Source organism: Castanea sativa, chromosome 3, assembly GCF_040712315.1.
Source record: "Castanea sativa cultivar Marrone di Chiusa Pesio chromosome 3, ASM4071231v1".
Lineage (NCBI taxonomy): Eukaryota > Viridiplantae > Streptophyta > Magnoliopsida > Fagales > Fagaceae > Castanea > Castanea sativa.
Window position 1 is genome coordinate 25,396,353 of NC_134015.1, and position 72,089 is coordinate 25,468,441.

Consider the following 72,089-nt stretch of genomic DNA (forward strand, 5'->3'; position numbering starts at 1 on the left):
CATGCTGATGATGAAAGGGCTAATGGGCCGTTGTCTCAATCACGAGACAATTATGGACCGTCTTAGGAAGAAAAATAAGACGATGGAGGATGAGCTTCACGACCTGAAGACCTATAAGATCAATACGGATAGAAAGCTTAAGTACTCGGAGCAGGTTAGGGGTGAGCTGGAGAGGGCAAACACTTGCGCAGTCCGTCCGTTCAGATAGTACAGACGATGTGCTTGCCGTCACTGCTCTAGCTGACGAAGGTCAAACTCTCCATCTAATTCAACCAGATGACGATCAGAGGAATGAACCCACATCCCCAAAGCATCAGTAGTGGCCCTTTTAGCCGTTGTAAATTTTTTTTTTCACGGTCAAAACTTTAACCGTTGTAATTCATTTTGTTGAACCATCGTATTTTAATTGTAAACATTTCATTTTATGAAATTTTACTTAGCTTATTTTGTTGAATCTTCGTATTTTGTGAACTTCGTTCCGTCATATATTATGTGATAATATGATAATAATCCTTGTAGGTTGGTCCGTCCATTATGTGGACAACTTTCATCCATTTGGGTGGTCCGTTCACAATACGGATTTAAAGATCTCTTCATAATGTGGATGACTCGTCCGTAATGTGGATTTTACTTTTGTCCATTTTGAATGACCCGTCCATTATATGGACTTAGTAGGGGTCCATCCACTATGTGGATTTAGTTAATGTCCGTCCACTATGTGGACTTGGTAGATTTCTTACCCATTTTTGGATAATCCCGTCCTTTGTCTGGGTTTAGTAGTTGACCCGTCCACTTTGTGGACTTTTAAGGTCTTCATCCTTCTGGATGATCCGTCCACTTTATGGACTTGGTAGGGTCTTCATCCTTTTGGATGATCCGTCCACTTTGTGGACTTTGTAGGTCTTCATCCTTTAGGATGATCTGTCCACTTTGTGGACGTGGTAGGTCTTCTTCCTTTGGGATGATCCGTCCATTTTGTGGACTTGGTAGGTTGTCCTTTAGGATGATCCATCCACTTTGTGGACTTAGTAGGTCTTCATCCTTTAGGATGATCCGTCCATTTTGTGGACTTGGTAGGTCGTCATCTTTAGGATGATCCGTCCACTTTGTAGACTTAGTAGGTCTTCATCCTTTAGGATGATCCGTCCATTTTGTGGACTTAGGTCGCCATCCTTTTGGATGATCCGTCCACTTTGTGGACTTTGGTCGTCATCCTTTTGGATGATCCATCCACTTTATGGACTTGGTAAATTTTGAGCATCATACACTTCATATGTTCTGAATAAAAACTCTTTTCATAATGTCAGATTAGTAGACCATATATTGTTCATGGAAAGGAAAACTTAAGTTCTGATAATTAAAAATTACAACTGTTTAAAAATGAACTGGAAATATGGGAAATAAGGAGGTGGGTGTTGTCTTATGCCCTGCTGCACTACTGGTAGTACTTCTTCAGGTGCTTTGTGTTCCACGGATGGTTCAGTTTCCTTCCGTCTAACGTCTCCAAATAGTACGTTCCTTTCCTACGCCATGAGATGATTCTGTATGGCCCTTCCCAGTTAGGACCCAGTTTTCCTTGGGAGGGATCCTTTGTAGCGCCGAGTACTTTTCGTAACACCAGATCTCCTATCTGGAAGTCCCTGTGCTTGACCTTGGAGTTGTAATTCTTTGCCATCATGTCCTGGTATCGGTCCTTTCTTTGTGCAGCTGCTGCCCTGACCTCGTCTATAAGGTCAAGTTCTAAACGCAATGCTTCGTTATTCTTGCTCTGGTCGTAGCTTTCCACACGGTAGCTCGCTAATCCAACCTCTGCCGGTATGAGTTCCACGGATGGTTCAGTTTCCTTCCGTCTAACGTCTCCAAATAGTACGTTCCTTTCCTACGCCATGAGATGATTCTGTATGGCCCTTCCCAGTTAGGACCCAGTTTTCCTTGGGAGGGATCCTTTGTAGCGCCGAGTACTTTTCGTAACACCAGATCTCCTATCTGGAAGTCCCTGTGCTTGACCTTGGAGTTGTAATGCTTTGCCATCATGTCCTGGTATCGGTCCTTTCTTTGTGCAGCTGCTGCCCTGACCTCGTCTATAAGGTCAAGTTCTAAACGCAATGCTTCGTTATTCTTGCTCTCGTCGTAGCTTTCCACACGGTAGCTCGCTAATCCAACCTCTGCCGGTATGAGGGCCTCAGTACCATACGCCAATCGAAACGGTGTCTCTCCCGTTGGTGTTCTCGCTGTTGTCCTGTATGCCCATAAAACGCTTGGTAGTTCGTCCGGCCAGATCCCCTTTGCCCCCTCGAGCCGGGTCTTGATAATCTTAAACAAAGACCGATTCGTGACTTCAACTTTTCCGTTGGCCTGTGGGTGGGCAGGCAACGAGTAGTGATTTTTGATTCCCAGCTGAGAACAAAAGTCCCTGAACGCGTCGTTGTCGAATTGCTTCCCGTTGTCTGAAACGAGCACCCTTGGAATTCCGTACCTGCAAATAATATTTCTCCACACAAAACTACGGATGTTTTTCTCCGTGATAGTAGCCAGAGCTTCTTCTTCCACCCATTTGGTGAAGTAGTCAATACCAACCACCAAGAACTTCAGTTGTCTTACCGCTGTAGGGAAAGGACCCATGATATCCAATCCCCATTATGCGAACGGCGAAGGAGCTGTAATAGGGGTGAGTTCTTCCGTTGGCTGCCTAATGAGATTACCAAATCGTTGACACTTGTCGCAAGCTCTAACGTATGTATAGGCGTCCTTTTGCATTGTTGGCCAGTAGTATCCGGCCCGGAGTAGCTTGTGCACTAGAGACCTTGTCCCAGAATGGTTTCCGCAAACCCCTTCATGGATCTCTCTCATCACGTAGTCTGCTTCTTCACGGCTGAGACATCTTAGATATGGTCGGGAGAATCCTCGTTTGTAGAGGACGTTTTTTATTAAGACAAATCGGGCTGCTGTAACCTTCAACTTCCGCGCGTTCTCTTTGTTATCAGGCTGCTTGCCCTCCTTGAGATACGCCATAATTGGGGTCGTCCAGCAATCTTCATTACTTACCGCCTGCATGCTGATATCATCTAATAATGATGAAATTTGGACAAGGGACAATACCTGTTCTGGGATGATCATTGGTTCGGCCGAAGCTGCCTTTGCAAGTCGGTCCACTTCCTGGTTCTCCTCTCTTGGGATTTGAATCATCGTGAATTGGAGGTCACTCGTTCAACCCTTTACTTCCCCAAGGTACCTTTTCATCCTTTCATTCTTGCAATCATAATTCCCATTTACTTGACTAGTCATGATTTGTGAATCGGAGTAGACGATCGCCTTCTTTGCTCCTGCCGCTATTGCGAGTTCCAGTCCCACAACAAGGGCCTCATATTCTGCTTCATTGTTAGTAGTAGGAAAGTCCAGATGGATCATGCATTCAATCTTGTCTCCTTCCGGAGTATGGAGTACGACTCCCACACCCCCAGCGTGCTTATTGGAAGATCCGTCCATGTGAATTCTCCAAGTGGGCGTCTTTTCTGCCCCCTGCTCCTCTGCGGTAGTGAATTCAGCAACGAAGTTCGTCAATATCTATCCTTTCACTGCCGTCCGTGGCTGATACTGGATATCGAACTCACTTAGCTCTATTGCCCATAGAGCCATCCGTCCAGCCGATTCGGGATTGCTCATTGCTCTCCGTAGGGGTCTATCTGTCAGGACGTTTATGGTGTGCGCTTGAAAGTATGGCTTGAGTTTCCGGGCCGCAATCACAAGAGCAAATGTGAGTTTTTCCATTGGTGGATATCTTCCTTCTGCTCCTTTTAATGCCCGGCTTATGAAGTATACGGGCTTCTGCACCTTTCCTTCTTCTCTGATCAGAGCTGCACTAATCGCTTCCGAGGAGACAGCGAGGTACAGGAACAATTCTTCCCCTGGCACAAATGGGCTAAGCAATGGCGGAGCGGAGAGATATGTCTTTAACTTTTCGAATGCCTTTTGACACTCGTCCGTCCACTCGAAAGATTTCTTCAGCGTTCGGAAGAATGGGAGGCATTTGTCCGTCGCTCTTGACACGAACCTGTTTAAAGCCGCTATCTTTCTAGTCAAGCATTGCACTTCTTTCACCGTCCTTGGAGGAGATAACTCTATAATCGCCTTTACCTTCTCCGGGTTGACTTCGATGCCCCTCTGAGACACCATAAATCCCAAGAATTTTCCTGCAGTTACTCCGAACGCGCATTTGCTTGGATTCAGCTTCATTTTGTATGTCCGAAGAGTATCAAAAGTCTCTTGGAGGTCTTCCAGATGATCAGACATCTTGACGCTTTTTACCAACATATCGTCCACGTAAACCTGCACATTTCTGCCAATTTGGTGTGCGAACATTTTGTTCATCAGTCTCTGATACGTGGCTCCTGCGTTCTTAAGCCCGAAAGGCATTACCTTATAGCAAAAAAGTCCCTGGCTCGTCACAAATGAGGTTTTTTCCTGATCAGACTTATCCAATTTGATCTGATTGTAACCGGAGAAAGCATCCATGAAGCTCAAAAGTTCATGCCTTGCGGTGGAGTCTACAAGGGTGTCAATTCGTGGGAGTGGGTAGCTGTCTTTAGGGCAGGCTCTATTCAGATCCGTGAAGTCGACGCACATCCTCCACTTCCCATTGGACTTCTTGACCATTACTACATTCGCCAACCAATCAGGGTAGTATACCTCGCGTATGAAGTCCGCTTCTTGTAGCTTCCGCACCTCCTCCGCTATGGCTCGATCTCGTTCTGGGGCAAACACCCGTTTTTTCTGTCGGACCGGAGAGAAGGAAGGTGATACGTTCAACCTGTGAACTATAACTGTTGGATCTATTCCCAGCATGTACTCGTGACTCCACGCAAAAACATCTTGATTTTTTTGGAGGAATAATACGAGCGCTTGTCGAATTGTTTGGTCGGCAAGGGTGCCGATTCTGGTTGTTCGGCCGGGCCTAAAATCATCCAGTTGAACTTCTTCCAACTCTTCTATCGGTTCTGCCGTTGTTCTCTGTTCCTCGATAATCATTGCTTATAGGTGATCGTCCATTTCCATCATTGCGACGTAACATTCCCGTGTAGCCACCTGATTTCCCCGCAGTTCTCCAACTCCATATTCGGTAGGAAATTTGATCATTAGATGGTAGGTAGAGGTTACGGCCTTCCATGCATTGAGAGTGGGCTGTCCGAGGATGGCGTTATACGCTGAAGAGCAATCAACCACGAGAAAGGAAACATCCTTGGTTATCTACTGTGGGTAATCTCCAACAGTCACAGACAACGTAACGACGCCTAAAGGATAGACCCTTGTTCCTCCGAAGCCAACAAGGGATGCGTTTGTTGGGACCAGTTGTTCTTTGTCAATCCCCATTTGCTGGAATGTGGGGTAATAGAGGATATCGGCAGAGCTCCCATTGTCTACCAAAACTCGATGCATGTTATAGTCCCCTGCTCGTATGCTGACCACAAGTGCGTCGTCATGTGGGTGGTGAAGGTGTCGCGCATCTTCTTCCGTAAACCTGATGCTGGGACTATCTTGTCGTGTCGCTTTTGGTGAAGCACCTATCGACTGGACGCTTTGAACCGTCCGTAAGTAGGTTTTTCGGGCCTTTTTGGATGACCCTGCAGAAGTGTTGCCCCCTACAATCATCCGTATATCTCCTACGGGTGGCCTGGGATGCTAATTTTCCCGTCTGGGATTCTGCTCCTGGGGTTGATCCGTTCTCTCCTTCCTTACGAACCTCTGCAACCTTCCTTGCCTGATAAGGGCCTCAATCTGTTGCTTCAAGTTATAACAGTCCGTCGTATCGTGGCCATGATCGCGATGAAAACGGTAGTATCTATCTCTTGGCCTCTTGTTCAGATCTCCCTTCAACTTGCCCAGGAACGTCAAGGTTCCTTCATCTTTGATCTGCATTAACACTTGGTCAATTGGGTCGCGAGGGGGGTGAAGCTTGTAAATCTTCCCGAAGGTGGTTCGATCTCCGCTTCTCGCTTCTGCCTCTCGGTTCTTGCCATTTTTCGTCCATTTTCCGGCTTTCACATCTTCCCGTCTTTCCCTTTTTCTTGGCTTATAGTCCTCTCGCCGCAAGGCATCCTCTCGCGTTCATATACTTCGTCGCCCCGTAAAACACGTCGGACATAGTTTTCGGGGTCATTCTTGCATGCAGAGAACAAGAACTTACCCTTTCGCAGCCCGTTTCGTGAATCGCGCCACAAGTATCTTGTCATCCGCCTCGTTTATCGAGAGGGCTTCCCTTGTTAAAGCGGGCTATGTATGATCTTAAAGTCTCGTCTTCTCGTTGCTTAATACTCAATATACACGCAATAGACCTCTTATGCCGTGACTTCGATAAAGTGTGATACGAACTCGTGCGCCTAATTCCTTAAAAGTGCCAATGGAATCGGGTGTCGCCCATCGTACCAGTCCCTCGCAGCCTTTTCAAAGTGGTGAGAAAAGCCCCGCACATGATTTCATCCGGTACACCCCGAAGATGCATTAAGGTTCTCGAAAGATTCCAAGTGATCCAACGGGTCTTTGGATCCGTCGTAATTCTCCACACGAGGCATGCGAAACTTTGGAGGAAGTGGGGGCATGAATTCACGAGCGCCGTGAAAGGCGAATCCATTCTATGGACTAGGTCGTCCTGTGTCACCGGATACCCGTCCTCTATGGCGTTCATCATCACATCCATACATTCCCTCATCTCTTGCATTTCGGCAAATGGCGTGAGTCGGCAAAGTGTCCGAGACAAACATGGTCGATTGGTTTCTTGCCGCTCGGGTCTAGTCGGGAGCATTCGTCGCCCTCAGTCCTTCGCGTTCCTTCCTTCCGGACTAGCACCCTCCTGGTCTTCCTCTGGTGCACTTGGGTGTGCAGTCCTTTGTCGCAACTGTTCTTCCAAATCATGATTCTGCTTGGTGAGGCACTCAACCGCCGCCGCAAGTGTTTGGACCTGCCTCTCTAGAGCTGTGGCGTGCGGTTCGTCGCCTTGATTGTTGTTTGTTGCCATCGATCGAGTGAGTACCATGCAACTTTTTGTCTCAAGAATAGAGTGAGGCTGAAATAATCGAAAATTCTCACAGACAGGGCCAACTGATGATGCCGAAAAATCACCAGTAAGTCGCAAGCACTCCTCTTACCAAAGCAACACCTGCAAAAGAGGAAAAAAAGACCTAAAAGAAAGCACCGGTGTGGTGCCAGCCAAAAACCCTCCGAAGGTCAAGTTAGAGTCTTATTTTTTAATCCTAGAGTGCCAAAGTTGAGATAATTGTACGTACCTTGATACTAGGGTTTCTGGGGTATTTATATTGACGTAGAATTTCCTTTCCTTTTAGGATTCTACTTCCTTCTTGAGCCCTTTTCCATATAGGAGTCTTCTTATTATGGTCAAACGTGTAACGCAAGAACTCCAAGTGTACACACTTGTGTGGAGATAAAACAAAGCCAAGTCAAACACATCGTGTGGCAAATAACTAAGGATTTACAATTAATCAATTACCGGACGGGTACTCAATGATCGGCACCGTCCGATATGCATACCCACGATATTAATCCGTCTACTCCCATTCCGTCCACCTAGGACGGAGGAAAGATCCGTCTTACGTTTTTCATCCTCTTCAGAAAATAAATCTAAATCCTAATTAAAAAACAAATAGGGCTCATAAGTCAACTAAAAGACTAATGAGAAAAATAGGTAAGAAAAAATCAATTGAAGAACATAATTAATCTCTTTTCTAATTATAGGCTTGACTTTTGCTGGAGTAACACTTTAACATTATCTTTTTTTTCTCTTTTCCTCTCTCTTGTGAGTTTTTGTTTCTAAAAATAAAAAGAGATAGGTAATTTTCTCACATCTCTTAAGAGATAATATTATGTGTAGTATAATTTGCCCCACCTTCCTTTAAAAGTTACCATAATTTTTGAACCGAGTTGTGGTGTGCTTTTATATTAGAACCTCTTTCTCTGGTATGTGATTGTTTCTAAAAAAAAAAAAAAAAAAACATTACCTTCTTTGATTGCGGCTGGACTCTAGTGTGGCAGCGACTGTTGTTGCTAAATTCCAAGGTGTTTACTCAACAGTAATAAAATTACTGCAAAAAACGTGCTTGATTAACCCCATGGCCTCATGTTTCGGATTCGTCTTGAAATTTTGTCATTTATATCGACATGCATGTGCCTCGTTATCCAATTGCCGCACACTTGATTGACTTTCCGCATGGTCCGGCAATGTGTCCAAAGATAACATTGAATGATTGTGAGAAATGAGAATTACTTGCACAAAAATAAAAACAAATAAATAAAACTCATAGTATTATGATTAGATAGTTAGTTGCTGCGCTATTTTATTTTTATTTTTAAAAAGCAGTATTACTCGATTCACCTTTTAACCTGAAAAAAAAAAAAAAATCATTTCCTCCAATTAATCTCTACAATGCCAGTTTTTTTTTTCTGTTAATCTCTCATTTTCTTCTTCAAGAGAAATTGGCGGAATTTAAATTGAATGAGCAGTTAAAATAATTATAACAAAAAAAAAATTTTTTTTTTTGGTAATTTTTCAGAGTAGTATCATTTTTGTGTGTACATCCCAGACTACCCATTTGTTACTCTCGGCCTATTATTGCTTCAAGTTGGTCTGAATTCTTATTTTAGAGCCCATGTAAAATCTGAAAACATAACCATATATTGAGCGTGGGCTCAGTTTTATAGTTCAGGCTAGTCCAATAAGATATGGAATCACGCCTATGTGGTTGCAAATTTTTTTTTTTTCTAAAAAAAAAAAATTTATTTTGATAGGCATATGTGGTTGCAATTTGTTGCCTCGGTCTTCTCAACCTTTATGGGTTGATAGTGCGACAGCTATCCCAGTAATAGGATTGGGGAGAGCAAGACCTGTAGACATCATAACTTTGAAGAATTTAAAGTCCAATTTATTTTTCATTTATGATTTGATGGTCGGGGGATTTTAACTTGGATTTTTTAATTAAAAATATCAAGAGGTGTTAAGCTACAAAGTTCATGAAGAATTTAAACTTTAATTTTTCTCATAAAAGAGACCCATCAATTATATTGAATTATAAGTATTTTATTATTATTATAACCGAAGTCTCTAAAATTTTCACAATTTTTCACGTCAGCACAATATTTAAATAAAATTATATTATATTTAAATAAAAATATTTTTGTTTAGTCTAAACTTAACAAGGGGTGAAACTCTATCTCTCTAACAAATCAAACTTAAACTCAAACACATCATTTTTTTATCATTTTTTAAATAAAATTATTTTTATTTATTCCAAATTTAACGAGGAGTAAAACTCTATCTCTCTAACAAGTCTAACTTAAATTCAAACTCATCATTATCATTTTTTTTTAAACAAAATTAATTTTGTTTAGTCCAAACTTAACAAGGAATGAAACTCTATTTCTCTAACAAGTCTAACTTAAACTCAAACTCAAACGTTTATTAAAAAAAAAAATTTGAATAAATCCTATATTAAGATTATCCTAAGCGTAGCTTTATTTGGATAAATATAAAAATCATCAATTATTGATGAAGTTCAACTTCTTTGGATAATAGAAGAATTCTGCTGCAACTTCTTTAAAAAGTAATTTTCGTACGTAAACCACTAAACTCTTTTTAGCTATTTTATAACTGAAGCCTCTGAAACTCGAAAAATTATAAGGTTTTCATGGCGGACAAGTGATGTGGTCCACCATTCCAATAAAAAACTCTCACTTGTTTAAAATTGTGGAGTTTTAAATAAAAACTGAATACTGACGCAACAATTTTGAATAGATGAGAGTTTTTTACTGGAATGGTGGACAAATGACGTGGTCCACCATGAGGACCATATAATTTCTCTTGAAACTCCCACAATTTTTCAGGTTCAGCACAATATTTAAATAAAATTATTTTTGTTTAGTCTAAACTTAATAAGCGGTGAAACTCTATCTCTCTAATAAATCCAACTTAAACTCAAACACATCATTTTTTTAAATAAAATTAGTTTTGTTTATTCCAAATTTAACGATGAGTGAAACTCTATCTCTCTAACAAGTCTAACTTAAACTCAAACTCATTATTATCATTTTTTTTAAACAAAATTAATTTTGTTTAGTCCAAACTTAATAAAGAATGAAACTTTATCTCTCTAACATGTCTAACGTAAACTCAAACTCAAACATTTATAAAAAAAAAAAAAAAATTGATTAAATCCTATTGTTAAGATTATCCTAAGCGTGACTTTATTTGGATAAATATAACAATCATCAACTATTGATAAAGTTCAACTTCTTTGAATAACAGGAGAATTTTACTGCAACTTCTTTAAAAAGTAATTTTCGTACATAAACCATAAAACTCTTTTTAGCCCTTTTTTACAAGATAAAAAAGCTTGCAATAATTGATATTATTCTTTTGAATGTAACCCATCTTTCTTTTATATTTCTCTATTGTTTAGCTGTATATATTTTGTTTTGTGTGAATAATTTCTAAGCAGTAAATTATTTGATTATTTAATATTTTTTGATCTTTTCGAAGTTTTAGTATTTGAATTTTTGAGTTATTTTTTTGTAGTATTTGAAATAGTCTAACAAATTTTTTGTAAGCCATTGCACGTTCAAGTAATGACTTCAATTTGTGTTACAATTTGATGAAGAAATCATTATTTTAGTTTACACAAATTGTAACACAAATTAAAGTCATACAGGAGCAAATCATGCAATGATATTGTTTCTTAATCAATTTAAGATTTTATAAAATTATTTTAGTTTACCTCACAAATATGTAGGTTCCTGTGTATAGCATGGATTAACGATAAGTTATTATTTTTATTCACGATTTCAACTAAGGAGGGAAGAAAAACTTATTACAATAAACAAAAGATTTAAGAGTATTTGCAAAACCAAACTTAACGAGGGAATTACCAACACTATTAGCATCTCTTTTAACCCAACTACAACTCAAATAAAAAAAAAAAAAAAAAACTAAATCCCAACTAAATGCATAGAGATCGGTGCGATGACTAAACTCTGTGGTATTGCTCAGCACACCATAAATAAACCACCCAACATTTGACACGCCTATATTCAAAGCATAGAAACAACTTTTGGCATTTTGTTTGTGTTCCACAATAATATCATAGTTTGTGACAGAGGGGCAAGTGTCGCAAAAGTGACACTGCCCAGGCTCCTAAGGAAAACTAGATTCGAATCACATATCTGCACTAAAAAAAAAAAAAAAAACGTACGGGTAAATGTCTAAACAATTCATAAGCATAAAATTTATTAAAGAAGAATAATGTAAAGGTACCAATGAACATTCTATTTATTAGTGGGTTTCAGTTTTTTTTTTAGAGAGAGTTTCAATTTATAATGTCCGCTCCTGATAATAGCTCTTTATTATCATACCAAGACACCAATAAATTTTTGGTGTAGGCAGAGATTGAATTCCAGAGCTCTTATACAACTATCAGAGACTTTACCAGTTGAGCTAACTGGAAAGTGGATTCTAGTTAGCTTAACTGGCAAGTCTATGATGGTTGAATAAGAAATTTAAGGTCTAATCCCTACCTACACAAAAAATGACTAGTATCTTAGTCTGATAATAAGCGGACGCCATAAGTTGAAATTAAAAAATAAAATAAAAATTCTATTTACTAATGTCTTTACATATTGTAGACATTCTATTTCTAGTCATTGTAATGATCAATTTGGGAATTGGTGTCTTAAGTGATTAATTGGCTTAAATTAGTGATTTTATTAGCGAGTATAGGAATTTATGAGCTTCAATTCTAAATTTTAATTAATTCCAACTCAAATCAATGGTACTCAACGGATTGGGCATTCCTAATTCCTAAGCGCATCACCAACGGATTGGGCATATCCCAAATGTAGGCTTATTTTGCAATTGAGGCCCAAAATGTATACTCCATTAGATGTTGTAAACAAGCATTATTGCAAAAAAAAAAAAAAAAACAATTGTGCTACAATGCAATTCTAAACTTAGAATCGCACTGTAGCTCAATGGTAAAAAAATATTAATATATTATTTATTTTCTCTCTCCACAGTCTCTCATCTCTCTCTCTATCTCTCTCTTATTTTGACTCTCACTTCATCTCTCTCCATGTTCAAAGCTTGCACCGGTGCTAGGGCTTGAGGTAGAAGACCTTGGAGTTGCCGGTGGCGGCAGAGGGGATGAGTTTGGTGTCAAAGAGCTTGAGGATTTCGTCGCAGATGTTGGAAAGGTCTAGGTTGCGATCTGGTTTTTGGTATAGATTTTTTGTTGTGATTTGGTTTTGTCCCAGACTTTGGATTTGTTTTTTACGACGGTGGGTGGTGGGTTTTGATAACGGTGGAGATTGGCGTGGGTTTTGATGAGATCAGCGTGGGTGTTGACAACGGTGGAGATCGGCGTGGTGGAGATTAGTGGGTGACAAGATTGGTGTGGCGGAGATCGGTGGAGCTATGGTGGATGTGGCGTTGTGATCGACGTGGGTGTAAATGGTTTTTTTTTTTTTTTTTTTTTTTTTTTTTCCAGTTTTGCCGATTTGGGTTGATATGGATGATTGAGGAGTTGAGTTGATATAGATGATGGAGAAGGAGTCTAGAAGAAGGTGAAAACTAAAGTAATGAAGGATTCTGGAAGGTACACACGTGGATGATAAAATTGGGAAAAAACAAAAAAGGAAAAAATATATTTTATTGTGAAGATATATTATTTTAATGAGTAGAATAGAAAAATAAAAGTTGGGATGTTGGGTGTATTGGAAAATGGTATTGCATAATTGATAAAGTGATTTTTTGGGATGGTAAAATATGATAGAATTGGAATAACCAATGCTGATGCTCTAAGTCAAAGCCAAATATAATTGGATCATGAAATGAACCTACAAACTTTTGCAGAAATGGAACCCATATACATAATAATGTTAATTAAGAGGTTAAACATGATGCGTTGATTTTTTTTAAAATTGGTTTAAAAATAGATGCTAACTAAATATATCCCATCCCAATCCCTCTTATGGCTCAAACTAAATTCCCCTACCCTCATGTTCCCATGCATTTTGTGCAAGGAGAGATATCATCTAGACTAATGTGTTTGGTGGTTTTAGAGTATCAACATTGGTGTAGGTACAATTTTTAGCTTTTAACACATTAAAAAGCTACTTTATCTATTTTACCACCTCATTTTACAATACTTCCAACATCAATGATTATATTTTTACATTCATCTCACTATAATAATATAAAAAATTCATTAAAATAATAATAAAAAACACCACAAAAAACTATAGCAACCAGCCATAGCCACCTCCCTCGCCGGCCACAACCACCAATGTGGCAACCATAACACAACGTAGAAAAAAAAACCACAACCCATCACCACTAGCCATGACAACTCACCGTCACAACTACAACCACAATCCATTGCCACTGCCACTGCCACTGTCACTGCCACAACCACAACCAAAATCTACAAAACCCATTGTCACTACCAGACACAACAACCCACCATCACAACCACAACCACAACCACAAACCACGAATCCCATAGCCAAAATCCACAAAACCCATTGCCAAAGCCAAAATCATCCATCACCACCACAACCAAAATCTAAGAAGCTTAATGCCAAAATCAACCACCACCTCCACCATAGCCACCAAACCCATATGAACATGCACAAAAAAACCCAATCACAACCAACATGCCCAAATTTCGATCTCAATCCCAATCATCATAACAAAGAGAGAAGATAGATGGACTCAAGGGAGGCAGCAAGGAGCAAAAGGTGTGATGGGTCGGCGAGGTTTGATGAGAACAGTGAGGGCGGTGGCTTGGGGCTTGGGTCGATAGTGGCTGGGCGACTGGGCATGGGGAGATGGGTTGATGAGGAGCTGAAGGAAGAGATAAAAAAAATAAAGGGAGAGAGAAGAGAAGAGCTGAAGAGGAAATAGAAAAAAGATAAAAGGAAAGAGAAAATATTATTTAATTAGAGGATGAAATAAAATATTGATATTTTAGTATAGTTTTGAGCTATAGCTCAAGTGGTAAAAATATTGATATTTTACTATAGCTCAAGTGGTAAAAATTTTAGCAATAGTGCACTGTCATAGATGGCAGTTTACTATAGCTCAAGTGGTAAAAATTTTAGCAATAGCACCACTATTACAACCTTATTTTTGTTATATTGGTTGTCAAAAATAGCAATTTGGCACCACCAATGCTAATGCTCTTAAGATGTTGAAAAGATCAATTAGAAAAGGTAAAAATGGATCATTTCTTTGAGTATCATTTACACATATCATACTTAGACTTTGATGTTGAAAAGACTAGAAGTCTATGCATTGCACAATGTGTAAAATGGTAAAAGGGGCAATTTTTATATAGACCAAGTATATGAGTGAATTACTTCTAGATCAATACCACCACAACAAGGATTTGGATCCCAACTGGTTTAATCTTCAAAGAATGGAGAAGAAGGGTAGGGAGACTTTCAAGGAGTATGCTCAAAGGTAAAGGAAAAAAGTGGCCCAAGTCCAACCTCCAATGCTTGAATGAGAGATGATCAAGACTTTTGTAGACACACTCAATTTGCCATGCATTGAGAGGATGATTGGCACCCAAGCTCAACTTTTCACTGACTTTATATCAATTGGGGAATGCATAGAAGATGTTATCAAAAGTAAGAAACTTGTGGATACTGCCGCCCTTATGACACTATGAACAACAAACCAAGAAGGATGACGTGTAAATGATATCTAAGGCTCTTGCCAAAGTGCAAGCTCCTATGCCATCTTTCATTGTTCAGCGAGTTCAACCAATACCCCAAAGTAACACCAATGTCAATTGTGGTACCACCCAAGCAAATTTCCCAAGGAAGAAATTCCAAAAGTACACTATTTTTCTTAGTTGTATCCAACTATCCTAGAGAAGCACTTGGTATCTCCAATTGTGCCCAAGCCCATCCTTTACCCAATTATTGTGATCTCTCCAAGAAGTGTGACCATCATTTTGGGAGTCCTAGACATAACTTGGAAGATTGTTGGATGCTCAAGAAAAAGATCCATGACCAAGATATCTTGCAGTTCCTAAAGGAATTAACTCCCAACATTACAAAGAATCCTTTGTCACCACATAGTGAGAACAATGTGAACATGATAGTGGAAGAACAACTTGAGATCGCAATGCTTTCTTGTTTTGTCTCTTAGAAAAAAATTGTATGAAGCCTTAGTTAAGTATAAGTATCTCTCAATGAGGTCTTTGGCATGCAAATGGATTTATTAGTACCATAGAGAGGATGTAGGACACGCTATGACTGAATATGAGGAGTTCAAGAAGCTAGTCCAAAGCCTTATAGGTTAAGTAATCATCCAGTATGAAAAAGGGTCCAATAAAGAGAGGCATTGTATGGAAATTGAGGATTGCTCTCTGCGCCCTTATTAGAGGAGAAATACTCAAACCCTTATGGAAAAGCTCAAAGTCTATTTCAAAGAGTATTTAGAGAAGAAGTTGTGAAAGTTTGCCATGGAAGAAGAAGAGCTTGCAGATGAGGTCAACCTAAGTGCTGTAAATGAGATTGAGGTTGCTAAGCCTAAGAAGATAGAATAAATTATCCTCTAACCTACCTAAAAGGAAGTCCCAAACTTATCATATAATCCACCCCAATCATAATGATAAATCCCTAATCTAAAATATCCATTCCAAAAGAAAACACTAGAGGTGTTCACCCCACTGGTGATATCCCATCCCACACAAAATTCCTCAAAAAAGTCCAACTTTGTCCTAAGCATCAATATTCAACTTGAAATTATTCAAGCTCCACAACCCTTCCCATACACAAACAATTGTCGTGCCCCATGGAGCTATGAAGTCAAGATGATCTTGAGCCGCAACTTTGAGGTGGAAAACACAATTTGTCAACCGATTTAAGGGATCTACCCAAAATGGACAATGTTTTGTATTCAAATAAGTGGAGAAGAAAAGAAAAAAGCTAAGAAGAGGATTGAAGAGTTCATAAGAAAAAAGGTGATAGAAAAAGAAGCAGAAGACCTTTTAAAGTGATTCGCTGAAATGACTTTGAAAAGGTTCATCAATGGAAGAAGCAACTAACCTAGATTTTGGTTTTGTCCTTGTTGTTTTCATCCGAAGCCCACCGCAATACCCTCTTGAAGGTGCTTAAGGAAGCTTATGTACTGACCAACATCACTGATTCATCTTTTAAGAATCTTGTCACTACCTTGCTTGGCTCCAATCAAATTACTTTTTCTAATGACAAGTTGCCACCCAAAGGTACTGATCACATCAACCAATTTTTGTGAAGAGCAAAGTCATGGTGGTTGTTAGGCTCTTAAATGACAATGGGTTTGCGCTCAATGTTTGTCCTATGTCTTTGAAAAGGTTCATCAATGGAAGAAGCAACTAACCTAGATTTTGGTTTTGTCCTTGTTGCTTTCATCTGAAGCCCACCGTAATACCCTCTTGAAGGTGCTTAAGGAAGCTTATGTACCAACATCACTGATTCATCTTTTAAGAATCTTGTCACTACCTTGCTTGCCTCCAATCAAATTACTTTTTCTAATAACAAGTTGCCACCCAAAGGTACCGGTCACATCAACCCCTCCAAATTGTTGTGAAGAGCAAAGACATGGTGGTTGTTAGGGTCTTAAATGACAATGGGTTTGCGCTCAATGTTTGCCCTATGTCCATTGTGAGCCTTTTTGAGATATCGATCCATTATCCAACCAAGCAATGTGATTGTTCATGCTTTTAATGATACTAGAATAGGAGTCTTTAGCTAGATGGACCTCAAAGTTGAGATTATGCCTCAAGTATTCAACATCAGTTTTAAAGTCCTTGATATTGATTCATCCTACAATATGTTGCTAGGACGACCTTGGTTGCATATGGCCTGTGCCCTTTCATCCACCATTCACCAAAAATTGAAGTTTATAGGAAGGAACCAAATGGAAATTGTTATGGTCAAGGAAGCAATGCTAACCTTTCAAGGAGTGTTTGTACCATATTTGGAAGACAATGCCACTCTTGATGCTTCTTTTCATTGTTTGAAATTGTGTTAGGGATTCACCAAGTTGCAGTCGTGATCCTTAGCCTCCCCGAAGCAGTCATCATGGTAGCTAAACAAATGTTGAAATTCTTGTATCAGCCAGGAGAAGGTCTTGGAGCCCTTGGTCAAGAAAGAAGCATTTTGATAAGCATGCCATAAAACAAAGATGGTTTTGGTTTAGGGTTCAAACCCTTGAGGCGTGACTGTGCCCAAACTAGAAAAGAGAAGAAGGAGAGGCGACTTGCTATGCTAGAGAGAAAAAAGCCCCAATGTAAGCAAGATAGTCATCCCTTATATCCCAGTCACTTTCCTGCACCTATTAAGGTCATAATGCTTGAAGGATATAGAGATGAGCTAGAGTTGTCCTTTCTTTTCAGCTTATATCCTAAGGACTTAATGTGTGCACCCTTAGGATTTCCAAGGATGTTCTAGCTGTTAGGATTAGTGCCCTTAAATCCTATTGTATGATGCTATGTATGACTTAAGGTGGTAACATGAATATTGGACATTATCATATAGTCTATAAGATGCATAGTATGTGATTTATGTGAAAAGTCACAGAATATATAAATCACAAGTTCTTTATAAACTCAGAATTGTAGTTCGTAGTCGGTGATGAAATTGAGCATTTCATCTGCAAAGACTATAACATATCAACTAAGATGATTTGTCTTAATCATGGAAATAGAGACTTCTAGTTGATATATTGATATGTTTTAAGAGTTAAGACATATTGAACTGGACCGCTGTGAGATTTATTATTATCTTAATGACTGTCAATTGAATAATAAATCTCATGATTTATATTTACATGAGCTTTTAATCCTGAAAAAATAATAGATCTGATCATGAAGTGTAGGTTACTTTGATATATTAGGAGTGAGATCTAAAATTACCGTCAAAACCTCAGTATGTTGGGCAACCACATTTAGTATTGATGGAACATATATTCTCAAGATGGAATTCATAGTCTCTTAATGGAGATACAAAATATTCCCTTGAGATAAGTTTAATGGGTTTGTTATTCAGAATGTTAAGCCTAACTACTTTAGTAAATAGTTACTAAAGTATATATTTATGAAATTCGATTTCATAAATATATGATGAATAACTTAAAGGATTAATCCGGGTATTCAAGGATTAAGATGTAGTAATCTACAAAGTGACAGTTTACATTTATGACTTTGTATTACTACGAATATTTTATGAAGGGGTTGCATGTACAATAAAGTCTTGGGATATAATTTATTAATAAGACCTAGAGTGCAACTATGTTTATATAGTGGTATTAAATATAGTTAATGGTAACTTTGGACTTGTCAAGAGTTGATAGATAAGCCCGATACCCATTAGACCTAGTGTCTTATTGGTCCCTTTTGGTCCCACTCCAAACCACATATTAGAGCCCAATTGAAAATGCCCAAAAGGCTAGTCCAATTAGATATTTAGTTATAAGGAGAGAAACATACAGAATTTTGTAACAACACAATATACATGAAATGGTGTGTATGTGAGTGTTAGACACTCTCTCATTCTCCTTTGAACAAATTCATAGAAATTGATTGAGAGACCGCACTTCTTGGGCATTAGTGGAATTTGAGTGAAGATTAAAAGTGTTCCCGAGTATTTCTAATCTTTGTTTTGAAATTCATCACACCAAGGTACACTTTCTTGTTCTTATATTCTGAAATTTACATAGTACATGTTATCAATTGCGAATGAAGTAGATTCGTTAATTTTCCACTGTGTGTGTTTTGTATGCGATACAAACATGTAATTTTCCATCACCAGCTCCTGCTACTATTCATACTATCCTTAAAAATTTGTTGGCCATTGGACCACCGAGCCAATGAGGATTAGTACCTAGGTTGAGTAAGAAGTGTTCAGAGGATTGCTGCACCCTTATCAAAAAATAAGACTAGAGCATTTCCTTAGGTGTTGTGAGGAAGGAAGACCTATTTTGTGTCATCATCCATAGGGTGTCAATGGTTGACACGACACTAGATTTTGTAGGTTAGGATTGGGCCTTAGCGGGTTTCGGTCATAAATTGGTTGAACCGAAAGTGACACGATAAAAAAAAGTGTTATAAGTGGGTCAACTTGTGTAACTCGCAATAGACATTTTTGACACCCCAATTTAACTCATATAACAAATAAGTATTAATTTTATTTTAGATTTGTTAAATACCTTTTATATCCAACCTATATTTTACACTTACAAAGAAAAAGTAATTACAAAAACTTATAAATGATATAATTGTAAATTGAAACATTACAAACTCTAGATCTCTAAATCTTACAAATCCTAAATCTGTAAACCTTCTTATAATTTGCTGAATTATATAATTTTGAATGTAGGTTGAAAACTTAAAGTATATGCACTACTTTTAGGATGTAAAAAAATCTATTTTTATATGGATGTTATATTTAATATTAAGTAGGTTGAAATGGGTTGTGTCATATTCATGTCAACCTAACACGACCTGTTTTTTAAGCATGTCAAGTGGGTTGGGTTGTGTTAACCCGTTTCATTAACATGTCGGGTTAAAGATCATGACACAATTATTAAATGAGTCAGATTCGGATTGAAGCATTTAATTGAATACCCTATCTTGACACGACACGCTCACCGGAATTGACACCCTAATCATCCACTCATCTCCTAATTGCCCCCTTGAGGAGCAACCGATCCATTTTCCTGTCAAGATGAAAAGCTTCAACTTTCAAGAACAGAACCCACTTGATTTTTATGAATTTCAAAGGTAATTCATTTTCTTGTATTTTGATTGAGCTACTAAGGCTGAGTTTGGATACGGATGAAAAAAGGGGCGTCTGCGTTCAGCGTTTTTTTTTTTTTTTTTTGGCCCTTCTGCTTCACGCGTTTCATAGGAGAAGCGGCTACTGTTCATGCTACTGTGCATGAACAGTAGCCGATTTTGTTGACTTTCAGCAAATTTGTGGGTCCCGTGTACTGTTCACGGGACCCACAAACTTCACTTTTCAGATTTTTTAAAATTAAAAATGGGACACACGGCACTATTCACACATTTAAAAATTATTTTGGTACAGTGTTTTCAGTTTTCAGTTTTCAGTTTTCAGCAATAAGCTGTATCCAAACGGACCCTAAGTGTGTATTTGACTAGCTTATTTTTTGTCAACTTATTTTACTATTTAGTTTATTTTTGCTATTATTCAGCTTATTTTTGCTACTATTCATGGGCCCCACTGCACTTTTTGATACTATTTATGACTCCTATTGTACTATTTCAGTTAACTTTTACCTTTATCTACAGTATTTTTAGCAAAATTTTTTTAGTTTTAGCAAAATAAACAGATCTAAGTGTTGACAATGGGCTATGTGCTATTTGATTGGTGCAGAATTAGATTTTGAGCTTGATTCAACTGATAAAGTTGTTACGGATTTTTCTTTGGGGTTTAAAAAAAAAAGCTTAAATCTAGTTATATTCTAATATGTGCTTTAGAGAAAAATGGATTTCTAAATTTTATTTTGAGAATTATGTGAAATTGTTAAAGTTCATTGTATATTGTTTGTGTGAATTTTGCCAAAAATGTCAAATAATTAATTATTTGCAGAATAATTGTAGTATTTAGTATATTTATATTATTATAAAATAAAATTAGCAATAATTTTGGAATGGTGCGCAAAAATACATCTATACTGAAATATTTAATTTGAATAGATAAAACAAAACAACAAACAGAATCGAAAATGTTTTGGAGCATTATTATCAGCCCCCCACCCAAAAGGCCAAACGGGAGATGGAGAAAAAAATCTGGAATAATAAGTACATCCAATCCTTCTTTTCATGAAGATCACAAAATAGAAAACAAGTGTGCCTTGGTTTCTCAAGCTTTCCTAGGTCATGTCGCAGTACAAGATGAGATTTTCCGAGAAATTGCGTGGGCCCACATAAGGTTACCTCAGACTCTTGGCCTTTTTTGTCCTATCCCTGCTGTTAGTGCCCGGTGACGACATCAAGCATCGGTTGTACATGGCCAATAATAATATGCCTTCTCCAAAAAGATGAGGTCCCTTAATTAGAAAAAAAAAATATATATATATATCTAATTTTAAAAAAGAAATACAAAATTAAAAAGGGTAGTGTATGGCAAGACAATATTTTAGGGGAGTGCTTGGAAAAAATTGCAAATTCCAGTTCAATGTCATACTCGTAATGAGAAGTAATTGGAAAAAAATTTTAAAATTCCTATTCAATGTCATATATATATATATTCACAATGGAAAGTGCCTGGAAAAAATTCAAATTTTGATTTAATATTTATTAACAGGACTGAAATAACAACTACGATTCGCTGGTTAATGATGTACACTTTGAAAAATAACTCTTAACAACTTTTTTTCTGCCCTTTTTTTTTTATTAAAAAAATCTACTCATTCAGACTTATTGTACATATTGTCAAATAGAATTATCATGAAACTTTGGTATATTTTATTGAATGTGCATTGCATGTAATTTGCACAGCACAAGGAGGAGATGGAGGTGTTATGGGAGTCCATCTGACAAAAGCAGTACTGGCCCTGAGTAAGTTATATAAAAATATTTGTAAAAGAATCTGACCATTCTTTTTTCAAGTGGTGGAAAGCAAAGAAAAGAAGTTGAGCACTGAGATCAAACAACAAATAGACACTTCACACTACACCAGCTACTGTGACTCTTTTTTTATGTGGGACTTAAGGTTAAAGTACTCTCGGCTTTCCCTGTCTCCTCTCTTTCTCTCTCATTGATTATTATTAGTACTAGTAGCTAGCTAGCTAGTACTCATGAAGACAAGGGTAGACCCAAAATTCAACAAGATAGAGGTTTAAACTGTGTTCTTTTTCTCTATCTAGCTAGTAGCTGTGTTCTACTGTTCTCTACCTTTCTTCTCTCTGACTTTACTGACTTCCTACCATCATCATTCATCTCTTTCTCTCTCTCTCTCCCTCTCCATATTTATTCTCTTATCTGTTCCTCTACCCACTCCTTAAGTAGTAAAAACTAGAAAACCCAGTAGCCTACACTAAAAGTTAAGCATATCACTGAAGCCCAGTCTGCAATTTTAAGGTACTGTGAGACTGAGAGTGAGCAACTCTTACCACCCCCCCCCCCCCCCCTCATCTAGATATTTTGGTCCTGATTGTAAATTTCTTTTGTTTCTTTGTTGCTGTATGTTTGTTGATGCTACTTTGTAATTTTTCTATTGTGGATTTGGGGTTTGTCTGAGCTGTTGTTACTTGTTAGTAGCTCCTCACTTATTTGTTCACCTTTAATTCTTATGAGTTTCGTTTTTTAATTTTTGGTATGTACAGAATTTTAATATTTTGTGCTTCCATTATGGGTAGCAGGGATGATCATCCAGTTATTTTGATGTTGATTGTTGGTTTTCTGTTATAGTAATATACCTATATTTGATGCAGCATGTGATTTCTTACCTAAATTTTACTGTGATTGTGTGTTTGGTAGTGGTGGGTTGGGGTAATTTCACAGTATAGTTAAAATCATTTAAGGGAAGGTGCAACTTGTTAATCTCAAGTGGATCATCCGAAGTCAGAGACGATCATTTTCTGTTGTTAAGTAATATGTTAGTAATTTGCTTGCTTAAAGTAAATTATAAAAACAGTAGACTTATGCTGAGCATGAGGAGTGCTTTACTAAATTCCTAACCCAGTACTGGGTCTCTCGTGTTAAGGAATCATCACTCGTTATAAAAGATGGCAAATACATTTATATGTAAACATTTTTAGAGATCTGCTACGGGCCTTTACCATCACAAGTCAAGTTAATATAATGTGAGAATGTTTTAGGTTGCAAGGTATGATCTTTAACCTTGAATATAGGCTCCATACATGTAAAATTTATTGATACAACCTAAGTGCTGTACATTCTCTGCATAATAGGGGGTCTCTCCATCATTTTGGCTGTATTTGGTTCATGATAAATGCTTATCCAAGATATGGTTGTCAAACCTCCCATGGGGTCATTTGTTTTGCAGTAGTTTGGTTAATTGCTGCTATTGCTTCCACACCCCCCCCCCCCCCCCTCCTTTTTTTTAAGGATAAAATATACTGTTGGTTCTTGAAATTTGGCATAAGTTTAATTTTGGTCCTTTAAAATGTTTGAATTTGGCTCCTTATATTTTGCTGAGGTTTGATTTTGGTCATTTAAATACGGAGTTGATTTGGTTTTGGTCCCATTAATATGGGCTGGTTCAATTAGTTCCTCAAAAATGGGGTGCCTCATCATTCTATTAATTACATTGACAAAAAGGAAAAAAAAAAGAGGGACCAAATTCTTCCCTTTTAAAAATTTTAGAGACCAAATCCAAACTTATTAAATTTAATGAACCAAATTCTTTCTTATACTAAATTTCAACGACTAAAAGTTTAATTTACCCCAAGTGAGTTTTGGCCCTAGGGGAGGGGAAATGGGAGATCCGAACTAATGACCTCCACTTTTTTTTGAGTCGTGGTCCTCAGCTGATTGGGCTACCCTCAAGGGTTAATTGTTGCTATCTTACAATGAAATTCAGTAAAGTAGAGGTATTCTACTTGTTTTTAAACAATTAATCAGCACTTATGGTGTTATAATATGGAATAATAAATCCTTGTTCTAGAAAATGTTGTATTGCATCTGTATAATTTTTTTTTAAAAATATTTCATCAAAAAAATGTCTCGAATCTGGAGACTTAATTTGATTTCCATTTTCACAATTGTAGCAATCCTATAAAAAGTGCTAGCCACATCTTTGCATATAGCCCAAAAGAACTAGCTAGTCACAATTACTAGGTTGCCCATTGGATATTGATTAAGTGTGTGTTGTGTGGGTGTGTGTGTGTTGAGTCCCACATCTGGCATATTTTGGGTTAATTTGGGCTTTATTAAGAACTACAAGGAGCCTTAATTGTGACTAGACTAGTCATTTTGGATATAGCACAAATGTGGCTAATGCTTTTTCTAGATTTGATTGGATATTGCTTGGGTGTGTATTGTGTGGGTTTGTGTTGAGTTCCACATTGGGCATATATTGAGTTGATTTGAGCTTTCCATGAAATAAGTTCAAACTCTCGTGTCTTTTCATGTCAAATTGAGCAATCTTCAATGATCAAGCAGTTCATCTACACTCAATCAAATTCTAAGTTTCTTTTTTCCTATCAACAATGAAGTGGACTATTAGCTGAGCACATATTGCAGGAATTTTGAATCTTGGATTATTGATTTTGAATATGCTTTTCCCTGCTAATGTTATTTGGGAATTTTGATATTCTTGATATTACGCATTGAACAAAAATATTTTAATATTTAGCCTTTAAAATTCTGAATTCCAACATTTTCGGAGGTGCTCATTGTAATTAGTAGCAGTTGTTATTGAGGTAGTAGTTGTTTTAATATATTAACAACTGCGGCAAACATCAAAACATCAGCAATTATAAAAAGAACTTCAACAGTACAGAGTGATATCAGATCATCTAGAATTCTTATGGCTATGTCCCCTAACAGATTTGAAGGTTTGAGTTACTGATCATTGCTGTCGTACTTTTGCCTTTTCTTCCTCCCATCTGCTTTAATAATCTCAAATTTCAATCTCCATCTTTTAAAGAATATATATAAGTGAATAAACAATGGACCGTGATAGAATCTTTTCCTTTTTTTAGATGAATCTTGAAAAATTTGTGTTGCTTTGTAGATTTCTTTGGAGTGAAAGCATCAAAGGTGAAGCAGTTGCATGTGGCAAATCTATCTGCTGGGATTTTTTTTCATGAATCTTCAAATACTGCATTTTAGCTTGTTCTCCATTGTCAAACGGAGTGATAAATGTGATTTCTTTTCATAAAGGTTGTAAGATTGTCAACTGATTTTATTTTTGTGGAAGCTTAATAATATTCACATTGATGACTGCCTGCATATTTTACACTTGTTGGGATGACAAGCTCATCAGGTGCATCTTTTATAATAAGCGCTAAGGAGACTTTAAATAAGTAGGTGACACAGTATGATTTTGAATAGGATAGAATGGCTGTGAAAAATACATGTGAACAGCCCCAGTTTAGTCGGTTGGGGATCCATAGTTAACCCTATAGTTTTGTTGCTAAGGCTTTTTTTTTGTTGTTATAATACTGTTTAAATGGTAGTTTGACACAGGTTTTCTGCATATTGTAGACCCAAAATCAAGAGTTTGAAACATGGTAGAAAATGTTGCATTTCTTCTGTTTTTTTAAGTACAGTCCCGTGCATGTAGTTGTGCATTTTTCTGTAGTACATGGATGGAGCACAGCTAATGTTTTTGTATATATGGAAGAACCAGAAGGGTGCACTCCATACTCAATTTGACATGTATTGGCCACTGTATATACAGTGAATAAAATGTTTCATTGTCCATGCAGGTGAATAGCTAAGTGTCCACTGTCAGCAATTGGCTTTATCATTCTTTCATTGTTTCTGTCAAAAGAAACAAGCTCTCAACCTCAAGCGCTACTCAAACATGGTAACACCAAATTCAAACTTAGAATCTGAAAATGAGTCAGAAGTCAGCAGCCAAGTAGCTTCAAATGTACCTGTGCAAGAAGCATCTCATGATCTCTCCAAGGACACCACCACTAATTCATCCTGTCTCACAAATGCAATTAAGCCTCAACCAGATCCGAAGCCTGTTTCACTCGACTTGACACTCCACTTCAGCACCATTGATGCTAATGTGAAGGCCAAAGATGAGACTGGTGAGGCAGCAGCCCATAATTCTGCAGCAACAGTTCCAAGGGTTTTCTCTTGCAATTACTGCCGGCGCAAGTTCTTCAGTTCACAAGCGCTGGGAGGCCATCAAAATGCTCATAAGAGGGAAAGGACAATGGCAAAACGTGCTATGCGGATGGGAATGTTCTCTGATAGGTATACTAGCTTGGCTTCTCTTCCCCTTCATGGTTCTGCATTTCGGTCCCTTGGGATTGAAGCTCATGCTGCAATGCACCAAAGAATACTACCATCAGAAAGGCCTCCTCGAGGTGGAGCAAGGTTTGAACAAGGCTATTTTGGAGTACCAATGTTTGTTGAAGATGATGATGTGGGACTGTTTTGGCCTGGGAGTTTCCGGCAGGTGAGTGAACCAGTAGGAGCAGTTGGTGGTAATTTGGCTATGGAATTAGCTCAAAATTCAAATATGAATTTTGTTGTGACAGCACCCCCACCGAGGACAACTTCATCGTCCCCTGATCTTACTTTGAAACTTTGAGATTTTTTGTTTGAATATCATTGTCTGTGGACAATGTACCCTTTGTACATGAGATATGCATTGGCATCGGCTATGAGCTCTTAAATATTTCTTTTTCTTTCTTTTTAATCAAAACTCTCTTCCTTTTCTATCTGTTCTGGAAAGATGTTACAACTGTTGTATAAGAATTTCTGCAGGTTGAAATTAATTGATAGAGCTTGCCAGGTAATGTTGATAATAGTGTTCACCTCATAAGTTGTTATCCTCTTCCTGTTCGGGTAAGTAGTTAAAACTTCTTTCTGCTCTATTGATAAACTTGCAATTATATAATTCTACATATTTTTCTTTCCTTTGGGTGGATGATGTGCTTTAGTTTACCATTTTAAGATGGAAGAAGCAGCCCCTTGTTTAATCTCAATATGTTTTGACACACTATTTTTAAAGTAATCCTGCATTGATGGGTTCATTTTATTTTAGTTGGTATACCAAGGTTATGTAATTGGATTTGTGTTTTTTCCACAAATTAATATATCATTCAACATTTGTACATAAAAACATCCTTCAAACATGCATTTTCCGCTGCTCTTTCCATTTTAGCTCTTTTTATTATTATTATTATTATTATTTTCTTTTTATGAAGACGATTGAGAAGAGCAGGCCTGATCGGGTCTCTCTATCAGAAGCTAGAAAAAAAAAATCCCGTGTATTTATTTTTCTAGTGTCCATATATCAGGTCTCTCTCAGTAGCTGGAAAGTGATTTCTGAAATGATATATACCCAATTCGGCTCAGGCAGGCAAGTCAAAAGCATTCAAGCTTTAACTCAGCCTTGAATTAGGCACTTCACTTGCAGCTATGGTACGGTGGTAACCTATATAACTTCTTCACAATTTGGCCTATCTAACATGCTATAAAATGTTTCATTATTGGTTTCCTAATTATTTATTTGTTGGTATGAATTTTTTTTTTGTTTGCTTTTAATTTGGTATGATTGAGGGAAGGTGGTTTAAGTTATTTTACAGTGAATGTCAATATTATTCTGAGGGGTGCATTTCGAGGCCAATATCCTGCACAGGACCTTCAACTATATCCAAGCTAACAATATTTGGACTTCGTATTGTCATCTTTATTAATCTTTGATGTTTGCAATGAAGGGTTCAAAAAAGATATATTGGTTTCACAGTGATGCAGTGTGACAAACCAATATGACTTTTGGTGTGAATTAAGTGATCCATAGGATAACCAGATAAGAGTTTACTCTACAGGGTGAGTTCAAAGGACCTTGCTTTAGTGAGGTTTCACGTCATTAAAAAAAAATAATGATAATAATTTTTTAAAAACAAAAAACCCGAATAAGAGTTCATAGTTGAAAGTGGTTTCTAGTTAGCTCAATTGGTAAAATCTTTGATAGTTGAATAAGAGATTTGGGTTTCAATTTTTACCTACACAAAAAATCAATTAGTATCTTGATATTTTGATAGAGTTATCATCAGGAGCGGATGCAATAGGTTGAAACTCTCTAAAAAAAAAAAAAAAAGTAATTGCCAAGAAGTTGCAAAATGTTTGCAAAAACTAGATTTAGAAATGAGCTTTGTATTGAATTTTGTCCCTACTGAAATAGAATGAATGCATTGTCATCTTGAGCAATTAGCATGCCTTTTTAGATAACCTGCTCGTTCTAGTTATAGTATACTAATTGTGGACATCAGAAACTCAATAAAATAAATACTGGTTAATTTAAGAACGGTTTAATACCTAGGAAATTGACTTGCACAATTTATTTATTAAAAGAACAAGGTGAAAATTCCATAGTGGGAAACTCAAACAATTGACTTCTCAAAGCAAGATTGCAAAAATATTATAAGCCAAGTTGTACAACTCCTTTCCTGTGGTGCTGGGAATTACAAAGAAAAGGGAAACATTATATATCTCACTTTTTCTCTCTCTTCTCTAGGTTTATCTACGGATATTTTTTGACCCCATCCCGTTGGTTGCTTTCCCCCTTTTATAAGCATTTTTTTAGCCCTTATCCCTCCAGTTGGCCTGCTTTTAGCTGGATTTTTTTGGAAATATTTGTCACATCCTCCCTTAGTTCTCCTTTCTTTTAATTATGAAACATAAATTTTGGGGGTTGTTTGTATTGTTCAGATTGTCTTATGTGTATTTAATGTGGAAGAGATTAAGCAGAAAACATCTCATCAACGCGGAGGTGACGACTTCTATGATCCTTATCCTTTCAGGAGGTTTCCCGAGGTGGGCTTGGTAAGAGCGTCACCTCGGCCAAAAATAGTGAGAGTGGGATCAATCTCCCATGGTACTTCTTTCATTTATAGAGGGGTTACCCATGCTTATGATCTCGAAAAAGTGTTTCAGGGTTGGAAGTATGCTCGGAACTTCATAGGAATAATCCTGAGAGGTTTCCCGTTGCTACTCATTGAAATAGGCTTGGCCCATTTCCTCAAGCATGATCCTCTGAGCGTTTGGGCTTTGACCTTAAATCAAGTTCATCCCTCCCCCCAACCCCACCCTGAACACATACACACACACACACTAATAAAACCAATAAAGTAATGGTGATTAAAAAAAAAACATATAATGCCTTAGGACAATGATCATGGAAAAGTAAAAGAGCCAATATTCTTAGGGTCAAATAATGGTTTTACATGTTACATATTACTTTAGACTACATAAGAGCATTCTCATTAAAGGTGCTAAAAAAGTTAAATGTTTTTTTTAGTATTTTTAACAACTCAAATCATAAAAACACCTCTATAATAAAGATGCTAAATGCTAAAAATTTTAGCATTGAGTTACAGTAAGCTGTTATTGATAACAGCTCACTGTAGTTGGATTGTAAAAAAAAAAAAAAAGTTTTTTATTTAGCCCCAATATCTCTTTTTTCTCACTGTATGTCTTATCTTTCTTGAGTTTCCTCTCTCACTTCTCACTTCTCACTTCTCACTTCTCACTTCTCTCTTCTCTCTTCTCTCTCCCATGGTTCGACGATTGTAGGTTCGCTGATGGTTGTGGTCCGGCAATTGTGGGTTGCTTGGGTTGTGGTCCGATGGTCATGAGTTGTGGGTCTGATGGTTGTGGTTTTGATTTTGGGTTATGGATTGTGGTCCGATGGTCATGGGTCGTGGTTGATGGGCATGGGTCGGTCCAATGGTCATGGTTTTAATTCCTGTGGGTTGTGGATTTGACAGTCCGATAGTCATGGGTCGTTGGTCACGGTGCGGTGTTTTTAATGGATCGTGGGTCGTGGGTCTGATTGGTGGCGGCGATGGTGGAGGTTTTTTTTTTTGGGCTGTGGTTTGTGGTGGTTGTGGGGTAGAGGTGGAGGTGGAGGGTTATTTATTTATTTTTTTTGCTATGGTTTTTTTTTTTTTTTAGTTGTGGCATGGGTGGAAGGTTGAGGTTCGTGGTGGTTGTGGTATGGGTGGTGGATTTTGTGATGACTGTTGGCAGTGTAGTGGCCGGCGGTGCTGAGAATAGTTGGGTTGAGAAGAGAGAGACAGAGAAGAGAGAGACCGGGAGAGAGAGGAAGAATAAAAAATAATAAAGAAAGAATATTTAAATGAAGTGTTAAAAAAAATAGAAATTTTGATGTAGGATATATTGTAAAGTGATGTGTTATGTATTATAACGTTAGTTTTTTAGATGCTACATGCTAAAATTTTTGAAATCTTTGATGTGAATGCTCTTAACAATAAAAATGTTAGTTTCCTTTTTACTCAAAAAAGATAATGTTAGTTTCCTATGAGTTATTGAAAATTAGAAGAGATTAAATAATTGGAAGCTACTTTCTTAGATACTTGTAATTAAATTTGTTAATAATTTTTAAAATGATTACTTGAATATAATAAAGCGAAAATACATTTTTAGGCTACTTAAAAATTAAAAATTGTTATTATTTTAGTTGTTACCACCATCACAACGATGAAAACGAAAATTGTTTATGCGGTAAATAAAATGCACTATTTGCAGAGTCGACTAGATGCCTACCTGTCTAATAAAAAATAATAAATAAATTATATATATATATTTGACATTAAAAATGACACATTAGCATATAAATTAATTAAAAAAGATTAATCGCTCAAATTTAATTTAGTTGGAGTTGTCTCTCTCTCAATCTCAACAATCCAATGTCTCCGCGGATCTCCTCCTCCGATGCCATTGATTTTGTGGTGCACAAAGGGAACGTTGTAAAAAAGGTCTAGTAGATATAGGCCTAGAAAGTGTTCCAGAGCCTTACATCCATTCAACCTTTTGAAGATAGACTAGACCTCACCCAACCAAATTACAACACGAGATGACGAGAATTCTATTCCTATCATTGATAAAAAGGATGTAGATTCAACCTGTGATGCTGCTAGCAAGTGGGGTTTCTTCCAGATAGTCAATCATGGGGTGCCTTTGGAGGTTCTACAAAACTTGAAGAATGCAGCTCGTAGCTTCTTTCAGCTACCATGTGAAGAACGAAAGAAGTTTCAAAGATCAAACAATCAAACCCACAACCACTACAATCAGACCCAAATCCCAAAACCACCACCACCGCCGATCAAGAGAGACAGAGAGAGGGGGAGAGAGAGAAAGTCAGAGATTTAAGGAAAAAGCAACCCACCACCGCCGATCAAACTCACCATCACCACCACCGCCAGTTCCTCCTGTCAATTTTGAACTGCTCCCTTTGGAGACATTGGCATCAAAACGGCCAGCGGAGAGAGAGAGAGCTCCTACAGGTCGAGAGAGAGATTAATAGACGAAAATGGCATTTTGATTTGAGTTTGTGTGGGTTTCAATCGTTAAAATTTAAATCTGTAAAAGTCTTTATTTCGTTTTTGTTTTTGAATTTTTTCAGTTTAAATTAAAATTGAGAAATTAATTTTATTTTTATATTTAATTAATATAGATACTGATTTGGAATTTTTAAATGCCACATATATTTTATTGTATCAAACATGTTAGTGAAACGTGCACCGTTTTTTTGTGTGGAAAATAACAATAAAACTCAAACTATTTTGTTAATTAGTACACTTTTGAAACTATTTAGAAATTAACATCTTGAATATAATAGACTTGATTTTAGCAGATTTTGGAGTGATAAAATCGAGTCCATTGAACTCGATTTCATTTAAATTGAAATTGAGCTTTATAGACTTGAATTCAGAGTCTTGCCTTCTTCACTCTATTTCTCCCTCTCTCAACACACTCCGTCTCTCCCTCACTTAAGAATCTCCCTCACTTAGATCACTCAACAAACCCAATGAAACCCAAAGACCCAGAGAGAGAAACATCAAGAAACCCACCCAAAGATCCAGAGAGAAACATCATACCTCGTCGCCGTTGCCGTCCCCGCCTTATGCCTTTGCTGCCTGGGTTCAATTGTTGTTGCCTTCGCTGTTGCCACCTTTGGTTTGTTTTTTCAGTCTTTGTGGTTTGGGTTTTCGGTTCTTCATGGGTGTCTTCTATGGTTTGGGTTTTCCTTATGGGTTTTGGGTTTCTTCATGCGTTGAGTTTTTGGGTGTGAGTTACCATTGTTCATGGATGAGAAATCGAGCCTTACAAACTTGATTTCAATTTAAATGAAATTGAGTTTTGCAAACTCAATTCATGCAATGATCCACAAATAGAGTTTAGTGAACTCGATTTAGCACTCCCAAAATTGAGTCTGTTACACTTGAGATGTTACTTTCCTAAATTGTTTGAAAACGTGCTAACTAACAAAATTCTTTGAAAATTAATGTTATTTTGAAAAAAAAAATCCTCATCTACGACATAGGCAAATTTTGTTATTGAGATGACAGTAGGAACTAAAATGGTAATAATTTTTTATTTTCAAGAACCAACATAAGTACTCCGACAAAGTAGGGATCAAAATGGGAATTGACCCAAAATGTAGGGACTAAAAATGTATTTTCGCCAATTAATAATGTTAGAGCATTCACTGCAAACTGCAAAGCTCCTAAAAATTTTATTAGCTTTTAACATCTCAAAAACCTATTTTATTTATTTTAACACTTCATTTTACAATACATTTTTTTTTTTTTTTTAGAATCAAGACTGTGAAATTTCATTAAACAGAAATCAGCCATAATCGGCTAGAAGTACATCATTTAGATGTGGAGGAACCTCCTCCATCCATACAACTAAACCGCTAACATGTCTTGCATGTCTAGCAAGATTGTGGGTTACAGAATTCCCTCTTCGACGAATATGGGATACAATATAACTAGGAAAGAATTGTGTGAGAGCTTGAATTTCCTAGATGAGTTGGCCATAGCAAGCAAAGGATGGGACTTCCTGTTGTAGGGCTTGAGTAATAAGCTCTGAATCTCCCTCTATGATAATGGATTGGAGATCAAGCTCCTTTGCAAACGTGATGGCTCGTCTGGCTGCTAGAGCCTCCACCTCTGCTACTGTCTGAGGCATTAAGACTTTCTCTGTCAAAGATGCAATGACCTGACCTGCACTATTTCTGATTACTACACCAATCCCTGCTTCCTTGGTCTCTTTGAACACAGCTTCGTCATAGTTAATTTTGAGAAAGGGATTTGGAGGGGGCACCAAAGACACTGATGAAATGATGGGAGGGTTTTGGGGAGCCAATCTTGTTGGTTGAGCCCAATAGTAGTCCTGTAACATCTAGTGGGCTTGAGTGAGAATTTGGTTGAGGGGGAGGGTCGTGTTACCAGCTCTGATTGGGTTTCGGCAATACCATAATAACCATGCAATCATTGAGAATAACTCCGGGTCCAAACCGACTTCAATGATGTACCAAATCAGCTTATGAAAATCTGGAAAGGTTTGATCGTTTTGAAAGTTCCATACTTGATCTATGTCCCATATCCCAGTTAGGCAGCTGCAGGTCCACAGGGCATGTATTACGCTCTCCTATTGCTGCTTGCAGTGGTCGCAAGTGGCTTCAGGGATCGCTTTTTGCCTAACGAAATTCTCTTTCACTGGTATAGCTTTCTTCACAGCTCTCCACATGAAGTTTCTGACTTTATTCGATGTTGATATAATAGGCCAAGAATGTATTGACCCATTGTAATAAATTAATTAATTAATTAGCCAAGTTAATTAATTAATCCAATTAACATGCAAAACGCGTGGTAGCACAAATAAATCACCAACTAAGTTAATATGCAACGAAAAATAAAGTTGACACGATGATTTGTTTATGAATGGGGAAAACTACCAAGACAAAACTTTACCGGGTGAATTTAAGGTCACCATTCCATAGAATTCACTATTATCATAACAAACGGTTACAAGTAAAGGAATCCCAATACCTGATACCAACCTGCAGTTGAATCGTTACCCCAATAGACAATTGGACTTGTTATATAGTGACAATCTTTCCTTTTCAATGCACAGCTCCTAGTATGTGACTAACCAATTGATGCGCGGATCCGAGTACGCGACTTATTCACCAACTTGAGAAAGATGTTGACTGCAAAGTTCTTTAGTTCATCAACACAATGAAGATCATGAAACTCCTTGGTCACAAAACCCAACGGCCTACAAACGCAGTAGATTCTTCAAGAGAAAGATGAACTAGGGCAAATTCTGTCTCCGGTCACAATTTGCATGAACAAAACTTTGCTCTACACTTGCACAACCATTGACGGCCCTTAAAATAATCATTATATATGTTTAGGGTTGTGAGAAAAGAAAGCTTAAACATGTACACACAGATTGGAGTGAAATCAGATTTGAAAAACTGATTTTCATAATTCTCGATAGATAGGGTATCTATCGAGCAGCTGTCGAGCATCGGGTTAAGCAAGCCTTTTAAACCTCGATAGATGCTATTTGTCAAGCTTTAAAATCTAGCACTTCTTCACTTGTTTCTTGGACAGATTTGCATGGCTTCAATACTTGGACTTGAATCTTGTTCTCTGAAGTATTAAGCACATCCTATATCTACTTAATTACAAGTAAATTGTGTTTTGTCAAAGGATTAGCCAATTCTAAATGACATATGTTCCTATAATCATTCACATATGTCCTAACATGATAGACTTCAGATAAATTTCCAGACTTTTTGTGGCAACTCAGGACTTCTAGCTTTTGCATTTTCCCTACTTTTCTCTTTAGACAAGAACTAATAACCGGATTTCACCGAGTAAACTCCGGATTGGGTATAAGGCCACGTTATCTTATCCTTCGCCGTCTCGTTACCAAGTGGGATGCTTATGATCAAGTTCACTTGCTCTGGATTGAATAGGCCTTGCAACAACTCAACATTCTAGCTTCGGGTGGGGGGCTTGATGAGTGAGCTAACTCGGATTTCTGGAAAACTAACTCCCATCGGGTTGACTAGCCTTGGTGAATCTAGGGAGGGTAACCATGCATCTCCCCATATACTTATATCTTCTCCATTCCCCACACGCCACCGAGCCCCTTTCTTTAAAACATCTCTTCCATGTAGGATGCTTCTCCAAGCATACGACCCCTTGGTTGAATAAGAAGCTTCTAGGATAGAGCAATCTGGGAAAAATCTTGCCTTGAAAACTTAGTAGAACATGGAGTTTTTATTGTGCAGAAGCCTCCAAGCCTGTTTAGCTAATAGAGCATCATTGAACATGGCTAAGTCTTTGAACCCCATCCCTCCTTCACTCTTTGGCTTGCACATGGTTTCCCATTTCACCCAATGAATCTTCCGGCACTCACCTCTTTGACCCCACCAAAACTTTCGAACAAGAGCTTCTATTTCATCACAAAGTCCTATCGGTAGCTTGAAACAACTCATCAAATAGGTTGGAATGGCTTGAACTATAGCTTTGATCAAAATTTCTCTTCCTGTTTATAAGAGTAATTTTTCTTCCCAACCTTGTAGTTTTTTCCACACCCTTTCCTTTATGTATTCAAAACTAGCCTTTTTTCGTCTGCCAATCAATGAGGGTAGACCCAGATACTTCTCATAGTGTTGGATTTTAGGAACACCCAAAGCTTCCTTGATAAATTGTTTTCTTGCTGTTGGTGTTAACTTATTGAAGAAAATAGTTGTTTTGCTCCTGTTGATATGTTGACCGGAGCATAGGTTGTAGGTCTCCAAAATGTCCAAAACCTTCCTACATTCCCGAGGGGACTTGCAAAATAACAAACTATCGTCTGCAAAGAGAAGATGGGTTAGTTTGGGTCCCTTCCTGCAGAGTGAGTAACAATGTAGCTCTCCTTCATTTGCTGCTTGGGAAATTAGGCCATGTAAGCCTTCTGTGCAATACACCTAATATCAAAGGTTCTATTTTTTTTAACACTCATTTAAAATATATATTTTTATATTTTTATATTTTTTATTCTTATTCTCTTCTCTTTCTCTATCTTCTTCTCCATCTCTTTTTCTTCTGTACCACCCACATCTACTGCATCTCTTTCTCTTCTCTACTGCGCACCCACCGCCACTAACCACCACCACTAGTAAAAAAAAAAAACATCAAACATCAAACATCAAACAAGAACCCACAATCCACTACCCATCACCACCATCATTGGGAAAAAAAAATCCCATATAACTTCAACCATAAACAAGAACCCACAACCTTCAACCCATTTCCAGCCGTAGCCGCCAACACCACTAGGACAAAAAAAATAACCACAAGACCCATCACAACCACACCCACAACCGGCCACAAAACCCATCACAGAAAAAAAAAAAAAAACACAATCTAAACAAAATCATAGTCACAACCGCAGCCACCATAGCCACCTCCGTCCCCATCAAATACCCTTAAAACCAAGCAAACCACAACTCACAAAACCCACAACCCACAACCCACCAAAAAATAATCTCCTTCACAACCTCCACAACCCACCAAACAACAACCAACAACCCATATTGAACCACCCATGGCCACAACTGAAACCACCAACAAAATGAGAGAAAGAAAGAAAATCTGAGAGTGAGGAGAGATTAGAAAAAGAGATGTTGGGGAGAGAGAAGGAAATGAATTTTTAATTAAAGGGAGAGAGAGAGAGAGTAAAATAAAAAATTGAGTTTTATTTTTAAATTTGATGCTATAATGAGCTGTTATAAATAACAGCTTACTGTAGCTAAAAGCTAAAATTTTTAGATATAGTAACTTTGATGTAGCTTGATTTTTATGGTTTAAGCTGTTAAAATAGCTTTTAAGTTATTTTAACACGTTTGTTGTGAATGCTCTTAGGGAGAGAGACTATGCGTACATATCATATGGAGGGTTTAATGTCAAGCCAATTCTCACCTTTCAACCAAACAAGTTAATATTTGAAGAATAAATGAGAAAAATATGAAGATTTTTTAATTGCGAGGAAAGTCTATCATTGGATTTTTGGACACAAGCATAGTTGAGAATAAAATGATAATTAACTACTATTTGAAGAATTAATATGTAAGTATCATTAACAATTATTTGAAGAACTAGAGTATAATCCCATGCACATGCACAAGTACATTTAAAAAAAATCACAATTACACACACATATGAGTTCAAATTATACCTCATGTTAGAGTTATAAGTTACTCATTTTTTAAGCCATTATTCAAAAATTGAGAGAAAATCCAATTAAATTTCAAATTGGAATTCAAGTAGAGTCTAATTTTGTGCTACGTGTACCATCTAATTTAAGTTTTTAAATTTTTGTATCAAGTGAGTTAATTCGGTGTAAAAATTGGAATTCAATTATAATTCAATTTTGCGCTAAGTGTCCCATCTAATCTAAGACTTTTAATTTTTGTGCTTAGTGAGTTAATTTAGTGTAAAAAACGAGGAATCTAAAATAAATAAACCATAAAAAACCAAATATAGTTAACTTTATGTATAAAATATGAGAGAGAGAGAGAGAGAGAGAGAGAGAGAGAGAGAGAGAGATTGAAACTTTGAATGATTTTATATTTATGAGAATTTTTTTTTTGTGTAATTAAAAATAATTCAAATTTATAAGTCATTTATGTAATATATCATAAATATGTACTTTTATTTATTTCCTTATTTAGAAACTACCATGAATATATAACCAAAGTTTAGAGAAAATTCAATTAGAATCAAAATTTGATTTTGCTTTTGTTAGTTTTCCTTACAAATTAAATTGTTTAGATTTTTGCTATTATATTTTTTCTGAATGAATGAACATATTTTTTATCCTAATTTTATTAAGATATTTTGTATGCAAAGATCTTGAACGTAACAAGCTGTAATTGAGCTAAACGATGTCATGCACCTATCCCCATTCAATTTAAGAGATACTATTGGACCAATTTATTCTTTTATTTTGTGTTGTATTTAGTAGAATTTCACAAACAGTGATTGTGAATTGATATTGTATATGTAGTATTCAATAATGATTTTCAAAATTATATACGTAATAATAGTGTAATGAGAAACTTAGCGTATTTAATATCATGAATGTTGCAAAGAAAAAATATTTTAGTACCTTCAAATGTTATGGTCGAACTAATGTCTTATATGTTTAATGACTCAAGCTAACATCAATAGCATCACTACAATCCATCATTCCCATGTGTAAGCATGGGTTAAATACTAGTATACACACACACACACACATGATTTAGAATCTAATTGGATTTAGACTCTTTGGTTTTTGCACTCAATAATTTACTTGCCACAAAAATTTTAAAAATTAGATAGGACATGTGGTGCAAAATTGGACTCCAATTTAAAATTTAATTGGACTTTTTCTAAGTTTATGGCTTTAACTCTATATAGATTAGGTTGTTCATAGCAACTCTGCAAAAAAATAAAAAATAAAGCATGCGTAACCATAAAGTAATAAGTTTTTATGAGTCTAAACCTTAAATAATGAACAAAAACTAATCATAAACAATCATAGATGTACGGCTTGGTGGTTCATGGTTGTATACTTTAAAAGTAGTAGAATTAGAACAACCTAGAAGAAAAGAAAAAAGAAAAAAAGGATGTACCAAGATCAAATGGTTTTGAAACACAACCTTTGATACCTAATAAACACCCACTATAGCAAATTCTCTTTTCTTAACATTGATTTGGGGTTATGCTTTTGAAAGACAAAATTTAAGAAAAAGGTGATCGGCACAAGTTCAAGCATCTTATCAAACGGTTTAAAATAAAAAATAAAAAACCATAATGAATGTGTAAGGAGAGCATCTGATGTCGCTGCAATCTTTTTAGTGGAAGAGACTGCCTGAGTTTAGGGTTTAGGGAAGTTATAATGCCTTAAAATGTATACTTGTTATATATTTATGTGGGTGCTATCTCCTTATTCCTATACTTAATTTTTAGAGTGAAGCCATGATTTGCATTAGTCCCTATTATTTATCTTTACATAATTTCTTGAATAAGATGTCATTCATTATATGTAATTTTCTACTTTCAGGAAATTATGTGAAAAATATGAGTTTACAAGAGTTTGTGAGAGAATGGAGGCCAAACTAGAATTAAAGTGGAGCTAAAGAACCATGCTTAAATGTTTAAGGAGGTGCATCTGGAGTGCTTGAGTCATTTACCATGTTTGGAAGCTTCAAATAAGGAAAGAAATCAAAGAGGTAGAATCTGAAAAGGAAAAATCAGATTTGAGCACTGATCAGTATTTGGTGTATCTCTCTCCTCAAAAATCCAATTGACATAAGAACAGATGGGTTGGAACCATAACTTAAATATCTACAACTTTTCAGTTTTGAGTGTTTCGAAATTCACAATTTTTGATGGCCGAAATTAACTCACAAGTTACTGCAGTAAATTTGGACGAAAATTAAAATAGTAAAAGTTTTATTTTCTTTGGACACTTGGATGTTAAGGTTTTGAAGGGAGGCTGTGTAGAATGAATTTGGCAAAGAAAACCTAGTATTTTCCTTTCTCTAATGGTAGTCTAAACTCTTTGCTAGAGTTAGGGCTTATGTTTCTTCTATACGGTATGAGAATTCAATGTTATTCTTTCTAGGATTTTATCAATAACATGTTTGACTGTTCAATTAGATTTTTTTTTGGATGTATTAGTTCTTCCATGCTTTTAATAAGTTCAATCATGTTTTTCTTATTTTTTAGATGAATTCATAATAGTTTCAAATAGAAATTTGGTTTTAAAGTGAATGAGTTTTTTTGAAAACTTTTCTAATTGCATTATTACTCTAGGTTATCATGCATTCTTAAATTGTCTCGGTTCAACCGAATCATAAGTATTTAATTACATAAGAACAATCAATTATGAAATATATATTTTTTAGATCACAAAGAATTTCATATCAATATAGGGAAACACCCCGATTCCCTAGTATTTACATTATTGACTTAAATCAATTACCATTGTTATTCTTGTTTACAATTATCAGGCAAAAATTATTCTCCATAATTTTTTTTTAAATTACACTGTCTTTGAATTTACCTCGCTCCTTATGTTTCAACCTCGTTACTCCAAAAATTATATTGTTAAGATCTCCTGCACTTGGGAGTGAGCAAGCAGGAAGCTTAGAGATTTTATGAGAGAGAGAGAGAGAGAGAGTGAGAGAGAGAGAGAGAGAGAGTGTGTGAGAGAGAGTTTTTCTACATTAGATCTCTCTTTTTTTTTTTTTTTTTTTGCACGAGGGATTCAGATTTGTTTGAGACTTAAAGATAAATAACAATTCAAATTAAAAAAATAGTAATAGATGATAATGATTCAACTTAGAGATTTAAAGAGAGAGATGGAGTTCTTTTGCATTAGGTCTCTTTTTTTTATTTTTTTTTATTTTTAACATGAAGGAGTGATTCATATTTTGTTTGAGACTTTGGGTCTGTTTGGTTAGGCATTTTGGGAGTTTAAAAGAGAGTATTTATAACCCAAAACTTTATTTTGTAACCACAACTCCTTGTAACTTTTTTTTTTTTACAAACGTTCATTGTAAACTCAAAACACTGTTTTGCAACAGATTATACAAATGCACCCTTTAAACTAATTAATCATTCAAATTAAAAAATAATAATAATGGGGAAAATTGTGAGGCCTCCAAATGGTGAGGTGTCACAATATTATGAAGTCAATAAAAAAGTCAACCGTGCTTTTGGTTTTATATTATACTAGCTTTTAAACCCGTGCAAATGCACTGGAATTACATAAGTACATGTATTTTTAGGTTCTTGAAAAAAAAAACAGTAATCTATTTTCAACAAAATAAAAATAAAAATAGAATCCGAGAAAGCAAATATATTTAAATAATTTTAGGTAAATATTTGGAGAAACATTTTGTTTTGTTTTGTTTTTTTTGTTTTAGAGAGTTTCAACTTATAGCGTCCGCTCCTGATAATAGCTCTTTATTATCAGACCAAGACATCAATCAGTTTTTGGTGTAGGCGGGGATTGAACCCCAGATCTCTTATACAACCATTAGAGACTTTACCAGCTGAGCTAACTGGAACCCACGAGAAACATTTTGTTTCAAAAGTCTTACTTAAATAAATTTAATTAAATAAGTATGTAATTAATGCAATTGAATTTATAAATTTTGAAAAATAATACTTGGTATGAATTTCAAATTTAAAATGTATATAACACACAGTATGCTATCCATAAGAGAAAAATATGATGGATAGCATCATATCTAAAACTGTAACATCCACTATGATGGAGAGAAAAATATTTCTAGCAATTGATAAAAAAAAAAAAATCCAGCTAAAGAGAATGGTGTTATCATCCTTCATTGGAAGCAAATTGGTGGAGAAGCAAGATTGTTGTTCATTTCACATTCTTCGTCTTCATACTTCTTCAACTAAAGAAATTGAACCCATGAACCTAAGTTTAAACAGGAAAAAAGATCAAAGAGATTTAGACATCAAATTTAGCACTAACTTTGATAAGACAATTTTAATTATAAAAATACAAACCAACTTTAAGAATATCTCATCCTTTCCCAATCTAAATAAAACTTGCTTAATTTAATGTGCATGATAGTGGATGACAAAATCTTTGGTTTGTGCAACAGTGAAAGACTAATGATTCCATAATGACATAAGACTTGATATGTCATATTAAACTTTACCTTGAAACTACCCAGCTACTCATCTAAGCCCATTTTTTCACTAACAAAATATACACTTCCAAGATGCATGATACTAAGAAAAAGCATGCAGTCCTTTCCTTACCTTGTATAGTCCTTTACTTACCTTGCATAGATTATAAAAGTACTTTTAAAATTCAAATGTAAATCTAGTTTAAAGTGAAAAAGTTCATCCTAGTGAAGTGGTAAATAAATTTAAATGTAAATATAAAAATTATGCTGGAATTATGTGTTGGGTAAGTACACTTTAGGGTGTGCAGCTATGTGGTTTTGGCTTAATTATCTGCCGTTTACTAATCTCTCTAATAATTTGCAAAAGTGAATTCATTTAAAGCATTTACTAATTTGCTCAAAGTAAGAACCTACAAGAATAAGGAGATTCACATATACAAGCTAACCTAAGTAAATAACTTAACACCACATATAAACTTGAAACACACCAAATCTGAAACCTACCAATTTTGGCCTACGGTAATGTAATCAAGATTTCATCTCTTAAATTCTTTTTTTTTTTTTTTCCCTATAAAATCTATAAGCTGACAATCTGGAACACCAATCAACGAATCAAACCATGAGACTATAGAACATTTGACAACAAAAAAGTTTATAACCAAAAAATGGTTACAAATTTATGAAAGAAAAAGTCAGGGGAAAGTATTAATTTGAGGTATCATAATTCGTGCGTGTGAGGGTATGAAGGAACATATTCAAAGTTGAAATCGAAGAGATCTTTCTTAATGTTTGTGATTAAGCCCAAGTTATTACCCCTTAAAGAATTAAAAAAGACAAGAACAAACTAACCTAAGTAAAAAAAAAAAAAAAAAAAAAATTAAAAACCACATATAAGCTAGAAACACACCAATCTAAAATTTACATGACAATTTCAAATACCAAATCTGCTATGCTTAGGAACCACAATTGCAATCGAAGAATCCATATTTGATAATCTTCAAAACTATTTTAGTTCTATTTTTTTTAATTACTCAACCCAAAGGTTGGAATTTCTGTGCCAACACTATCAAGAAATATTTAGAAGGGAAAAAAATTATATTGATGGTCTAACTATATATTAAATTACCGTGCTCACCATAGTGGTTGATCATAAAGCTGAAATTTCAAGCACAATGTGTAATGCTGTTTGAATGATTTTTTAAGCCAAGATTGTTTAATTATTGAGCTTGAAACTAAAGTTTCCAAAAATAATCTTCCAACACATTGGTCAAAACTGGTTGCATGTCCACCACATCCCTTACTATATAGCGTAAACTGGTAACTTTGATAAGGCACAAAACAAAACATCAGTTAGATACAAAGGAGATAGGACACAAACACAACAAAAGGTTCGATGCAGACAAGACCAAAACAGAGCCCCTGCCTACCAGCAGAGGACCAAAAGATATTCACATAGCAGTTTGATGTCATATTTTCATAGTACCTGACTTGACTAAGAATGTTGGGATCAATCCTATTAGAGCCAACACTTTTTATATTGGTTAATAGACTTTGAAGGTCACTAATAGCACCTGCACTTACCCAGTCCTGAATGTCTGTTTTCAAAAAGTTTCTCAAGCTATTTGCTGGTTGAGAGCACAAAAACACTTAGAATTCCCATATGCTTCAAGAGTTACAAATTAAATAATAGATACAAAGGGAAAATGAATTTTTCTTGAAAGCTCTTGCTTCTGCATTACCCCCATCTCTCTCGATTCAGATGAAAAGAGCCCGTCTTGCTCAAAATATGTGTTCGCTGGGGAATTGGGAATAAAAAGGATCCTTCCTATACATTCGTTATACGCTATCTTCATATCAATGTTATGAGAGTCAATGATTCTGCTTAACCGCCTCCTTATACAGCCATAGAATGTTGCAACCAGACGTTCTTCCGTTTGAGATTACAAACGTTGGAGATGATTCGAAGCGAGATGAATCTATTGGTTAAGGGGTCCCTTTTCTTTGAAGCAAATAGGGGAATGCTCCCCCCCTATCATGACAATAGGAAATTTTACCCGAAGACTTAAATGAATAGCCATCGCTATTAAAAACAACCGAGATCCAATAAGAATTTGTGCGTAGCTTCTGGTCTTTGACATCAAAAAATACGGTTGTAATAACAAAATGGACATGCGTGAATTTGGTCCTAGATAGTGGAACAAGAAAGACATATATCTATATTCAATACACATTAAAAGGATTTCCCCCAACAAAGAATTCCCCCTGGCTTTGTTTTCGCTCCGCTCATGCGTGGCATGAACTCGGAATTTTTTCGCTTCGATTTTGCCCCTGCCCGAAATCCAGCTTTGGTGGGCTTCCCTCAAGGTGAAACTGAAGGTCTACCTCCTTTCATGCGCCCCTCACCTCCTCCATGAGGATGATCCACTGGATTCATTACAACACCACAAACAAAGGGGCGTTTGCCTAACCACCGGCTTTGTACAGCTTTTCTAAGCTTACGTGCACCATGGTTAGGATTGGAAACTCTACCAATAGTAGCTCGGCATCGGGAAAACCACCGGCTGATGAAATACATCCTCAGAATGCCCTTCGTGCCTAAAAGGTTAGTTCAAGGGCTCTGGTAGGGGAGCGGAAGATAACGCAAGAGAGAACTTATGACTTCACGGATGGAGAGGGATTCGAACCCCCGGTATTCCTATCAATACTTCGGTTTTCAAGACCGACTCTTTCAACCACTCAGACATCCATCCCCTTCGTGCTTCGCCTGTCCTATCTATCCATGTGCTGGCGACAACCCGGTTGGAGCTATGAAGCTTACCTTTTAGAGAAAGGGAAAAAGGCTTTTTCAGCTTGCTAACTAGGGTTGGCAGCTAAATTCAGTCTTCGGGACCCCATAACATAAGAAAGTCGTGGAGTGCATAAGCCCCTTAGAGATAGGGGCGACTTTCTTGTGGTAGTAATTGCGAATGAGCAAGTAGGGGGCGGCAGCTAAAGAGGTAGTGAGACTGACCGCAATTGCAGGAATAGGTTGACTTTCTTTCATTTTGGTTCAAGGATGACTGATTTGCATTAACATATTGGGGGAAAATATGTCATTGTAAATACAAAATTCCTGAAAAGAGTCAACATAAATGAGGTTCTAGAAGCTACATTAATGATCGGTTTGCCAAAAAAAATGTACACTGATCATCATATATAATTCTGAGTGTAACTTTGCTTTAATAATAGAAAAAAAATAATTCCAAAGCCAAAGTAATTCTTCAATCACATTGATGGTTTGAGGGGGAAAAACTTAAATGCTGTAAACATAATGTATATTTCTTTTGGAGTAGATTAAATGCCAAGAACACCACAGTTGAGAAACAACAACAACAATATAGGTACTCTATAATGTGCCCCATCAAGATTGATAGGAAAATCATACATTTTAATCCACTTCAATCAGTTTCTCTAACAACATAAATTATTCAATAGACTATGGATGTTATATATAAGTAAAAACAACATCAAAATAGGAACTTGGAGCTTCTTTCCACTTTTTTACCAGTATGTGTGTGTACACAATGTCATTCACCTTTCAAGCATATGTAAAAGTATCAACCATTTGAATGATAAAAAGTAAACCATTGCATTTCCTAACAGAGCAATTAGTTCTATCAATTCTTTTCATTATTATTTCAAGTTCTTTGATTTTAATATTGTTGACAGACCTATCTTCAACCAATTCTTGTCATTACAAAATGCTTATAGTTTTATAACTATTATTACGCAAACATCAATACTCGATTGAAGAGCTTAATTTTTTTCAATTAAAAGAAAGGTAATTGAAAACTATAGGCACTGACTTAATCTTATCAATATATTCCAGTAGTTTCCTCAACAATAATGCTTAATAAACTCGATCCAGTTCCTCTAATTTTGTTTTAGAATAATCCAAACATAAACATTTCTATCCCAAGTTCTTTGCATGATTTCATTGAACACTTGGTACTCATTTTAATAACCCATCCAGAACCCAATTGCTAATATAGCTCCCCAACCAAAAAAAAAAAAAAAAAAAAAAAAATCTAATTAAAACAAAATTAGCCAACATTTATAAGGTTCATCCACTTCTTCTAGATCTCTCTTTTGTTTAATTTTTCTTCTTCTTCTTCTTCTTCTTCTTTTAAGTGGAAGTTCACTCAACATTCCCAAATTCGTTTTCAATATGCAACATTAAGAAGTAGGAAAGCAACAACAAAGCAACATTGATCACATGAATAAGGACTTGAATAGGCTTGCTCTTGTGACTGCATTATTAAGACATGTTATAAATGAAAAGAAGTAACTATATAAACTGAGAAATCAACATAGAACATGTAAGGAAACCAAATGATTTAATTGACTAAATAGCTGTATGTTATAGCAAAATGTGTGTTGAAATTACAAAAAAAAAAAAAAAAACTAAATAATGAATTTACTATAAATTGATATATATATATATATATATATATATACACACACACACAAAATATAGAGATGAAGGATAACAATGCAACAACACTCATCAGGGTTCCAAAGGTAAGCACTGGTTAATCACATCAAGTGCAACAACAAAAATAGAAAGCGACATGATGATTTCTGGAATCTTGCAGAGAAAACAATATCGTATTTCCACATAACCGTCAAAAATCTGGACCATGAGACCTTCAGAACCTCTCTAACAAAAAATAGAGTGCCATTTAAGAAAAATAGACATTAGTTGCATACCTTATCCAAACTCTGATACCAACCAGTATAAAATGCCTCCTGAACAAACAGTTCTTATTATGTATAGAAACAGAACAATCAAGCCTGTCATTAGTGCCTTGTCATTAATAACACCAGAAATAGAAAGAACCTGAAGCACTCTATATCAGAGTCAAAAGTCCCTTTTTCCCACGTACACACCACCTGTATGAGAAAAAGAAAATTAGAACCTTAAACAGGAGATATTACAAAAACAATCATCATATTCAAAATATTGTCACTCTATTTTAAGTGAAAAGTTGAGATTCTTCCAAACAAAGTTATATTTTTTTCTATTTCTTGTTTTCTTTGTAGCTTAAATTTATTGTCTATTTTCAGCTATTTTCCTTTCGTCAACTCAGTTAACCTGAATTTTCATGGAATTAGATGGCTAAATGCAGAGATATGTTGCTAAATTACATACTCTTCATATAGATAACTCCATTATTGCCCAACCTTTCATTAAGCTTTGACCCTTATCACATCAAAAGTAAGTCCCTCTCTCCCACCCTCAGTTTCACAATGATTATAAAATTAACACAATTATTATATAATAAGAAGAAAATTACTGATTCCATACAAACAAAAAGAAACTATAAAATAAATTGATGCAAACCCGAAGGAGAAAGAAGCCAACGATTTGAAATACTGACCTTGGCCAATGTAGATAGTGAACTCTTTAGGTAATCAGGTCATTTAGGTACTATTGGGAGAATTATACACATTGTAAAACTTAAATTATAAACAATAAAAAATAAATTTTAGAAAAAAAAAAAAAACAGCAAAATTTTAACAAACAATCTGTGAGCATATTACTAAAATGTAGTTACCATTACCCTTAGTGGAATCTTTCTAACGTGGAGACCACTTACATACAGTTGGGTCAATGTTTGGGTAGGAAATGGAAGAGAGTTTTTTGGAAGACTACCAACACATACTTATTTATCTTCGAAAGGCTAAAATTGAGTGATTTGTATCTCTTCTCTTTCCCACACATTTGATCACTTTGCTATTAACTAATTTGGCCTAAAGTATAGGGTATGTTTTGGTTGTTAATACTTGGGCTCTATAGAACCATATCTCTTGTTTGTTTGTTTGTTTTTTTTTTATTTTTATTCATAAGGATTATGTAAGTTGTGGGTACTCAGGATTTTCACCTCTCGGGCTAAGGGTTTTTTGCCTTGTAACCTTGTTTAGCTTGACACCTTGTATCCCACATCGAAGAGAACTCCTTCCACTTTCTCACTTATAAGCCTGAGCCAAAGAGAGGAGTGTACCATTAGTTATTAATAACCGATGGTACGCTCTTCTCTTCAGCGCAAGCTTATAAGTGAAAAAGTGGGGGGAGCAACTGATGAGGTAGGAACAAGTTTCTCAGAGAGTACAAAAAATAATTTCCCTGAGAGTACAAAATCCTACTCAAAAGAAGTTTCCTTTTATTGTGGGTACTCAGGATTTTCACCTCTATAACTGATGACACACATAAGTAATAGCAAATTACTATATTTGCCAGGTGTTCTACAAAAGGCCTCCCAATAGGTATTTTATTTTTTGAAAACTCAATTGATTTGTCTTCTTTTGTTCCCATACAAATAATTCTCCTGTTGTGGAGCTTTTAATGCTATAAACTAATGAAAGAGAATTGCAAAGAGCTTATGTAGTTAGGACAAATAAAAAAACCCAATATGGTTGGTGGCAATCAATATATATATATATATATAAACAGAGACCTCATTGTGTGAGGGTCTAAGCTTTTGCTAAGTGGCACATCCTATGAAATTTCTCTACAATCATCCAACTCTACCATTAATTGACTAAGTTTACACCACAACTCTCTCTTTTTCATGTCTTTTAGTATACCAAATGTTTCAGTTTTTATTTTTTATTTTTTTATTTTTAATAAAAATGGATTCTAATAACTAATGAGATCGAGATAGATAATCTTCTAGCATTTTTGTTGCCTAAATTATACAAATCCATATATTTTATTTATTATAATCATTATTATTTATTTTATTCTATGGGAATCCTTATTATTTTATGGTGATGAATTTACATACAAACATCTCATAAACAAAGTCTCCCTCCTCTGTTAGTCTTTTTTTTTTGGTATGGTAAGATTTTACGTTAGTCATATAAAAAGTTTCAGCCTTTATGATTGTGTAGATGCATTAATCACAACTTGCCTCCAAAATGACGTTTTGGTTTTTGCCTTTTTGTTTTCACATTATGTATATTATCAAAACTCTGCTATAATGATTAATGTAGGATTTTCTAAACCTTTGACTCCCCAACCTCTCTCACGCTTTGCCTTCCCCTCTCAACTTTGACCATATGCCTCCATTCTCTTTTTTTCTCTCTTAAAAAAAAAACTTTCTTTCTCTTCAAAAAAAAAAAAAAAAACCTTTAATAGTTAAATTTCCTAAACTACTGCTACTCTCAAATTTTGTTTCCATACTCATAATTTTTTAAAACACCAGGCCAATAGAAGAAACCTATTGCTCTTGTGATATTTTGTTGTAGCCAGTGGCTATCCATCGCACAATAAGTGACCTTGACATGTATGAGTTCAAGCTATCTTTTGTTACTTTCATAAATTCATTTCTTCACTTACAATCGATAGGGTTAAGATCGTGAGATTCTGTGTTTTGCTATTTTCTTTTATAGGTTATGCTATTGTGTATATCGATTTCCAAAAGATGCTTGAAATCTAGAACTGAGAAGTCGATAATTGTTTATTTAGTGTAAAAGTCTCATTGTCATTGTCCTTTCAAGATTGTTTAATCTTAGCATATGACTTGAGTAGGCTGGTCTTTTCAAAATAAACAAAAGCTAAACATGTTGTAAATCATAAATTGGATTATAGGGATCAAGCAGTTATCATCTAGGGTGGAGGGTTTTTATTTATTTATTTTTTATATACAAAATAAAAATTCTACTCTAGCCAAATCTAAGTATATATGTGTGTGAAGCTCTTTTTTGGAGACTTGAACCCCGACTTTTGCCCTCCCATATCCTATACCCCACAAGTACTTATACTTGTGGAGTGACCATCATACCAAGGGTGTGCGGTGGTAGGGTGGAGGGGATTTAGTCAATGGCAACTAAATTTGCAGAGGAAAAACAACACGACTATTCAATCCGCATTAGACTCCAAAGCTTCTTTCTCAAGTATACAAATTGACTTTTTTCCTACAATGAATTGAGTTTTGGGTTTATGGTTTTTTTTTTTTTTGGAGTTTTGGTTTAATGATGATTGTATAATTCTACATGTTGTGTGTGCTTTCTTTTTTATGAATTTCAATAATGTATCAATTAAGGATTTTAGCATTTGGTTCATTAAGGTTTTTTTTAAAAAAAAATTCTAAATTTCATCTTTATTTCATTATTTTGTTTAGCTTTTGTTACTTTTTTATAATAAACTCATTACTAACAAAGTTCTATGACAATTATGGTATAATATATGTACAACATTCTCCAAACTTATCTTACATAAAACATTATAATATTATCTGTGCATCGCACGGGCAACTTACTAGTTATTTTTAAAAGAGAACATAATAGCTTGACAAGTTAGTTGAATACAGTATAAGAATTAATTGAATGCAAATATTTGTTTCTTTGAAAAGAAACAAATACACTAATGGACAAAATCTAATACAAAGTATGAGATAAACAAAGAGAAAATCAGGCTGTCCTCACCTTTCAGTTTGTTCCTCAACTCTTCTTGTAAATTACTCAAGTGTTGTGCTTGGAAAAGAACTAAGCAAATCTGTATTTCAACAAATTGATAGGGTTAGAACGTTTTTCAAATTATAGGAAAGAGAGATGAAAGAGAGACTACAAAAGAAAGGTTTGATCCATCAAAAGTCGCAATAAATTATGTAAACTTGTGAAAATAAAGAGACATTGGAATTTCAAGTGCATTCTCAAAGAAAAAATGTTGCAAGGATCTTAGTTAAAAACTAAGTTTTGAACTTTACTCTAAAAACATCTTTGAAAATTCAATGCCTTCCATTTAGTAAGTCAGCTCCTTACAAAGCACCATGCACCTCAAGTAGGAGATATCAGTTAGTTACAACTTCACCATATAAAAATTAAGTATAAGCATTCCTTCTAAACCAAGCTTGCTAAAGCCATCTATTAGAACATTTGTCACAATTACTGTTAATCTATTCGCAGATAATTAAGTGAAGAAAGAACACCAAATGCATTAATGCAGTGTACAATACATCATACTTCATAAAAGCCTTTAAACACGCTATCATGGTCAAAGTTCCAATCATCTCCAAATGGATTGACGCCCAAAGTAAAACCGAATGCTTACAATAATACTAATTTAAATTACACAGGGTCAGAATGTTGTTCAAATTACAGGAGAGAAAGATGAAAGAGAGACAATAGAAGCTAAAGAAAATATTGTAAATGGTATGGATATTGTAAAAATGTGAAAGTGTGCTTCCATATAAAAGGTTGTTCAACAATTCAACAAAATCTGAATCTATGAATTAAAGTGTAAACCATACAACCATATTTTGGAAATAATCCCTTAATATTCAAGAACATAGTGTATAATCCAGGAACCATAATTTCACTTAAAAAAAATTATAAATTATCCTTACACTGTAAACTGTCAAATTTAAAAGCAGCAAAGGTGAAAGTTAACTATTAAAATCAAGAGCGAAAATCCCTAATATTACCCAAACCAAAATATATAGATGATAATTTGAGACCAAAGCATCCAAAGAAAGAGAATAAATCCATCTACCCTTCAATAGGGATCAAAGGAAAACCCTAGAAAATTCAGCAGGAGTGGAGAATTTTAAATATAGAAATTCAAATAGGAAACGTACTGTTGAGAAGTTATAGGAATTGAAAATAGTGGGTGAAGTGGGAAAGAGTGTGCTTACCTTCCAGATATACTATTGCAAAGAAGGGATAGGGGCAGGAAAAACGAACAGAGCAGCAAGGATTGAGGCAAAGTACGAATAGAGTAGATGGCAATTAGAAGGGAAGGGATAGGGCAGAGAACGAACAATGCAGTTGGTAGTCAGAATGAATAAATATTGAGAGGGAGGGTTCAACGACTAAAATACAATTTTTTGGCTCATTGGAATTCGACCAAATATGCCAATGAGCTTAAGGAACAAAACAATAATTTTTAGAATAATATTGTACCTATTCTGTATAAAAGAAGTACATGAATAGAGCATCTTTGCAGTTTTTCTTATTACATGCAATCCTGCAAACTTAATAGCGACCACTCATTTTTTAGCTTTGTTAATACAATTCACACACTAGCAACTGTAAAACTACAACAACAAAACACATTGTCCGCAATTGCCTACCATTAAAACAAAAGTTTAAAATACCTAACCCCAGTAATTATGTAGATAGAGTGAAAGGCAATAACAAATTTTAATAGAAAATATGAAAGAAAAGCCAAAAGGCTATAACAAAAACTTATTCTAAAAGAGAAGCAAGTAATAACATTAAAAAGAGGGCTAACCCGTGTTAGACTCCATACCACACACTTGCCTTGACAAACAAACATTTACCACCTCCAAGACTTTTACCAAATTAAACAAAAATGAAACATAACTTCTCCCATAAATCTAAGTTGCATTTGTTTCCATTCGAGTTTCACTGATTTTTTGCAAATAAATTTTGGCTCTAGGGAATATTGTTTTCTATTAATGAAGCAGTCCTATCTAGTAAGCTCTCTGCTTATCTTCCTTTTGAAGATAAATATATTCCTTTCTCAAAAGTAATATTGTGTTAACTCTCACAATTAGTCTTAAAATACATCCACTTAAAGCAAAGCAAAGTAGCCACAAAAGGTAAAAAGTCAATCCTCCTGAGACTTGGGAATATTGATATTAGTATTACACATTTGTGGTGCAAAATTAGAATACAAATTGATCACAAAGTATCATAACTTAAATTCACATCTTACAAAGTCATGAGGCCACATTTAAGGTAAGACATTTTTTTTCTTTCTATAATACCAAGATTGTACCATACTTAATTAATTGGCAATAAAAATGAACTCAACAAAATATGACCCATACCCCTTTGAATTCATCACCTTATTCTTTCATTCTTCAACAGAGGTTCACGTTACTACTTCTATAGGATTTGGATTAAGGGAAAACTCTCGATTTAATTTTTACTTCTATAGGATATTGAGAAGGGGTTTATCACTTGCTTTGCGACACTAACTGCCCCATGCAGTTTTGGTGTTGGCGTGTGAGTGTATTCCCTTATTTCATCCCCCTTCCCCTATATGTGTGTGTGTGTGTGTGTGTTTCTAAAAAAAAAAAAAAAAGATACTCAGTATCGTTGAGTTGTCCCACATCAGTATAGTGTAATATTGAGAAGGGGTTTATCACTTGCTCCTCGACACTAACTGCCGCATGCAGTTTTGGTGTTAGCATGTGAGTGTATTCCATTATCTCATCCCCCTTCTTCTATATATATATATATATATATATATATATATATGTTTGTGTGTGTGTGTACATGTTTCTCAAAAAAAAAAAAAAAGATACTTAGTATTGTTGGGTCGTCCCACATCGGTAAGGTGTGATATTGAGAAGGGGTTTATCACTTGCTCCGCGATACTAATTGCCGCATGTAGTTTTAGTGTTGGTGTGTGAGTGTATTCCCTTATCTTATCCCCCTTCCCCTATATATATATATGTGTGTGTGTGTGTGTGTGTGTGTGTGTGTGTGTGTGTGTGTGCGCGTGTGTGCGTGTGTGTTTCTAAAAAAAAAAAGATACTCAGTATTGTTGAGTCGTCCCACATCGGTAAGGTATGATATTGAGAAGGAGTTTATCACTTACTCCGCGATACTAACTGCCGCATGTAGTTTTGGTGTTGGCGTGTGAGTGTATTCCCTTATCTCATCCCCCTTCCCCTATATATATGTGTGTGTGTGTGTGTGTGTGTGTGTGCGTGTGTGTTTCTAAAAAAAAAAAGATACTCAGTATTGTTGAGTCGTCCCACATCGGTAATGTGTGATATTGAGAAGGAGTTTATCACTTCATCCGCGACACTAACTGCTGCGTGCAGTTTTGGTGTTGGCGTGTGAGTTTATTCCTTTATCTCATCCCTCTTCCCTTATATATATGTGTGTGTGTGTGTGTGTGTGTGTGTGTATGTGTTTCTAAAAAAAAAGATACTCAGTATTGTTGAGTCGTCCTACATCAGTAAGGTGTGATATTGAGAAGAGGTTTATCACTTGCTCCGTGACACTAACTGCTGCATGCAGTTTTGGTGTTGGCGTGTGAGTGTATTCCCTTATCTCATCCCCCTTCCCCTATATATATATGTGTGTGTGTGTGTTTATGTGTTTCTAAAAAAAAAGATACTCAGTATTGTTGAGTTATCCCACATCAGTAAAATGTGATATTGAGAAGGGGTTTATCACTTGCTCCGCGACACTAATTGCCGCATGCAGTTTTGGTGTTGGCGTGTGAGTATTCCCTTATCTCATCCCCCTTCTCCTATATATATATGTGTGTGTGTGTGCGCATTTGTTTCTAAAAAAAAGATACTCAGTATTGTTGAGTCGTCCCACATCGGTAAGGTGTGATATTGAGAAGGGGTTTATCACTTGCTCCACGACACTAACTGTCGTATGCAGTTTTAGTATTGGCGTGTGAGTGTATTCTCTTATCTCATCCCCCTTCTCCTATATATATATGTGTGTGTGTGTGTGTTTCTCAAAAAAAAAAAAAAAAGATACTCAGTATTGTTAAGTCGTCTCACATCAGTAAGGTGTGATATTGAGAAGGGGTTTATCACTTGCTCTGCGACACTAACTGCCGCATGCAGTTTTGGTGTTGGCGTGTGAGTATATTTCCTTATCTCATCCCCCTTCTCCTATATATATATATGTGTGTGTGTGTGTGTGTTTCTCAAAAAAAAAAAAGATACTCAGTATTGTTGAGTTGTCCTATATCGGTAAGGTGTGATATTGAGAAGGGGTTTATCACTTGCTCTGCGACACTAACTACCGCATGCAGTTTTGGTGTTGGCGTATGAGTGTATTCCCTTATCTCATCCTCTTCCCCTATATATGTGTGTGTGTGTGTGTGTGTGTGTGTGTGTTTCCCAAAAAAAAAAAGTTAGTTACACACATACTAAAGTTTATAACAATGAAACAACTGTCAAAAGTACACTACGATTAGAATACCTAAATATAATAATAATAAAAAAAAAAAAACAGTTGAAGAAGTAGTTTAAATAACCAAACAGATTTGACGAATGCAATTGCAGGAAAATGCTCCCTTCACATAAACCAAGCATGTCACTTAAAGAATTTGTCTCATAAATATGGTCATTAGCAAACTCTTCATGGAAAACAAAAAATAACCTTGAGCAAATATTCAAAATTCCACAATTTCACTCCCCGTTACAAATAACAGAATAGGTAAGAGGGAAAACAAAAACCCAAAATTATAATGAAATTATTAAGTTTAAAAAATAACCAACCATTAAAATTTAGGTAGGATTTCGTCTTGTAAGAAGGTTTATGTCAATAAAATAGTAGCCTTCGAAATTCTAGAAACTGTATTACAAAATGTTACTATTGTGAAACCTACAATTGGTACACTCCTCCATGGATCTCAATCAAAAAATACATTTGAGCAGTTCATTAGGTTGCGAAGCTAAATTTTCAATAAAAACTCAAGAACTAACTCCAAAGGGTGGGGCACGCACATATGATAAAATTTGTGAATTATAAAAATCAACAGCTACTGTACATGAAACACTTTATGCTAGAGACCACAAGCTAAATATACACAACTGGCTTGAATTTGAAATTAGCAATTATACAACCCTCACTATTACAAACTAAAATCTCGCAAAAACCAACAAAATGTCGTCACCGAGCTAGTCTAAATAGTAAAACCTCACAAACACAAATAAGTGAAATTGATTAGAAAGCATAGTGAACAAAAATTTGAGATTTCCAACCTTCTATATGGCTGCTGGAAATAGGGTAACAAAAATTAAAGCAATTCCTAATTTCTAACAATTTTACTGACTTATCTATAAAAATTAAATGATACAACATAAATTAAGCTAGAAGGTGCAAAACGATGAAAATATATATCAATAGAGACATATATCAATAGAGAAATGATAATAAAATTAAATATCAAAAAGAAAAACAACAAAGGCAATTGTATTTTCCGAACATTCAGATTTTAAACCATCCATGTTACAAATATGACTATTAAAATCAAGAGTTGTTTCCATTTGAAAGGTAATTAACAGTTCAATGATTTTTTTTCTTTTGAGAATGATTAAACAAAACATAGATCTGCACAAAGCATAAATCAATTCAAATTTTAGGGGCAAACCAAAAAAAGCACAAACCTAACAAAAATCTGCCAAACAAAAACAAAATTTAATCAATACAACAATCGAACAAAACTAAACTCAAGAAATTGTAAAAATAAACGGGAAATTAGGGAAAAAGGAAGCCAAACCTTAAACCTTAATTGAGTAGTACCGCAAAACAGTATTTAACACAATCTGTGTTATCTATCTGTTTGTTTCTATTAAAAAAATGCAGTAAATAATTTCAGGAAAACCATAATTTCACTTTTAGAGAAATCATCAATAAATCTACAATATAAAGTAATTGACAAAACATGAAGGCAAATGAAAAAAAAAAGTGCAAACCTAACAAAATTCTGTCAAACAAAACTAAAATCTAACCAATACAACAATCGAAGAAAACAGAACTCAATAAACTTAGCAAAATAAATGGGAAATTAGAGTAACAAGTAGCCAAACCTAAACCTTGATTGAGAGATTTTTTTTTGTGTGGAAGACCCAATGGGTAGGGAATCAATAATATGCAATTAGAGAAAAAGATGGAAGAGAAAGAGGGAGTTAGTAGAGAAGATGGAATATGGTTATATAAACTACTAAACCCATATATTTTACATTTAGCAGAGGGAAAAAGGATATGTGAATGGTTTTATACAATTTGAAACGCTCATTGAATAGGATAAAAAAAGGAAAAAAAAAAAACCATACCTACCTTATACTAAACTCATATATTTTTCAAAACCCTAGAAACAGTAATTGAATAGGAAAAAAAAAAAGGGAAAAAAAATGCCTACTTTCTGAATTGTCTGTTGTCGCAGAGAAGGAACGGGATAGCTTTTGAATTGCCTGTTGTTGTAGAGGACGGACAAAGTTTTTCAGTTTTCACTGTTGCAGAGAACGAACAAAGTTTTTCAAGTTTCACATTTTTTTTTTTTTGGATTTTCTTTTTTCGTATGTTTGTTGGTTTGGAACACGCTATTCTGATCTGCGTGTATATGGAGTTGCAGAAAAGAGATGGAAGTTAGAGTGAATCTGAACTTTCAATCGGGAAATATGGTGTTTGGGTTTTTGGGTTTGCGTTTTTTTGATAAGCGGGTTTGTGTTTTTATAAATACATTTGATGAATAAACTCTATACATGGTTGTTTTTTAAGTGGTCCTTTTCCCTAATGTGGCAAAACCTCCTTAATTGCAGGAAAAATCGTTTACTTTTATATATAGTATTAGATTAGACTAGTATTATTCTTGTACGATGCATGACTTGATGAAGATTCATACATAAGCTAAATTTTTTTAAAAATAAATAAATAGTAATAATAAATTATAAAATAAGTAAATTTTTTAATTAAAAAAATTGTTTTAAGTTCTAATTGTTTAGAGTTTGGACTTTAAATTAAATGGGCGTCCATTGTTTTGCTTTTTTATAATAAACTTCCTTGGACATAATATCTTGCACACAAATTTAGAAGCAAAGACCAATAAGTAAGAATCTTGGACTTACTATAAGACGGATTTATCAGATTGAATATAAGCGTCAGTAGGGGTGCGAGCCATCTTGCCAACCCACCAAAACTGACCCAACCCAAGGTTGGGTTGGGTCAGTTTTTAGGGCTTGGTGGGTTGGGTCAAAAAATCCCCTTAGCCCGACCCAACCTGGCCCATGCACAACCCTAAGCGTCAGTTGCATTTAATTATAGGGATGACTTTATATATATATTGTGCGGGGCAGATTTAGGAGATGTTCCTGAAAGCCCAAGGGCAAGGAATTTGGGCCTTAGGCATGGGCCCACGACAATTAATTGTTTAGAGATGGGAATGAGAGATCAACTTGTGGATTCCTAGGCCTAAGGTCTGACTTGGGGCAAGTGGGCCCAGTGCAAAGATAAATAGGAAAGAAAAACACAACTGGATTAAGCAAAGAAGAAAAAGAAAACAAAGAAAAAAAAGAAGTTTTATATTAATGCTCCCTCGGTTGGCCAAGGAAGGTAATTCTGAGCAAGCTACAAGACAAGTCTTAATTAGTTAACTCCCTTTTTCTCTCTAATTTTTCTCCCCCCTCCCCCCTCCCTTCTTTTAGTGGGGTTTGTCCTTCCCTTTATAGTAGTTTGTCTTTAATCTTGGCCTTCCAACTGTAGGTTGGTGGTTGCTCATCAGATACTTGTCCCATCCCCCCTTTGGGGGAAGTGCCAGGTGAGTTACAAGCTACCCAGGTATTGTTCAGTCATCACTTCTTCCATTAATGTGGCTATCCTGGTGGGTGCAAAATATTTAATGCAAAGGTGATGGGTGCTTCCCTAGCATGCTTCCCCTTTTTCTCCTTTGGCGCCTACCCGTGGCTGTCAACTTCAGTCTATGCCCTTTGGTACGGTGATAGCTTATCTCGCCCTCCTTGGAGTGCAAGAGGATCTCCTTTGGTTGGCTTGATGCTCTCTTCTCCATCTGTTGGGCCTAAATGGCCCTAGGGCCTGGCCCAACAACGCTTTTGTCCTCAACCCAGCCCCCCCCACCCCCAACACACACACGCATATACATACATACATACATACATACATACATACATACATACATATATACATACATATATATATATATATATATATATATATATATATATATAATCTCTTAATCATTAAAGTCATTTGATAATAGGCTATTAGTTGGAGTAGAATTTAAATTTCTAAAACTTAGATGATAAAATTTTATCTAAATTAAATAATTGTTAAATCTTATCCCTTAACAAAGAGTCTTGTAGCTCAATATCCTAATAAAATATTAATTTAATAAGATGCAACTTGAGGGAAAAAACAAAAACAAAAACGTGAGTTGTGTAGTATTTAAGTTTAGAAAGTTTTAATAATAAACTTTTAGTTTTATTTAAATTAAACAATTGTTAAATGTTATCCTTTAATTTGAGGAAATCTATCATACAAAATAATATAAAATTAATTACTAATAAGTTAATCTTAAAATATTGATAATAGACTTTTAGTTGGAGTAGAAGTCAAAAGGCGTTATTTTATTTTATTTTATTTTTGTTTTAGAATGAAAATGTGGGTTGTAGTTTGGGATTTAAGTTTAGAATTTTTTATAATAGAATTTTATTTTAATAAAATTTAAATTTGTTGAATTTTATTTTATCTAAATTAAAAAATTGTTAAATATTATCCCTTAATTTGAGAAAATATATTATAACAAATAATATAAAATTAAGTTACTAATTATTTGTTCTTAAAATATTGATAATAGAATTTTAGTGGGAGTAGAAGTCAAAATGTGGGGGTTTTTTTTTATTTTTATAGAAATAAAACATGGGTTGTTGTTTGAGATTTAAGTTTAGAATTATTTATAATAGTGTTTTAGTTTGAATAGAATTTAAATTTGTTGAAATTTAGATAATAAAATTTTTCTAAATTAAACTATTGTTAAATATTATCCCTTAATTTGAGAAAATATATCCTAACAAATACTATAAAATTAATTTAATAACTAGTGAGAGTAGTCATTTGGCCCAACCACTTCTTCTAAGTCCAATTTTTATTTTAAAGTTTATAATATGATATAAATAATTGAAAAAAAAATAGTATATGGATTTATTTATTTATTGAAAACATCTGTCCTTTTGTTGCCATGATTGTCATAAAAAAATTAAAAAAAACAAATAATTGTGACAAAGAATCGCCCTTTTCCATAAAGTTAAAACTTGAAAGCCCACAAAATTCTATAAAATCTGTCAGGGTCATATTTTATTGTAATTGGCTAATTCTTTGACAAAATGTACTTTACTTATACTTAAGTAGATCTAAAATTTTAGTACTTCAAGAAACATGTTGCTCAAGTCAAGTATTAAAGACATGAAGATTGGTTCAAGAAACAAGTGAAGAAAAGTTGTTAATTAAGTTTCGAGAGATAGCTTGATAGATGCATGCTACTAAGACTTAATGTGAAGCTCGATCGAAAGCTCGATTTATCGAGATTTACGATTTTCAGTTTTCTAGATTTGAAATTCGGCCCAGTCTTATGCAATTGTTCAAGGCTTCTTTGTCACAATCTTAGACATATATAAGGCTTATTTTAAAAGCCGCCAGACACAGATATGAAAACCAAGAGATTTATTTTCTCTATGTGAAGCTATTGCGTTTGTACGCCATAGAGTTTTATAACCGAGTGCTTCCAGATATTCATTATTGATGAAGTGAAGAATTTTGTATCCAACAACATCTGTTCAAGTTGTTGGAGTTAGTCACGTACTGGGATCCGTGCAAAAGGTTAGTCACAATTTGGAGGTTTGTGCATCAAGGGGAAAGAAGGCAACTACAAGATCAAGTCTAATTGGGTATTGGAGTAAAGGTTTAACTGTAAGTTGGTATTTCGGGATAGGTCAGGGTAGTTGGTAAGATTCCTTATACTTGTAACTGCTTGATTGTTGATTAGTGGATTTTTGGGAGTGGTGACCTTAAAATCACTTGGTGAGGTTTTTGCCTGGTAAGGTTTTCCCCATTTGTCAACAAATTACCGTGTTAATTTATTTCTACTGCATTTAGTATTTTTGGTGATTTGTTGGTGTCTCTACAATTTGCATGCAACTGAACCTAATTAATCAACTTGGGTAAATTGAATTAATTAACTGGGATCAAGCTATATTAACCCAATAAAATAGACTTCCTTATTAATATTATTAAGAGAGGGAGAGAGAGAGAGAGGGAGGGAGTTTCTGCATTAGGTCTCTTTTTTTCTTTTTCTTTTTCTTTTTCTTTTTTTCTGCATGAGGGATTAATTCAAATTTTCTTTGAGACTTTGGGTCTATTTGGTTAGCCATTTTGGGAGTTTTAAAGAGAGTTTTTAAAACCCAAAACTTTATTTTGTAACCACAACTTCTCATAACTTTTTTTTTTACAAACGTTCATTGTAAACTCAAAACACTGTTTTTAAATAGCTTATATAAACACACTCTTTAAACTAAATAATCATTGAAATTGAAATAATAATAATAATTTGGAAAATTGTAAGGCCTCCAAAAGGTGAGGTGTCACAATAATATGAAGTCCATAAAACAATCAACCGTGCTTTTGGTATTATATTATTCATGTGTGATGCATGACTTGATGAAGATTCATATGTAAGCTAAATATTTTTAAAAATAATTAAAACAAAATAATTAAATAAATAGTAATAATAAATTATAAAATAAGTAAATTTTTTAATAATAAAAAATTGCTTTAAGGCGTGATTGTTTAGAGTTTGGACTTTAACTTAAATGGGTATCCATTATTTTGCTTCTTTATAGTGAACTGTCTTTGACATAAGCAAAGACCAATAAGTAAGATGGAACGTGAGTTGTGTGGGATATTTAGAAAATTTTGACGATAAACTTTTAGTTTTATTTAAATTAAAAAATTGTGAAATGTTATCTCTTAATTTGAGGAAATATGTCATAACAAATAATATAAAATTAATTTACTAATAAGTTAATCTTAAAATATTGATAATAGACTTTTAGTTGGAGTAGAAGTTAAAATGTGAGCTTTTTTTTTTTTTTAGAAAGAAAACATGGGTTGTTGTTTGAGATTTAAGTTTAGAATTATTTATGATAGAGGTTTAGTTTGAATAGAACTTAAATTTGTTGAAATTTAAATGATAAAATTTTACCTAATTCAAATCTTTATTAAATATTATCCCTTAATTTGAGAAAATATATCCTAACAAATACTATAAAATTAATTTACTAATTAGTGAGAGTAGCCATTTGGCCCAACTACTTCTTCTAAGTCAATTTCTATTATATAGTATATGATATGATATGATAAAATAATTGACAAAAAAATAGTATATGGATTTTTTTATTGGAAACATCGATCCTTTTGTTTTTGGAAACATATTGCCGTGATTGTCATAATTTTTTTTCTTTTCTAAATCACCGTGACAAAGAATCCACAAAATTCTATAAAATAGGGTGCCTTATTAATATTATTGAGAGAGAGAGAGAGAGAGAGAGTCTGTGTGTTAAAGATGAGCAACAATACATATACAGTGCCTGAATCTTGTCCAATGAATGGCGGAGATGGCATTAATAGTTATACCAAAAACTCCTACTTCCAGGTTTCTTCAATATTATTATCTATTTCTGCTATTTCTTACACTCTTCTTATTTTATTTGGCTAGGCATGTTGCATACTAATCTGTATATCATTTGGTAATGAATTTTTACCAGCCAAATAATGTGCATGATAATAAATCTCTTGGGTTCAAGTTACACATAATATCTTTTCAAAAAAAAAAAAAGTTACACATAATATAACTTTTAGTAATGTTATATTATATCACCCAATATATTTTAATTAAATGCCATTTTTGACAAATCTACTGTTGGATGTTATTATCTTCATCTATTCTCCAAGCTTGCAAAATTTCAAGCTTGCAAAATTTCAAGATGATCAAATATACCATGTCATCGATCAAATAGTGTTTAAATTCAAGTTTTTGTAGATTAAAACAATACATAAAAGATGAGTTTATGGATTGAATGGTAAATAATATCCGATTGACATGAAAATTGGCATACATGTTAAGAACATATAGAACATGTAATTTAACTGTGGACTTTTCAAAAAAATAAAAAAATATATATATATGACATCTCACTTAGGAAAAAAAAAAGACTTCATTTATTGGCGAATAGAATGCGTTGTTTATCTATATAATAATATAAAAAAGTTTATCAAGGAGCAAAATGTTTTAATAAAAATATTTTATTTTTGAAAATTTATGTATTCTATTAACGTGTTTTAGTCATAGTTGTCAAAAAGAAAGAGAGACTGCCAAAAAGCCAATGGATTCATTTACAACATCAATTATAAGTTTACATCCATGATTCAACAATACCATTGATTCTTGTTATATACTTGTGCATATATGTTAATAATGGCTTAATTACTTAACTTAGTGTCCGTTTAGATAAATCTATATTGTTGCATTTGGCATTGACTAAAAAATGCAATTTTTTTTACTATTTGTAGGTCTCATTGTACTTTTGGTACTATTCAGGTCACATTATACTATTTCAGTTAGTTTTTAACTTCATTTACCATACTTTCAGTAAAATATTTTCAGTTTTAACTAAATAACCTCTTCCGAATCGGACTCTAGTATCCATTTGGTATATCTTTTTTGAAAATATGATTGTTTAAAAATTGAAAAGAAAAGAAAAACTGTATAAAATAAAAAGTGACATTTATAAAAGTCGAAAACTAGTATGATTGACATACCTAGTATGCAGAGGGCAGGTGCAAATGCTGTGAAGGCAATAATTGATGATGTAATTGCGGAGAAGCTTGATGTAGAAAAAATATTTTCTAGCTCAAAGGGAACATTCCGTATAGCAGATTTGGGATGTTCAGTTGGGCCAAATACCTTTATTGCTATGCAAAATATAACAGATGCTGTGCAACAAAAGTAATAATCCCTCATTCCCAAGGCTTTGCTTTTGAAATGCCTGAATTTCAAGTGTTCTTCAATGATCACGCATCCAATGATTTTAATACCCTCTTTGCGTCTCTCCCACCAGAAAGGTCATACTTTGCAACTGGAGTGCCAGGGTCTTTCCATGGTCGGCTATTCCCTAATTTCTCTCTCGATTTTGTATATTCATCTTATGCACTCCAATGTCTCTCTAAGGTGCCAGAAGAATTGCTAAATAAGAACTCTGCTGCGTGGAACAAGGGGAGGGTTCACTATGCAAGTGCCCCAGATGAAGTAGCTCAAGCTTTTACAACCCAATTTGCTAAGGACATAACAGCCTTTTTAGATTGTAGGCTAAAGAGCTTGTGGTGGGAGGACTATTGGTGCTTATTATGCCAGGTGTTCCAAATGGGATTCCTCATTCCAGTACACTAACAGGTGCGATCTTTGATTTCATGGGACAGTGCCTCATGGGTATGGCAAAGGAGGTAAGCCAGCAATCAACTATTACTTTTTGCACTAGAAAATTTTTCAAGTCAAATAGATCACTGCAAGTAAATTTATTGAACTTATTCTAAATGGCAGCATATGAACTTAGAATTTGGGCCCTAAAGATACAAAATTTTGTAGAACTTAAACTTTTATATACTCAATTTGCTATGGCAGCATATGGACCACTTCATACCCATGAGGATCTAAATTGTTCATATGCTGTCTATATAATGTACAAGCAATTTGCTAGGCAAGCAACATAAAAAGAAAACCACTTCATGAGGATCTCTTTTGTAGATGTTGGAGGTTCTCACATCTCCTAGTTATGCATTGTTCCAAGAACAATTTATGTTCCATATGTGTAAAAACGAAAAGAATGATGTTAGAGATACTATAAATTTTATTACATATGCTTTGCAAACTAATTTGTGTAAAAATCATAAATATTCAAACATTCATTTATTATTTTATTGAAATAGGACCAATCGCATCCACAACCACATCAGGTTGTAGGCATTTTCTAGTAATATCAGTAATAGTTTTAGTATTTTCAAACCAAAATACCTACTCTTATCTTTGCAGGGATTAGTTAGTGAAGCTCAGGCGGACACCTTTAACTTGCCTGTGTATTTTGCCTCACCTTAGGAGATGACGCAACTCGTGGAAAGAAATGAGTGCTTTAGCATTGAAAGAATGGAGATAACACTACCTTGCGCAGGAGCTGATGACCTCATTGTCTAGGCATGCGCGATGCACCTAAGAGCTGGCATGGAGGGTATAATAAGCAAACATTTTGGAGTTGAGATTATTGATGAACTATTTGATCGATTCTGTAAAAAACAAGGAGATTTTATCAGCATGTTGGAGTCAAAATACAACGAAGGAGATCAACTCTTTATTGTTTTGAAACGCATATGATGCGACTTTGGAAGCAAACGCAAGACTTCTTATTGTGTCACAAATTTGCATATGTTTCAACACAATATTCATTTCAATGTCATAAAGAAACTTCAATATCAGCTACAAATGTACTTAAGTTGATAAATTAAAGGTCCATAATAATAGGGACTTAGCCTCTTTTATACGAATAATGTTTAGTAAAGTCATAACTTAGAGCAAAAGTAACAACAATTGAATGTAATGCAAGTGTCAAGTACAAACAACACTCTAAGATATATGATTCGTTGCATTGTAATGAAAAGAATCACACTTGAGTTCACAATTCAATGTTTCAATTCATCAATAGGTTGTGCAGTTCAATACAACTGGTTGATATCCCGCGCGATTTGCGGTCCATTTTCAAAAAATCTGTAAGAAATTATCCGATAATCCATTAGGTTCATCAATACTATTATTGTTAATCATGACTAATCTACAAAGTTTGCTAGTGAAACTAAATTCAAACTAAACCTTAGTCCCTACCCATTTTTTCGACTCCAAAACGTACAGGATATCCTTTTTTATATGATGCTTTGTCATGAATTGTAAGAAGGGAAATAAGACAAATACTTTTTACAATTTTTAAGAAATCATAGATCTCAACATAAAATCAGAAAAGTGCCACCATCCATGGCAATGTTTAATAAAAAAAAGTGGCACCCATAAATCTTTCAAATCTTCATCATATATACATAGAACATTTTATAAATTACATAGAAAATTTCCAAGTACATGACTTAGAGCTATAAATTATTATAATAATAGCTTAATAGAGAGAATATAAAAAAACATGGTATAGAATACATAGCACATTTAATTTTGTTAAACTGTCCCGTGCATCGCCGATCATTTGATATGTTTTACAGCCACATCAAATGGTTGTAAAACACAACATTTGATACCTAACAAACAACCACTATAGCAAATTCTCTTTTCTTAACATTGATTTGGGGTTATGCTTTCGAAAGACAAAATTTTAGAGAAAGGTGATTGCACTAGCTCAAGCATCTTATCAATCGATTTATAATTAAAAGAAAAAAAAGAAAAAGCACATTGAATCTGCGGAAGGAGAGCATCTGATGTGACTGCAATCTTTTTAGTGGAAGCGACTGCTTGAGTTTAGGGTTTGGGGGAAGCTTAGAGATTTAAAGAGAGTGAGAGAGAGAGAGAGAGGGAGTTTTTCTGCATTGGGTCTTTTTTTTTTTCTTTTTCTTTTTCTTTTTTTCTTTTTTGCGTGAGGGAGTGATTTAGATTTTGTTTGAGACTGTAAACTAAAAAATAATTCAAATTATAAATAGAATAGTAGATAATAAAATTCAGCCTAGAGAGAGAGAGAGAGAGAAGATTTCTTATGCATCAGGTCTCTCTCTCTCTCTTTTTTTTTTCCTGTATAAGGGAGTGATCTTGATTTTGTTTGAAACTTTGGGTTTGTTTGGTTAGGCATTTTGGGAGCTTAAAATAACGTTTTTAAAACCCAAAATTTTGTTTTGCAACCACAACTCCTTGTAACTTTTGTACAAACGTTCATTGTAAATTCAAAACACTGTTTTTTAATAACTTATACAAACGCACCCTTTAATCTAAATAATCGTTCATATTAAAAAATAATAATGATGTGGAAAAGTGTGATGCCACCAAGGTGAGGTGTCACAATATTACGAAGTCAATAAAAAAAAAAGTCATCTATGCTTCGATTTTATATTATACTAGTCGCTAACTCGTGTAAGACATGGATAAGGTGTTGAATATGATATATGATTTTATCTTGGTTTATCTATTAACAACAATATGTTATAAAAGGAAGAAAAAAATTCTTGTACAATTATTATTATTTACAATGAATAAAAAAAACTTATGGAACATAAAGTTTATTTAAAAAAAAAAAGTCATTATAAAAATTAACAGAATTTGTTAACACACCTAGAATTGAATCTGTTCCCCAAAATATGCAGCTCTTTATCTTACTTAAAAATAAAATCTACAAAATATGAATTTAATATATTAAAAAAAAATTATATCCCTAAACTTATTGTTTAGGGGGTGTTTACTGTAACAACCAGACTATAATTTTTTCTGAGAAATTTAGTTAAAACCCATAATTCTTATCCCATAACCCAAAGATTCCCAATTAATATAAAAAATGAAGCGGAGCATCAAACATATCAAATTCTATACCCATTTAACAAAATATGCTTCACTTTGAATATTCTCTAATTATTTAACAAATAAACAATCCTCTTTTACAATATTCAACAACTAAACCTTAAAATAACCCAACTTAAAATTTGGAATGGTGAATACTATTGGTGGATAGCGATAAACACAAAAAATTATCTTTTCCGATTGCCTATAATAACAGGCTAAATGGCTCTAGTAGATTTTTGTATATAGAGAACAACCTTACTATTAAAACTAAATTAAATGATTGGATTAATAAGAAAAATTCACCAAAAAGAGAAAGAGAGAAAAAAAAAATTACATAAATCAAGCACCCTTGTTTGTCATGTCTCCAACATCAAGCTTTTGGTCTTTAGACTTTACTTTAGATTAGGGTTGAGAGAGAGAGAGAGAGAGAGAGAGAGGTTGTGTGTGTGTGTGTGTGCTAGGGTTAGGCATACATGGGTTTACAATAAAATTAGGTCTCTTGGGCCTACACACATAAACCTAATACCTCTAACAATTTAAACACTCATTTTTCACAAGAAACAAAATCAATCTTGTGGGGACGTCAAACAATGAATTACCCACAATGAGAAAACCACGGCCAAACATATATAGCAAGGGACCTAAAATAAAACAAAACAAATACTGACTTCCAAACAAAAAAGATTGAACAATTTAAAAAAAAAAAAAAAAATCTAGAAATCCTCTTCTTAAGAGATAGCTCACCTAAATCATCAATGACTTTTGCTTTGAGAAATTTGTTAAAAATTCTCTAATTTTAGTACCATCGAAAAGTCATTATCAAGATAATAGCCAAGAAAGCGCATGCAAGAAATAGCAAAGCAGCAATTTTGTATAGTACCTACCATGCGTGTGTGCTAAAAATATTGAAGCCAATAATTGTATATGCGTATGTAATTGACAAAGACCATCAGACGTTTCTCAAAAATACAAAACAAAAAAAAAATCTCCATCAAACCAAATAGAAAAAGACATGAAAAATCACATACTTACGATTTCTACGCAGCCACCTTGGAGCTTCAGGACGAAGCAACATACCAAAAGTTGTCTAGTAGGGACTCTAATTCATGGTGAAGGGATTGGCTTGGGGTAGAGGCAGGGGAATGTATAGAGAGAGAGAGAGAGGAATTATTTGATAAACTTATAGAGAAGTAAATAAAAAAAATTCAAATTAATAAAAAATAACGTTGATGTGGAAAAAAAGTGAAAAAAAAAAAAAACGTAAGTTCTGTGGGATTTAAGTTTAGAAAATTTTGATGATAGACTTTTAATTTTATCTAAATTAAAAAATTGTTAAATGCTATCACTTAATTTAAGGGAATATATCATAATAAATAATATAAAATTAATTTACTAATTAATTGTTCATAAAATGATGATAATAGACTCATAGTTTGAGTAAAAGTCAAAATGTTGTTTTTCTAAGAAAAAAAACGTGGGTTGTTGTTTGAGATTTAAGTTTATAATTTTTTATACTAGACTTTCAGTTTGAATAGAATTTAAATTTTTTTAAATATTTAAATTTAGAAATTTTTGATAATAGACTTCTAGTTTGGATAGAATTTAAATTTGTTGAAATTTAAATGTATGAAATTGATTTACTAATTAGTTGTTCTTAAAATATTGATAATAACTTTTAGTTGGATTTGAAGTCAAAACACGAGATTTTTTTTAGATAGAAAATGTGGCTTATTGTTTGGGATTTAAGTTTAGAATTTTTTATGACAGACTTTTAGTTTGAATAAAATTTAAATTTGTTGCAATTTACATGATAAAGTTCTACCTAAATTAAAAAGTTGTCAAATATTATCCCTTAATTTGAAGAAATATTTGTAACAAATAATATTGTAGGGATTGGATTTAGCTCTTGAGGCCAATCGACTAGAGGACGCAGGCCCAAATTGCCCAACATAATAAATTTGTTAGAGAGTGGGCTCTAAAACTAGGCTTTTATGGGTGAGATAACGCTTACTATGGGCCAAAAATAACAAGAAAGTAAGGAACAACAGAAAGCAACCACAATGTAGTGAATGATAGTTCTCCTTGGTCAAGTCCGAGGAGATTCGTTCTAAAATATATCACTATGAGATTTGTTTACAGTTCCAGTTCTTTGCGTTACAATGTTTCTCTCTCCTATTTTTTTGATTCCCCTCTCTCTGGGGGACCCTTTATCTCATATAGACCCTCTCAGATGATCTTGGTCTTCCATTTGTTGATTGTGTAGGCCACTACTCAAGTGCTAGTCTCATCCGACACCTTCCCCTAACCCTTGTGAGGAGCGGCAACCAAGGTAGCATTGTTCCAAATGTAGCATTGTTCAAGGGTATTCTCCACATAAATACAGTCAAGAGATTTCGTGGGATGCATTAAATGGGGTGGCAGCCACCATCCCCTCAGTGCGTTAGGGCTAATCCTCACTCCTAGCCCATTTCTCTTGCAATATGTCTTTCTTAGGTGGCGTACCACTATTGTGCCCCCCCCCCCCATCCAAGGGTAGGATCTCCTCGGAATTGCCTTGGCCTCCTCGGCGCTTGGTATGACATGTGGCAATGATACTTTACCAGATTACTGTACCCCACAATAACCCCTCAAAACTCCAGTGTTTCCCTCGTGTTTGAGGAGAAAGAATGGGGTTTTGAACTTAGGTGGTAGATCCTGCACGTTTCCCTACTTTCCCACGTGAGAATGTCGTTTAGCCTGTCTTGTAACCGCTCCTGATGCTTTGGAGTCCACAACACTTTATTAAATGCTCCAATGGTGCCCTATTCCCATGTCCAATGGTGAGATGGAGATCCAACGGCTGGTATCGTTCCTCGAAATTTGGGGCAAGACAACTCCCACCCAATTTCGCCTCCTATAAATGACGCCTGGAGAGTTCCTTTTTCCCATTTTGCAAATCTTCGAACTTCCAAGGCTTCCTATACTCTTCAGCTCTTAAGATTTCCCAAACCTTCCAATTCTCGAGAAGTTCTTGAGGCATCCCCTGTCCTTATTTTCCGTAAGTTCTTTGCTTTTTAGGCTATTTTCTCATCGGCCAATCTCCTCGGCCTTCTTTTCTTTACTTCTTTCTAGCAAGTTTCTCCTACATTTCCCTTTAGTTCGTCACGATGGGTAGGTTCACTCATTTAGTTGACTCCGCCGCGGGTGTGGAGGGGTTTAGTGCCTTGTACCAAATCCCTTGGGGCATCTCCTTGCGGTATTGCCCCCCAGGCGGATGGACCGATCTTAGAAGGGAAGGAGAAGTAGCCATACTCATGATCGCCTTTATAGAAGGTGGAATGAGGATACCCATGGGGAGGGTAACGAGGGACTATTTGAGAGCCCATAAGATTTTCCCCCACCAGTGTGCGCCCAACCTATTTAGAGTTTTGGGCAGCATGGACGCTCTCAATAAGCAAATAGGGCTAAACCTCACCTGGCACGATGTGGTCTAGATGTACGAGTGTCATTCGCTCGCAGATGCGGGCTACTACCTTAAATCTAGGTCTCTCATTGTTAGGCTAGTCTCGTCCTCCCCAAGTCCAACAAGGGTATGAAAGATGACTTCTTGATCGTCTCTGGTGATTGGCATGATGGCCTCTACTGCCCGGTTCGAGAGGGAGAGCTAGGTAGGGCACCCTAGGTTTAGGCATTTTAATATGGGCACCTTTTTTGTAGTCTTATTGCTTTCTTCTTTCTTTTGATAAACAACCTCTTCCTGGTTAAAGGTTTCGTTATTCTGACCCAGCTTTTGCCTCTCAATTATTTTGCAGATAAAAGGTGCGTGATGCCTAACATCAGCTTTGTCAATGTTGTAGACCTCAACAGAGTTCTCAGGCCTAAGGTCTTTGTAAGAAAGGACAAGCAGTTAAGAGCTATCCACCTCATACTCGGCTTCGAGCCCTTGTAAACAATCTTTCAGGATGTGGGCAACTCGATTAGAGCAGGCGATCACTATTTAGCTTGAATAGACGTTACAAAGCCAGGATTTTTGGCCTTGAAGGACGTTACGCTAGAAGAGTTGCCCATCCAACGCGTTCCTCCCAAAGCAGCTGCCTCAAGAGAGGAGATAGCTTCCTCGCTCCATTCGCTCGAGGAGGAGATAGACTAGTTTCGTCCCAAGGAAGTAGAAGAGGAGCAAAGAGAGGCCGTGATCTCTGTCTCAGATTCCGAAGAAGAGTTTGACAGGTCCTCCGGTGTCCACACTTCACGGTTCATTGTTGCGCGGGTGGAAGATAGCTCAGAGGAAGAAGAGGGGATGTCTTTGCAGAGGAGGGGCCTACATGCACTTCTTGCTGACAGGAACAAGGGGCCGGTGGCCAAGGACGCTTCAGGGTCATAACCCCCATCAGCCTCCCTTTCACCACCCGCTCCCCCGGTCAACGTATTCGCTGTGCCACCTCTGAAGAAGAAGAGGAAGGAGAAGGAGGTCTCCGAGGAAGGGGAGGTGGACTCTTAGGATGAGGCAATCCCTTCCAAGCAGTATAAGATTGCTTAGGCTAAGGGAAAGGGAAAGGCCTCCTTGGCAGAGAGTAAGAAGGATCAGACTCTGGTTGAGGTGCGCCCTCCGAACCTAGTGCGGGACCCTTGAGTGGGGCTGGAGGGGGTAGCCATACCATGGAATTCTAGTATCAAAGAATTTTAGAGAGGGCAAGCCTACCATCTTTCCGAAGCCTTGGAGCAACCTCTCCTACTGCAGAGGGATATGTCTGCCGTGAAGAAGATGAGGCAACTAAACCTCTTCTTGTCCCTGAAAAGGGATTTGGCTTTGGTAAGTCTCCTGGCAGATTTCCCCTTGTATTTGGTCATTCCTCTTATTTGACAATGTGTTCTTTTCTTGTTTCTGTGTAGTGTATCCAGGAGGTCTTCACAGCTAAGGAGTGGGTGAACGAAGCCAGAAATGAGGCTAGGGCCAAGGCCACCCTTCGCGTCGAGACTGAAATGACCTTGGGCGCCTCTGAACAGAAAATCCTGGAGCTCTCTTCAAAATTAACTGCTGAGGAGAAGGGCAGGAGGAGCGCCAAGGCTGGTCTGAAGACTGCCAAGGCGCAGGCTGAGGAGCACATCAAAAAGCTGCACTACATTGAAATCCAATTGGAAACGGCCAAGAAGGAGGCTACGGACCTGAAGGAGGAGCTGAGGAAGGCGAAGGAGGTAGCCAAGGTAGCTAAGGAAGCGGTTGAGGCCTTGGCACTGGCAGCTTACAACCAAAGGGTGGATGAGACAGATGTACGCTAGGTGGATGAGTTGGACGAGGTTTGTAGGGACTACTGCAAGGAGGTGTAGATAGGAGCCCTCAACCTTGCGGGGGTCCCTGCCACCTCAGAATGGAGGAATGAGGATAATAACTTCTACCCCCAAGACATTCGTGCAGTCCCATCAATGCTTCCCCCTCCTGCTGCCCCACCGTCCACCACGTCCGAACAACCCTTTGCCCCCCAGGTCCCTCCTCCTCCTCCTCCTCCTCCTAAGGCCTCTAAAGAATCTGGCAAAGCTGGTGAGCCAAGCCAAGGGGTGGAGGCATCCAAGGTTAAGGGTATGGATGCCAAGGCCAAGGATGCTAGCACCAAGGGGTGGAGGCATCCAAGGTTAAGGGTATGGACACCAAGGCCAAGGATGCTAGCGCCAAGGCCAAAGAATTTGCTGCCAAAGCCAAAGCGGTTGA

General features: G+C 35.5%; 2 protein-coding genes, 1 long non-coding RNA gene, 1 other non-coding gene and 1 pseudogene across 5 annotated transcripts; 2 read left to right on the top strand and 3 right to left on the bottom strand.

Moving 5' to 3' along the window:
• Positions 1 to 5,244: 5,244 nt before the first annotated feature.
• Positions 5,245 to 5,646, bottom strand: LOC142628741 (uncharacterized). The gene has a single exon (XM_075802783.1). It carries the CDS (start codon positions 5,644 to 5,646, stop codon positions 5,245 to 5,247), a length of 402 nt encoding a protein of 133 aa, XP_075658898.1.
• Positions 5,647 to 21,800: 16,154 nt separating this feature from the next.
• Positions 21,801 to 26,532, top strand: LOC142629427 (zinc finger protein 7-like). Of its 2 annotated transcripts, XM_075803417.1 has the most exons (3): positions 21,818 to 22,154; positions 24,775 to 24,923; positions 25,472 to 26,532. In XM_075803417.1, the coding sequence occupies exon 3, from the start codon at positions 25,570 to 25,572 to the stop codon at positions 26,311 to 26,313; it is 744 nt and encodes a 247-aa protein (XP_075659532.1). In that variant the 5' UTR covers positions 21,818 to 22,154; positions 24,775 to 24,923; positions 25,472 to 25,569; the 3' UTR covers positions 26,314 to 26,532. The 2 variants fall into 2 exon arrangements, with proteins under 2 accessions (XP_075659533.1, XP_075659532.1); XM_075803418.1 differs by lacking the exon at positions 24,775 to 24,923 and having other exon boundaries at positions 21,801 to 22,154.
• A 14,355-nt stretch (positions 26,533 to 40,887) lies between these two features.
• On the bottom strand, positions 40,888 to 51,130 carry LOC142627520 (uncharacterized). Its single transcript, XR_012842865.1, has 4 exons — positions 50,934 to 51,130; positions 49,726 to 49,795; positions 46,006 to 46,188; positions 40,888 to 41,039 (listed from the first exon to the last, which is right to left on the bottom strand). It is a non-coding gene; the product is annotated as an uncharacterized LOC142627520 (long non-coding RNA).
• On the bottom strand, positions 43,920 to 44,006 carry TRNAS-UGA (transfer RNA serine (anticodon UGA)). Its single transcript has one exon. It is a non-coding gene; the product is annotated as a tRNA-Ser (tRNA).
• A 10,251-nt stretch (positions 51,131 to 61,381) lies between the features above and the next one.
• On the top strand, positions 61,382 to 64,243 carry LOC142627125 (loganic acid O-methyltransferase-like; annotated as a pseudogene).
• Positions 64,244 to 72,089: the final 7,846 nt, after the last annotated feature.

What these genes read in the sequence shown, in the direction of transcription:
- LOC142628741 (XM_075802783.1), bottom strand. Translation starts at nt 5,646, where the DNA reads ATGATTGTAGGGGGCAACACTTCTGCAGGGTCATCCAAAAAGGCCCGA.
- LOC142629427 (XM_075803418.1), top strand. Translation starts at nt 25,570, where the DNA reads ATGGTAACACCAAATTCAAACTTAGAATCTGAAAATGAGTCAGAAGTC.